Source organism: Mustela putorius, unplaced genomic scaffold (genome assembly GCF_011764305.1).
Source record: "Mustela putorius furo isolate JIRA1106 unplaced genomic scaffold, ASM1176430v1.1 tig00003845_pilon_pilon_pilon, whole genome shotgun sequence".
NCBI lineage: Eukaryota > Metazoa > Chordata > Mammalia > Carnivora > Mustelidae > Mustela > Mustela putorius.
This window is the reverse complement of record NW_025421998.1, coordinates 17626317-17697869: the sequence shown is the minus strand read 5'-3', so window position 1 is coordinate 17697869 and position 71553 is coordinate 17626317. Positions and strand designations below refer to the sequence as shown.

General features: G+C 44.1%; 1 protein-coding gene, 1 long non-coding RNA gene and 1 pseudogene across 10 annotated transcripts; 1 reads left to right on the top strand and 2 right to left on the bottom strand.

Moving 5' to 3' along the window:
• Window positions 1–9475: 9475 nt before the first annotated feature.
• On the bottom strand, window positions 9476–11380 carry LOC101682144 (annotated as a pseudogene).
• A 3558-nt stretch (window positions 11381–14938) lies between these two features.
• LOC123394864 lies at window positions 14939–17649 on the bottom strand. Its single transcript, XR_006609591.1, has 3 exons — window positions 17516–17649; window positions 16686–16789; window positions 14939–15784 (listed from the first exon to the last, which is right to left on the bottom strand). It is a non-coding gene; the product is annotated as an uncharacterized LOC123394864 (long non-coding RNA).
• A 24-nt stretch (window positions 17650–17673) lies between these two features.
• On the top strand, window positions 17674–50200 carry PIK3CG (phosphatidylinositol-4,5-bisphosphate 3-kinase catalytic subunit gamma). Of its 9 annotated transcripts, none has more exons than XM_045089668.1 (12): window positions 17674–17789; window positions 19688–21935; window positions 25011–25076; window positions 25183–25408; window positions 27039–27142; window positions 30122–30268; window positions 31767–31857; window positions 32666–32796; window positions 33780–33891; window positions 35116–35273; window positions 42107–42438; window positions 46988–47103. In XM_045089668.1, exons 2-11 carry the CDS (start codon window positions 19941–19943, stop codon window positions 42431–42433), a joined length of 3357 nt encoding a protein of 1118 aa, XP_044945603.1. In that variant the 5' UTR covers window positions 17674–17789; window positions 19688–19940; the 3' UTR covers window positions 42434–42438; window positions 46988–47103. The 9 variants fall into 9 exon arrangements, 8 of the variants coding, with proteins under 8 accessions (XP_044945603.1, XP_004739601.1, XP_044945601.1 ...); XM_004739544.3 differs by having other exon boundaries at window positions 17690–17789; window positions 19929–21935; XM_045089666.1 differs by having other exon boundaries at window positions 17700–17789; window positions 19596–21935.
• Window positions 50201–71553: the final 21353 nt, after the last annotated feature.

Here is a 71553-nt window from a genome sequence, read left to right as displayed (position 1 = left end):
TTTAATTCACCCTGGGGACTAGAAAAGTTCAATTAAGAAAGCAGTGACTCAGAGGGAAAATTGTATTAAAATTAAATAACTTTAGGGGCGCCTGGGTGGCTCAGTTGTTAAGCATCTGCCTTTGGCTCAGGTCATGATCCCAAGGTTCTGGGATCAAACCCCACATCTGGCTCCCTGCTCAGCAGGAAGCCTGTTTCTCCCTCTCCTGCCCTCTCTCCCCCACTTGTGTTCCCTCCCTCATTCTCTGTCAAATAAAAAAATAAAATCTTAAAAAAATTAAATTAAATTAAGTAACTTTGGGGCACAATGCTAGGTGCTCATTTACATATATTAACAAGGGAATTGTATGAAGCTAATTAAAGTTACTTCTGCAATAGAATTCACAACAGAGATTAAAAGTTCATTATTTCACACATTTTCTTTTTTTTTCTTTTCTTTTTTTTTTTTTAATCATGAAAAACCTTATTTAGATTTAGCCAGCTAGACTCAGTTTAGATGATCCCAATTTTGTTGGCAACATCCAAAGCATCATAGTCAGGGGCCAGCTGAACGTATGCCTTCTTCTATCCATCAGGCCTGATTAAGGTGTTGACCTTGGCTACATCAATGTCTTAGAGCTTCTTCACAGCCTGTTTGATCTGGTGCTTGTTGGCCTTGACATCCACAATGAACACAAGTGTGTTGTTGTCTTCTATTTTCTTCATGGCTGACTCAGTAGTCAGGGGGAACTTGATGATGGCATAGTGATCAAGCTTGTTTCTCCTGGGGGCGCTCTTTCGAGGGTATTTGGGCTGCCTTCAGAGACGCAGAGTCTTGGGTCGTCGGAACGTAGGTGATGTGCGGATCTTCTTTTTTTTTGTGACTGTGGACGCCTTTCAGCACCGCTTTCTTGGTTTTCAAAGCCTTTGCTTTGGCTTCGGCTTTGGGAGGGGCAGAGGCTTCCTCCTTAGCTTTCGGCGCCATCTTCATAAAAGGGCCACACATTTTCTTTAATAAGAATTTAATTCACTTAATGCTACATATGTTTATTTTGCTATGTATTTAAAGTTTATCTTTTGTCTGTACCCTTTAAGGCTTTTTAAAATAAATCTTTTCAAATCAAAAGTGAATATTAGACATTTACAATGTCACCAAATTTTCAGTCATTCCTATCAGATACTAAATTTATCTGGCAAAATAAAACACATATTTGTTTAAAAGGAACAGAAGGAAGGGTGAAGTCAGTAAACTTGAACCCCAAATATAGTAAGTGATGTAAGATGTTGGTCCTTCAAATGCGATCTTTTCCTAGTTTTCCCATTTCTGCCAAAAGTAACATTATTTTCCTGGCCCACAGGCTTAATGTCTTAGAGATTCCTTTACCTCTGCCCACTCTTTTCTTACTCATCTCCAGCTTGTCTGCAGTCATTACTCATTCTTCTTTATTTTTGGAGCTACTATCCAGTCTAGGCCATGGGTACTTCACAAGGGGAATGAAATAGCTTCTCCCTGGTCCTCTTGCTCCCAATCTCTCACTAGGTCAAGTACTTCTCACCAGGTACCTCTTTCGTATGAAAAAGGGCTCGAGGAATTTTTTTTAAATATCATTTTGAGGTAAACTTTTTAAAATCCTCTGAGATAAAAAAAACTTTGATGACTTTATATGAGCAGGTAGATACACATCAACATTATGTTCTTTGGATTCATTATATGTAATTGGAGATAAAATCTGTCTCCATTTTTGCCTCCATCTTTGTAACATTTGGCTCTTAAACTTCTGAACACTTCTATTGTTTAACTAAAAATTCAATCTTAAGTTGAAGATGGAAACAGGTGGACCACTTCATGTACTTCTAGGAATAGAGATGTGAAGATAATCAATTATCTTGAGAGGTAAGTAAAAAATATAGATTCAAAAAGGAGTTAGATACACTTGAGAGCAAGGGATCCATAAGGAGTTAAACACACATTCAGAGGCTTATTCATAGTCATCAGGATATTATCGTGTACAGCATAACAAAAGATGTCAGACAAGTTTGCTGACATGAACTACTGGCTGTTTCCTGGGCAGTGTGCTTCAAAGGCTCTCTATGGCCCGTCATATAAAATCCAAACTGAGAATCTGTGCTTCAGTTTCTTTAATTATGAAATGGCCATGCTGGTCTTGAAGAGTGGTCTTCAAAATTCTGAGTAACCCAAAACATAAACCAGATTAAAGTGGAACCATTAGAAGAAAGCATTCCCAGGAACCAGATCCTACCACTCCCACCATGCCCCTCCCCCCTGCCCAGCACTCCCCACAGATAAATCGCTGATCTGGAAGATCTCCAAGTTTCTTCCTTGCTGCTGGGATTCTCTTCTGAACTTAGATTTCAACGTCCTCCATTAAACGGTCTTGCCTTCCAAACTCAGTTTTCTCCATTCCCCCTGAGGGTTCAGGATACAAACCCAAATGCCCACGGACAAGGTAAGGCAATCCTGAAGTCCATCCCTCATCTAAAAAAGTTTACCATCCAGAGTTGCCAGATCTTCCCATTTGTCCGAAGAATCTAGAAATCCAGCTCTTTCTTTTAAAATCTAGAGATTTTTAAAATGTTGGTAGCTATGATGGTTACTTTATGTGTCAGCTTGCTAGGTTATGGTGCCCCATTATTTAGTCAAACACTAGTCTAGGTCTTGCTATTAAGATATTTTGTAAATGTGGTTAACATCCACAATCAGCTGACTGTAAGCAAGGGAGATTACCTCTGATAATGTGGGAGGGCCTCATTCAATCAGTTGATGGACTTAACAGCAAAACAAACAAACAAACAAACAAACAAAAAACTGAGGTTTCCTGGAGAAGAAAGAGTAAGGAATTCTGTCTCAAAAATGTAAATAGAGGGGTACCTGGGTGGCTCAGCGAGTTAAGGGGCTGCCTTTGGCTCATGTTATGATCCCAAGTTCCTGGGATAGAACCCTGTGTGGGGCTCCCAGCTCAGCAGGAAGCCTGCTTCTCCCTCTGCCACACTCCCCTGCTTCTGTTTTCTCTCTATCAGGTAATTTAAAGAAAAAAAAAATGTAAATTGAAATCCTATCTGAATTTCCAGTCAGCCAGCCTACCCCAGTGATTTCAGACTACACACACACACACATTTTCTTGGTTCTATTTCTCTGAAGAACCATGACAGATAAAGTAGCTAACCCAGACTTTTGTGAATCTCTGTAGGCCAGACAAAAGACATGCACGAACCCAGACTGTTCCTGCCACCAGGATGTGGCCTCAGTGCCCTGCCTTCCAGCCCATCTTCTTGGGAGCCCCTGTTTTATGTGCACCTCCTCTTGGTACCATCATGCCCTTTCCCCACACGGAAAGCCTTCCCCATTTTTTATTCCCAGGAAATTCAATGCTACCCAGATGCACCATGCTCAAGGCTCTCCTCGCTTTCAGGAAGCTTCCATAATGATTTGATGCCATGATGACCTCTAGGCCTTACTTTCAATTCCATCTACATTTAATGTTCACAGATAGAATGTGCTATGTGATGCCATCGTCGTGATTTTTTAAATCGCTCTCAAAACATTGTTCACCTTGTCTCTCAAGGACTAACAAACGTCTCACCTTTAGAGATTTTCTGTCATCATTCAACAACTTGTGCCAAAAACAAATTGTTCTAGAAATTAGAAAACAGGATGAGTTCCAGTCTCAGCTCTGACACAAGTTAAGGGCATTGCCTTGGAAAGGTCTCCAGGCAGCTCTGTGAAGCAGGATACAATTAATTAATGGCTAAAATTTACCCACTGCTCACCACTCTCCAGTACTATGAGCTTTACATGCTTTGATTCATTTAATCCTTAAAATGTTATGACATAGATACTATTGTATAGAAGAAACTAAGACACAGAAATACAAAGTAATTTGCCCAGGGCTAGCTTGCAAGCAACAGAATCAGCATTTGGACCCAAGCAGCCTGGTTCCTTAGCCCACATTCCTTTTTGTTTTTAAGATTTTATTTATTTATTTGACAGTGAGAGAGGGAACACAAGCAGGGGGAGTGGGAGAGGGAGAAGAAGGGTTCCCGCCAAGTGGAGGGCCTGATGCAGGGCTCGATCTCAAGACCTGGAGATCATGACCTGAGCCAAAGGCAGATGCTTAACAACTGAGCCACTTGGGTGCTCTGCTTAGTCCACATTCCTAACCAGTACACAAAGGAGACTCAAAATACATATTGCATAACTCCCAGCAGCTCTAAAATTCTATGATTTTACTTCTAAGATCACCTTCACTCAGTATGTTCTTTATTAGAAGAAACAATAAGGACTCACTAGATGTTTGTTAAAATGAGTCACCTACTTTTCAGTTAATTTCCATTTCCTTTCCATGATGGCAGGTCAGGTTATGTGAGTGTGGGGGATGAGGTTTGACTGAGCTCCTAAGTCACTAACAATAGGTTCTGATCACAGGACTGACATGGCCACTAAATTCCCTATCTACACTTTATCCTATCCTTAGACTTATAGTCCCATGAGATTAGATTATACTGAACATCATTTGTTTCCTGTAAAGCAGGATGAAAAGATATCTCCAGAATTGGTGTGTAAGGCAAGCCTTTACCCAAAGAAAATGAAAACACTAATACAAAATATTGTATGTACTTCTATGTTCATTGCAGAATTAGTTACAATAGGCAAGATACAGAAATAAGTCAAGTCTCTGTAGATAGATAAATGGGTAAAGAAGATGGTGCACTGGAATATTATGCAGCCATAAAAAAGGATGATTTCTTGCCATTTGCAACAACATGGATGGACCTAGAGGGTATAATACTAAGGGAAATAAGTCAGGCAAAGTCAAATACAATATTCTATCACCCACATGTGAAATTTTTAAAAAACAAACAAAGAAAAAGAAAGAAAAAAACAGACTCTTAAATATGGAGAACAGGTGGTTGCCAGAGGGGAGTTAGATAGGAGGATGGGTGATAAAGAAGATTAAGAGTACACCTACCCTGCTGAGCACTGAGTAATGTACAGAATTATTGAATCATACTGTAAAGGTGAAACTAATATAACACAGCATGTTAATAATAATAATACTTTAATTTTTAAAAATAAGTAAATAAAATTTTTAAAAATCTTCAATTAGGGGGTGTCTGGGTGGCTCAGTGGGTTAAAGCCTCTCTCTTCGGCTCAGGTCAGGATCCCCAGGTCCTGGGATCGAGGCCTGCGTCGGGCTCTCTGCTCAGCAGGGAGCCTTTTTCCCTTTCTCTCTCTCTCTCTGCCTGCCTCTCTGCCTACTTGTAATCTCTGTCTGTCAAATAAATAAATAAAATCTTCAAAAAAACCCCTTCAATCAGTGCCACACCTGAGTGGCTCAGTAGGTTGGGCATCTGCCTCTCAATTTCAGTTCAGGTCATAATCTTGGGGTCATAAAGTCAAGTCCTACATCGGGCTCTGTGCTCAGCATGGAATCTACTTAAGACTCTCTTTTTCTCTCTCGGCCCCCACCACTCATACTCTCTAAATGAGTAAATAAACAAACAAACAAATAAAATCTTCTTTAAAAATAAGTAAATAAGGGCACCCGGGTGGCTCAGTTGGTTAAGTATCTGCCTTCAGCTCAGGTCATAATATCAGGATCCTGGGATTGAGCCCCACATTCAGCTCCCTGCTCAGTGGGGAATCTGCTTCTCCCTCTGCCCCTCCCTCCTGCTCATGCTCTCTATCAAATAAATAAATTATATAAAATAAATAAATAAAATATTCAATCAATCAAAAAAAAAGTACATTACATGCTATGACTGATCATACAGTTGAGGTCAAAATAGGCAGTTCCAGCTGGTGGCACAACCACAGAAAAAGAGTTAACTATTTGCCAACAGGGGCAGAAACAATGACCTTAAAAGATGAGAGTTAGGCTGGTTATAGCAGATCCTGTCAATAATCCATCCGTATGCCCTTGGCCCAACACCCCCCCACCACCCAGGTCTTCAGGAAACGGTTCCCACAATACTGACAGCTTCCAGCCTCAAGCACTTGTGTCTCTCTGCTGAAGGGCACACTTGGGCCAAGCCTGAGAAGGGTCAGAAACGTGGAAGGATTTATGTGGCCAGGAGTAACCCCCGACCAATGAAGTGTAAGTAATCAACTTCCTGCTCCCGTCAGTAGGATGTTCCTGGGGCTGCTGCACATATTTTTTTGGAAGCATCCCAGAGGGATCGAGCCCTGTGCTCACCAGTGGTCATTGACCTTCCCCCACTTTCTGTGTCTCCATCTGATTCTATCACTATGCTTCCTGGGATCATTTCCCAAATCAAGTTCTGGCACCCAAATCCTTTGTCTCAGTTTGGAGGCTGTGGTTTTGGAGAAACATAAATGAAGACACCAAACCTTCCATTCCCAGTTTTTTCACTCCTACGTCTCAGTTTCTACAGCAGCAGTCTTCAGATCCACACGACATCCTACTTCCCAGTGGTCTGAGTCCGCCATGGGGGGAAGCCACCAAATTGTGCGTGACGACGCTTTCTAAGACTGTGTAAGTGCACATGTGTACACGGGCACACGGAGAAGCATCAAAATGACGTGGGTCAACATTTTCCAAAATACATCCCAGGGAATGGTTTTTAATAAATTTTACTTGAAAAATAATCTTAATGTCAAATTAAATTTTTTAATGTTAAATTTGGGGCTGGGTTACTTAAAGGACAAAGAGGTCCATAGTGTACATCCGTATGTACCAATCCGTATGATTCTGTTGTGCAAAGACAAAAAGGTGTCCGTTTGCTCTGACTTCTCTTTTTCTTGAGCCTCTATCCTCACCAACTGGGAAAAATTACACTTGCCAATTAAAAGTCCCTCCGTCTTGTCATTTTTTTTTTTTAAGATTTCATTTATTTATTTATTTGACAGAGAGAGATCAGAAGTAGGCAGAGAGGCAGGCAGAGAGAGAGTTGGGGGGAAGCAGGCTCCCTGCTGAGCAGGACCCTGAGACCATGACCTGAGCTGAAGGCAGAGGCTTCTACCCACTGAGCCACCCAGGCACCCCAGTCTTGTCGATTTTAAAACGTCTCTTTTGGGGGTGCCTGGGTGGTGCAGTCAGTTAAGTGGCCTACTCTTTCTCTTGGCTCAGGTCGTGATCTCAGGTTCATGCAACTGAACCCAAGTTGGGCTCCCCACTCAGTGCAGAGTTTGCTTGAGATTCTCTCTGTCTCTGCCCCTCCCTTCTGCACTTTGTCTCCTTTGGGGTACATATTTAGTTAACTCAAAGTTCAAACGTTCTATCAGAATTTCTCTCCCTCAAAGGATCTCACCATCTCACATCGTAAGTGGTTTAGGGGCCCAGAGGCCAAGAAAGGATGGAGAGGGCACGCTGCCCACTGGAGGTGGGCCGCACTGTCCACCAGAATCAACTGGAGAGATTATAAAAATGCAGATTCCCAGGTCCTCTGTCTGGATGTTTTGATTCAGGGACAATGGAGTGAAACCAAAAATCCTGTGTTTTTAACCAGTTTCCCAGAGGGCTCTGACATAGCCAGAGCAAAGCCTGGCATTTGGGAAATGCTAGCGTGGTCTGTCTTGTTGCCCACCAAGTTTTGAACTTCCTGCCGTACTGTAAAGTAGGAAAGACTCACAGCCTGTTGTCTCACGCTGAGGTGTATGGTGTAGCACTACCCTCGCCTTTATTCATCATGAGGCATATTGGGGCAGAGGATAATAAGGTTTCCACGTGAGTATTGGCACTAGTGATAATATACACTGATGCCGCAATTTAAATATGGTAATCATAGAATTTTTAAAGCAGAACTGAGGAAATAAAAGGAGGAGAAGAGCCTCTGGTATTAATTCCAGTCATTTCAATACCACAAGAAGGAGTAAGTTTTGGGGCGCCTGGGTGTTTCAGTCAGTTAAGCGTCCGGCTGTTGCTTTTGGCTCCAGTCATGATCTCAGGGACATGAGACAGAGCGTGGGCTCTGTGCTCAGTCAGGAGTCTGCTTGGCAATTTCTCTCCAACTCCGTCCCTCCCCTCTGCTTGCATGCATGCTTACACGCGCTCTCTCTCTTTTTCTCTCTCTAAAATAAATTTTAAAATCTTAAAAAAAATTAAAAAGGAATAAGTTCTAAGAAAAGCCACACAAAAATCCCTGAAGAAAAAGGGGAACAGTTTTATGAACAAAGACAAAAAAAAATTAATATATAATTTACTTAATAAACTCTACATCTACAACTCTGAAAGTAAGATCTCTTTTAAAAACTGCTGGGGGAAAAAAAACTGCTGGAAAAAGAAGTTAGAGGTTATTTTTCTATAATTGTGTACTTTAAAAGCATTAGATAAAATGCTCTTTCTGTGGTATTCTTTATAATAAAGAAGTTTATAGCATCACTTTTGAAGTATTTTCAAGATGGCTATTGTATCTTAATGAATACATAGGAAGGGTTTATACCACTTCAAGTTGATATCATTACAATCTTTCACCCAAAACAGCTTTGCATTTCAAATTCCCTAGAGTGAAATTTAACCTTCTAAAATCTGATCCAGAATATTACGTCAGCCTGTTTCTTCAAAGAGAACCTTTACCCAACATGGGAGTCAGAACATAGTAGGCTGGATTTTGGTTATAAACAACAGCAAGATTTCAGTAACTTGACCCACCAATAGCGCATTTCCTGCCCATATGCAAGCTCAACATGAGTAAACTGGGGAGTTCAGCTGGTCCCAGCCTTTCAGGGGCCGTGTTGACATCTCAACATGGGCTCAAGTTCTTCAAGTTTCCCACAGCAGAGGGGAGGAAACATGACAGCTTGTGACACAATTCTGCTCACCTTTCATAGGTCAAACCAAATCAATGATCATCTTAACTTCAAAGAGGGTTGGAGAATATTGTCTTAGCGCTCGCCTTCTAGAACTGGACAATTTGTCACCAACCCTACCGGGTATCACTTCTGCTTGACTTCTTACTCCTCTGTACATTGGCATCAGGTAACAATCCACGCTATCTATCCCTGTTTGGGACTCATTTTTTTTTTTTTAGGTGAGTGGGAAATAATTTTAATCAAAGAATTGTACATTTTCTTCCCACATATCTTGCTTTATATTAGGAGATGACACTGCAATCCATTTCACTAAAATATTACAAAATATTTATAAGAAAATATTAAAATAACTCAAACACAAAAGGCAAGCTGGGGTAAAATAAACTGTTTTTTCGGAAATCTCTACTCCAGTGCCCACTGCACACAAGAAAAAAATCAAAACAAGTAAGTAACAAAGATCCCCCTGATCACAAGTTTCCAAAGAATTGGAGAAGGGGAACAAACAGGATGAACACGGTGGTATGAAAGGGAATGTATATTAGCAGCACTGCTTCAATAACCCATCTATTCTGAATGAAATAATCCTCTCTTATATGCAAGAAATTCTAAACCTTAGGATATTCCTTGAACTGAAATTTAAAAATACCCTGACAGTGAAAGTCGCTCTTTCACTAAGTTTAGTAAGAGCCTCTTTCCCCACCAACCACTGATATGAACAGAAACCTGCTCTGGCATTAAAAGCTGCTACAGGAGCCCTTCCATCTCTTTCATGAAAGCTTCATAAACATCATCCTTAGTCTGCACTGAGACAGGAACAGATGGACCAGACTTGGGAGCTTCTTTGGCAAGAGGCACAGCAGAATCATCCTGTGACTTTCTTTGGGGAGCAGCAGTGGCCCCTTTATCCTTCCGACATACCCTCAATGCAGTGGGCACGAATTGAGGGATCTCTGCCTTGGGATTAGTCATCTGTGGCTTGGCACTGACAGTTGCTGGTGCTTTCTTCTCAATGGAGGCTGCACTTGTATCATCCACCTTGGGTCGCTGAATCAAGTTGGGTGGAGCACATAAAACCCCTGGGTTTGGCAACAGAGCTGGTGGGAAAAGCCTAGATGGGGCAGGTCCAAGTGGAGGCATCAAAGGTGGGTGCATCATGCCAGGACGAGGAGGAGGGATACCTGAAGGAGCAGGGAGATGCACCAAGGAGCCTTGGTGGGGGTCCCCGAGGAGGAGGGCCAGGAGGCAGACCTGGAGGTGAACCTGGGGGAGGGCCATGAGATCGGCCTGGTGGTGGGCCTAGAGGCAAAAGTTGGGGGGTAAAGGTCCTCAGAGTCCCGACATTTCAGGCAGTCTCAGGAATGGAGGAGCTCCTAGAGGTGGTCCAGGAGTAAGGCCCGTGGGAGGTTGAGGGTGGAGCCAGGGGTGGTCCAAGAGGAGGCAGTCCCAGCATGGGAGGTGCTTGAATCTGAGGAGGAGGGAACAGACTGGGGGGTGGGGGTTGCTGCTGTGAAGGAGCAGTAGATGTGCCATCAGAAGGAGATTCCTCTTTATGCTGTTTTTGTGATTGCTCTTCTGCTTCAGAATCATCAGAATCATCTTTGTCATCATCCTCTGAAAATTCTTCTACTTCTCGTCCCTACTCGGGGATTTCCTGACCTGCCCTTCAAAGCATCACAGCTTGAAGGGGAGTCAGTTCCTTCATGTTCTTCTTTTTCTTCCTGATTTTCCAGGCATATCTGCAAATCTCACACTCAGACCTGACTTTTTTCCTTCGTTGTTGTCTCTCTCATTATCATCACATCCACAAGGTCATCCCCTTCACGTTCTCCATCTGATCTGTCAGTGTCACTGTCATCAGTATTGTCATCATGCTTATCTTGATCCATGTCCTCAGGATACCCATCATCTTCACTGGAGCTGGAAACATCATCATCATGACCCCGATGAGCAAGTTCTGGGCTATATAACAAGTCTTCATCCTGCCTACGAGGGGGAAGATCTAGGGCAAAGCCCAATTTACAGCCATATATTTGCAAGGCTTTAGGAGGTGGTGGGACCAGGAGGTTTTCTGCCAGGGGGCAAACATGGCACAGCAAACATGGATGAAGTCTTTTTAAGGATGGAGGGTGGCTGGGCACCAGGCCTGTCCTGGATTAAGATGTCGGAAGGAGCATGTGGCATATCTGGCAAGGGAAAGCTCTCCACTTCCACACGCTGAGCATTCTTGACAGTGTCAAAATATCAGCTAAGTTGAGCCCTTTTCTGTTCATATTCTACTTCTAGCTTTTTCAGCTCTTTGTAAATACCCGGACTGTCTTTTTCAAAGAGTCGTAGGTTACGTTCAAAGGTTTCATGCAGCTTTTTACGCTTGTCTTTCAGCACCTCCTCATTTAACTGTGGTTGCTGAACCGGGTTAAACTCCATTTCCTCCAATTTCTCCATGTCCTGGATAATCTTCTTAAGATCCTTCATCTTCAGAACTGCAGCTCGTACCATCATGTACTGGTTTTTCGTTCTTCTTTAATTCTCTCTTCTGGGCTTCTTTTTGGGCTTGGTCTGTGGGGTTCAAACATTTTCCACTCTTGGTGGATGATGTCGATCTCCATCCCATCTTGACCATTTGTATGGTTCACTTGTTCATTAAAACAAAAACCAGAAAAACCCTCGTAGGGGCCTTCACCTCTGTGTACTGGTCAGCCAGCCAGCCACCGCCATCTTGAAAGCTTACGCCCCTCCTTTGGGACTCATATTACCAATCCCATAAACTTACATTATCAATCGAACAACAAAATATTTCATCCTTCTAGACCCATCGTATTAAAAGCAAAATCTCCTTTTATTCTTAAAACCAACATCCCTAGTATATCACATTTGGGTAGAGCTAAGGTAGGTAGGTTCATTTTTTAAAAAGAGGAGATGCTGGCCCCACTGTGGCAGAGATGACCAGCTGTGCACCAACCCCATCACTATCTCTGGGTGGTCACTGGTGAACTGCAACAGAGGCTCAGACCCTTACAGTAGGCGTAGTTATACGACTCCATTCTGGTCAACAAAATGTAGATGGAAAGGTCATTTCCCACTTTCACGCCCAGCCCATCAAAATTGACCGTGTCAGGGGCACCTGGGTGGCTCAGTGGGTTAAGCCGCTGCCTTCGGCTCAGGTCGTGATCTCAGGGTCCTGGGATGGAGCCCCCCATCGGGCTCTCTGCTCAGCGGGGAGCCTGCTTCCCCCTCTCTCTCTGCCTGCCTCTCTGCCTGCTTGTGCTCTCTGACTAAATAAATAAATAAAATCTTAAAAAAAAAAAAAATCGACCGTGTCACATGCCACTCGCACCTTCTGGCTGGATGCCAATGCGGGCAACCAGAAAGCCACATGTTGAAGATGGTAGACTTCCCTCAGCCTGGTCTCCAAGGGACCATGTGACCCGAGCCTTCCCTCAGTGCTCTATACTGCTGCTGATACATATGTTTTAGTAAAAATAGGTTTTCTTAAGATCATCAAAATAAACTTGGATTATGACTGATAAACTTTGAGATGGGGTGGTATAATAATTCACAAAATACTCTAAAAGTGTGACTTAAAAAGTGTTTTTGGTTGGCCTCGATTCTGACAAGATCAACTAATGTACTTGCTCAGCTGTTTAGGAATCTCCGTTCTCTAAGGCAGATTCTCTGGGTAACTGCGCCGCCTGATGAGACCATTTCCCAGCAGGAAGCAGGAAGAACTGCGCTATTCTCGAAGATCGGGAAAAGGCAACAGAGGGGATGGCCAGTGTCTGGTTCCGTGGAAGCCTCTACTCATCACTGACCCTTCCGCATAGACAGGAGATAAGATACAATCATGTCAGTGACGGTCTAACGCTGATGGGCCACATTCTAAGTGTCTCATGACAGAAATAATCCAGAACACGTGAACTCAGATAGATGATGTTACTTACATTGTATCACGCTCCTCAAAGCGCTGACAACGCTCCTATGTTGCTGCCAACAGAACGCTCCATTTCTTCCCCTCCCCCACAGGGCGGGGGGGCACCCAGAGAGGCTGCTCCCCAGTCCCCGGGCCGTTCGGTGGGTCACGTGACAGAGTTCTGACCAATGAAGTGACGGCACGAGAGCCACAGGCAGTTCTCAAACCCAGTGGAGGCCTCAAGGGCCAAGCGGAGAGCAGAACCTCTAGCTGGAGGGAGCCGGTTCTGGAGTGAATGCTTGGAACCCCCTGTCCCCAACCCACCAGCTCTAGAGGCCAGAAAGCAGTAAACCACTGAGATTTTGTTATGCGATTAGCTCAATTAGGATACCCTCATGACTGCATTAGGACTGTGGCCTTGGCCCCAGAGGACCAGGAGCAAGGTTAAAGCTAAAGGGAATGGTACGTAAAGTACATCTCAGGAAAGCCGTTACTTTTTATGAAAGAAAGTCCAGGGGTCCCGAGGGTCCGGCACTGCCCCCACCCGGAACATCCAGATTCACAAGGCAGGGGGTCTGCCAAGAAGGCGGCGGAAAACCCTCTTAATTAAGAAAGTATGGAAAGTTGCTTAAATTTCAGACATTTTTAAAGTAAAAATGACTTTAGGTAAATACTATGGTTGATCCATATTGACGTATAACGCACTCGCAGAAAAGTGACCATCGAGGGTGCAACTCGATGAATATTCAGCAAAGTGGTCACTCCACGCCGCCCCTACGTCGTCCAGAAACAGTGTTCTCAACAATCCAGAAGCCCCTCCCCCGCTCAAGACGGTAAATACTATTTTAAAAGAAAAGGAAGGAAGGGGAGGGGGCAGATATCCACTATAAAAGAAAATGAGAAACCCGGGGGGGGGGGGGGGGTGGCCACTCACACCCTCGTGGAGCCACGCCCATTGGGGCTTTTCCGGACCCGCGGAAAATTCTCATCGGATTAAACAGAACCACGGAATGGGTAATCGCAGAGCCAGAGGCCGGGCTTTGGAGGCGAAGAAGATTCCCCCTAGATACCCGAAGGAGCGAGGCTGTGGGGTCCGCCCGGCCCGCGCGCCCCGCGGGGAACCGAGCATGGGGCGGGGGCCCTGGGGAGGCGGGCAGGTGGCTCACGGCCCCAAGTCCAGTCCGCCACTCCAGGAGGGCGGCGCAGGGCGGTGGCCTCGTCGCGTCCCCAGCCCCGCAGGGCTTGGCTCGGGGTCCGCGCTCCCTTCCCACTTCCCATCCCCCCGCCCGCACTCCTGCGCTCTTTTTCTGGAACCTGGAGAAGCAGGGCATCCTCTGGGCTTCCTTCCAAGGGGATGTGCCTCCGCCAAACTCTTAAGCAGAGAACCCAGGGCTTTGAAAGGTTCAAAGTCCCACGTAAAGGCATGAGAAGCCGCTTCTGTTGCCATAGCTCCAGGTCTGGACCAGAGCTCTGAGAGCAGGCTCCATTTAAGCCCGTTGTACGTCTCTGCTATGCCCTAGAACAGGGAAATCAGGCACCATCTTTGGTTTGGAAGCTGCACTCGCTGTTGCAGTTCTGTCTCTGTCAGGATCTCGGTACCTGAGATAGAGACAGTCATGTGATGAGATAGTAGATAGGTGTGTAGGTAGATAAAACTTCTAGAGTGTCTGCAGGTAATTCTGCAGACATGGTCCCAGGGCTGGGTCTTAACATCCGTGTTGGGCGGGGGCGGGGGGGGGGGGGGCGGTGGATTTCGTGTTTACAAGGATGGGTGGTACAGGGAGTTTGGGGTTTTATATTTCAGTTCCTTATATTAAGGGAACAACAAAGAGAACTAATAAATTGGATCAGGCAGGGGGGCTATAAAGGGGATGTTTCTAAACATCCTTACAGTTCCTTATAATCTTACACTGAGTTTCTTCCCACCTGCCCCAGTCTACACAACAGTTTCCTCCCGTATTTCCTGTTCTGAAGTTTCCAGAGAAGGCAAATTGCAGGGCTTTGGGTTACATGGTTAGATGGGAGGGAGGGGATACCTGGGTTTTGGTTGATTTGGGAGACTAAAGGGGGATCACCCCCATATTCCTGTTGCTTCCTGTAAATGCAAGGAGATCCACTGATTTTTTTTCTTTTTTTTAAGATTTTATTTTTTTGTCAGAGAGAGCACAAGTAGGGGGAGTGGCAGGCAGAGAGAAGCAAACTCCCTGCTGAGCAGGGAGCCCAATGCAGAACTTGATCCCAGCACCCTGGGATCATGAGCTGAGCCAAATTCAGGCGCTTCACCAACTGAGCCACCCAGGCGTCCCTCCGCTGATTTTCAAAATGGAGATATCCTACACAAACTATCCATTTCACAAATATTTATCAAGGCCCTTGCTTTGTATGTACACTGTGTCAGGCCCTGGGGGATTCGGTGATGAGCAGACCAGTCACTGTCCACAAGAACTCACAGTCCAGTGGAGGAGACAGCCCAGTAAAACAGCTATGGTCCCCTGGAATAAACACTGTGACAGCTGCCGCTTCCCGGCTGTGGGACCCGGGGGCAAGTCACCCAACTTTGTGCATTATTTTCATGACCCGTGAATGGGGATAACAGGAGTGCCCTCCTTGGGATATGATGAGGATTAAATCAAGTAATGTATCCAAGTGCTTGGAACAATGTAAGTCACATAGAAAGTGCTATGGGAGAGTTTGTTCTTGTGGGTGATGATAGTATTATTCTTGGGGTGATTACTGATGGAAAGAAAAGCTTCCCTCACCCTGTGCTTTCCTAAGCCAGAAAGCCCACCAAAGTGATCTCTTCCCTCAAACTGTTGCATTTTTGTAGCAGACATCATATAATGTACTTAATCGTACCTATACGTACTATCACATTGTACATCTTAGCTTTGTTTCTGCACATCTTATCTCCAACTAAACCGTAAATAAACTCTCTGAAGGCTAGCACAATGAGCTTTCCTCATAGCAAATGATTCATTCTTAATCTGTTCACCAACCACTGACAGATCTTACTGGGTTATTTTCTGTTCTGTCCTACCTTGTCATTCTTATGATGGTTGGGAGTGATACAGAAGGTCTTGTAGATCTACTGATAAGAAAAACGTGGTCCTAGATGCATGGAGATCCACAGAATGGGGTGGGGGAGAAGAAAAGAGAAACATATCAATAAAGCAGGTTAATGATGAAGTCCAGGGGTCTTCTGAAGCTGAAAGAGGCCCTAACTCGTAAAGGATTCTTCTGCAAGGAGGAAGTATCCACAGAAAGGAAGGAGACATTGACCACAACTTCTGCCTTGAAACGCTTATGACATATAGTCAAATTTTAGCAGCTATATTAGGATTTGGGGAAGGGCAGAGTATTTTTAATCTCAAACCACCAATAAAGCCTGAACCATTTGCAAGTTTAGTCATAAACAGACAATATTTGTATAATTGGACTTAGCTGAGTAGTTCCTTCAGTGGAAAGGAGACCCAAGAGCCAGTGTCTAGCACTTCGGAATAACTAATGTAATGGGAAGTGGGGGGTGGGGGGGTAATCAGGTTGGGATGTGCCCCCCCCCCGCCCCGAGTGTGATTAAGCCAGGGCTAGGAGGGGGATCTGCTGAATAGTCTGGGAAGAGATCTGGCCAAGTTCATGGTCCCTCTGTGGTCAGCTCTCCTGCCCCAATTAGCCCCCCTTCAACAGTCGGTGGGGAAGCACATTCCCCTCATTCAGAATCCACCAGGAGGACAGCTCTGAGGCTTCTAAATCCACCATCCTCCTAAGGGAGGATTCCTAAGTAGGAATATACTTTGGGAAGCTGATGAGGCCCCTCTAAATTTTGGGGAGGCAGTCCTCGCATCAAATGGTTTGCAGGCTGCTGTCCATGATTACAGGTACTATTTGACTATTTGTAGAAACTATCTGCAGAAAGCTAAGACCCAAGGGGTCCATGTGAAAGGAGACTGATCAGATCAAGGATAATTTATCTTGATGTAAGAGTAATTCAGAGAACCTCTCAATTACATACCTCCAAGAAAGCTATGAGGCCAGCACCATCCTCCCTGTTGTTCCTGGGGCTCAGCTAGAGTCCAGGAGAACCCAGATTGGGGATGAACTCTAGTGTAGGAAACCCTGGAGCAGAGGAGAGGGGACACTGCTTCAGGATCTGAGTGGGTTTAGGGGTTCCAGAAAGAACTGAGGTCACCTGGAAAATATAGAACTCTCTAAAAATTATTTAGGATGGTTTTTCTATGGATTCTCCACTCCCATGGGACTCAGAAGCTATCTCTTTGTGACTGTCTATCTGATGGTGTGTCAGTGCTCAGCTCCCCAATCTTCCCATGACAACCATTTTTTCTGTAGACAATATCGGTCACAGTAAGTCTCCCCCAACAGCACACATGGATACAAGCACACACACATACACACGCTAGTGATATTTGGACCCTGAATGCTCTGAAAATATAGAGAAATGTCTTAGCAAGGTAAAGAAGCAAGCTCTCAGAGCTTATCTTTGAAAATGTTCATTCAGCTTGGTAACTCGGGCCCCTAGATCACTAGGTTTCTCCCTACCCTCCACCCCTCAGTTACAGCTGATGAGCAAGGGTTCATTTGAATTCCGGGGGGTGGGGGGAATAATTCAATGAGCTTTGCAGGGCTAATGGGCTTACCTGGGCTCTTAAAAAGCTTCCTACCAGACTGTTTCTCTAATATTGCAGCTGTTAGGCCTTTCCTTCTCAGGACTATCTAGAAAGAACTATTTCTGTCTCGCATATTTATGCCTTATGAATGTATATTTTAATTTGTTTCAGTCTCTGCCCTTCTAAAGCATTCATTCAAAGGGGAGAATATACATACCGTAAACATCGTTCACTCTCGTGCTTCCCTCTGTGCTATAACAGGAAATGCATTTCTGACACTTTTAAAATGAGCAATCACACGTATAATCAACTTGGTTAAAACTTCCTTCCTGGTAACTGCAACACTTCCTCTGCATCTGGATATGAAGGGAGACCCAGAAAAGCGGAAGAGCTTAGAGGCACACGGGGTCGATTCGAATTCGTTTTGTTTGCAAAAACTAAACAAATGATCCTTCAGCATCTCCGCCTCGCTCTCGGGGCGGCTTTATCAGGTATTACTTCCTTCTATTTTTTGCCCTTTGTCGGGTCTGACTCAGAATAGTGACACTTCCGCCTCAGCTCGAATATTTTTATCTGGAAGAGTTGTCGGTTCTCGAGATGATTCCACCGCTGAATGGCTCCGGTTCACTGTCTAGTCCAGCCTAGACGTGTGGATATTCACAAGGTTCTGGCCAAAGCGTCTGCAGGTGCATCTGTCCTGTTTTGTTTTGTTTTTGTTTGGGAGGAAGCGGGGAGAGCGCGGGGGCTTGTGCCCACCGGGCTTCTCGGTCTTACAAGTGCATGCTCACTGCTTGCTGCGCGTAAGGGTGTTTCTGACGCCTTCCCTTAATAGGAGAAAGCCTGTGGCCTCGGCCATGAAGGAGAGCAGTGAGTACTTAGCCAGCCTGTTTTCTTCTGCGTCCGGTATCTCGTGAGATGGTTCGGTATCACTGAGGCAGAAGCGATTGCTGTGCATGTGTCTGTTGCCTCAATGTGGACCGATTTTATTTCAACTCGTGTCAGTATAAATGTACCTTATGGTTCTCTTCTTCCACCGTTAATCTAGGACATAGGCACAGACCAAAGAGTGAATTAAAAGCTGGGAGAGAGAATCCTCTGGGACAGTTAATTTCATGTCTTTACTAAATATAACTTCATCATATTTAAAGAGAGGGAATACTGACTTTAAAAGTAAGTTCAGGTCAAGATTTGAATAGAAGTTTGAATCTAATGAAACTTGTCTTGCTTATCTTTTAATCAAACTCCTTTCGGTATATATCAAATGGTCTGCTCTTTCTTAAGGAAATAAGTACTTATGAATCTCACTAACATTAGTCATTTAAGAGAGTAAATGATATTTCCTGAAACATTAACTTTTGTTTCGATATTTGATTCTTATTTAGAATATATCTTACAATGTGGTGATACTAAATGTTAAAATCAAAACACCTCATTTGTATTTCAATTTTAATATTTTTACTATTTATTGGAAGTGTTTCCTATTGCATTCTGTCACATTTGTACTCAAATGTTTTGTGAAGAGGAGGTACTTATTAAAGATTTGAGGAAAGAGTGAAATAATGAAAATGAATTTGTGAATTCTCATCACAGAGATGAAAAAATGAAGGCCAAAAAAAAAAAAAGTTAAATAATTGACTGGGGTCCACCTAGCAGGTCACTAGAATCCAGAAATCCTTGCTTCCAGCCTGTGGTTTCTCCACTGTTGGAGGCAGAGCAGATGGAATGAATTGGTGCAAAGTGAAAAACATCTGAACGCTCCTACTACAAGAGTACTGCCTTGGGTGACTCCCCTAAGATCCTCCCTTAATGTAGCAATGACAGTGGCAACGTGTACCCATTTCGTAATTCAAAAACTTAAATACTTGCAAATGTTCTTACTCTGGAATATCACCCAATCTGATGGTTTTGAATATTATCAATGCAATTACTACCTTTTCTAACTAGAAAGGAAAAAAAAAAAAAAAAGACAGACAGGAAGTTGGCTAGGAAGTAAGATACCTGATCCAGACAGTTTGAAAAATCGAGAATGTGCAGCGTGGCTGGGTGAGGTGTCTGGGTCCCAAGGAGAAGTGTAAGACTGAACAAAGACGAAACAAGTCAAAGGCCCATTTTCAAAGTGGGAGGGGGAGTCAACATCTCACACTGCACCTTGTAAATTAGAACTCGGCCCTTTAACTGTGTGATTTTAGTCCTCTATCCATTTCAATATGCTTAAGAACAGCTATTACCCTGGAGCCGTTATAACACGTGAGGGACCATGCGAGATGAGTGCTTTACGTCTCTTTTTAAATTTTCAGATGTAAGTACAAGATAAATGAACCCCCATATGCCTATCGCCCATGCTGAACAAGGATATCACCTAATTTAATCACTTCTTTCACCCTCTGAGGGATTCCTAATCCCAGCTGACAGGTGATAAACAGGCGCAGAGATCCCTGAACTTGCTCGAGGCCCCCAGATGCCAGGGGCGGGGTCAGGATTCCCACGCCCGGATTCCAAACACCAGCCCTGCCCCCACGACCTTTCGTCCCTTCATGCGCGCGACATTACCATTCTTCTCCCTTCTTCTGCCACCTCGTGGGACAAAAGTGCCTTTCCCGTGACAAAGCCTCCTGTGTCCCCGCTCCCAGGTCGCGTAGGGCATGGAGCTGGAGAACTATGAACAACCCGTGGTTCTGAGAGAGGACAACCGCCGCCGACGCCGGAGGATGAAGCCGCGCAACTCCGCGGCCAGCCTGTCCTCCATGGAGCTCATCCCCATCGAGTTCGTGCTGCCCACCAGCCAGCGCAACAGCAAGACCCCCGAGACGGCGCTGCTGCACGTGGCCGGCCATGGGAACGTGGAGCAGATGAAGGCCCAGGTGTGGCTGCGCGCGCTGGAGACGAGCGTGGCGGCGGACTTCTACCACCGGCTCGGCCCGGACCACTTCCTCCTGCTCTACCAGAAGAAGGGTCAGTGGTACGAGATCTACGACAAGCACCAGGTGGTGCAGACGCTGGACTGCCTGCGCTACTGGCAGGTGCTGCACCGGAGCCCGGGCCAGATCCACGTGGTGCAGCGGCGCGCGCCCTCCGAGGAGACGCTGGCCTTCCAGCGGCAGCTCACCGCCCTCATTGGCTACGACGTCACTGATGTCAGCAACGTGCATGACAACGAGCTTGAGTTCACGCGCCGCCGCCTGGTCACCCCGCGCATGGTCGAGGTGGCGGGCCGCGACCCCAAGCTCTACGCCATGCACCCGTGGGTGACCTCCAAGCCCCTCCCGGAGTACCTGCTGAAGAAGATCACCAACAACTGCATCTTCATCGTCATTCACCGCAGCACTACCAGCCAGACCATCAAGGTCTCGGCCGACGACACCCCAGGCACCATCCTCCAGAGCTTCTTCGCCAAGATGGCCAAGAAGAAGTCTCTGATGGATATCCCCGAGAGCCAAAACGAACAGGACTTTGTGCTGCGCGTGTGCGGCCGCGATGAGTACCTGGTGGGTGAAACGCCCATCAGAAACTTCCAGTGGGTGAGACATTGCCTCAAGAATGGAGAAGAGATTCACCTGGTGCTGGACTCGCCTCCAGACCCAGCCCTGGACGAGGTGAGGAAAGAAGAGTGGCCCCTGGTGGACGACTGCACGGGAGTCACTGGCTACCACGAGCAGCTGACCATCCACGGGAAGGACCACGAGAGTGTGTTCACCGTGTCCCTGTGGGACTGCGACCGGAAGTTCAGGGTCAAAATCAGAGGCATTGATATCCCTGTCCTGCCCCGGAACGCTGACCTCACGGTTTTTGTGGAGGCCAACATCCAGCACGGGCAGCAGGTGCTTTGCCAAAGGAGAACCAGCCCCAAACCCTTCACGGAGGAGGTGCTCTGGAATGTGTGGCTCGAGTTCAGCATCAAAATCAAAGACTTGCCCAGAGGGGCTCTACTGAACCTCCAGATCTACTGCAGCAAAACTCCAGTCCTGTCGGGCAAGGTGGCCGCAGAGAGCCCCAGCTCCGAGTCCAAAGGCAAAGCGCAGCTTCTCTATTACGTGAACCTGCTGCTGATAGACCACCGGTTCCTGCTGCGCCACGGGGAGTACGTGCTCCACATGTGGCAGATCTCCGGGAAGGGAGAAGACCATGGGAGCTTCAATGCCGACAAGCTCACGTCGGCGACCAACCCAGACAAGGAGAACTCCATGTCCATCTCCATTCTTCTGGACAATTACTGCCACCCCATCGCCTTGCCTAAGCATCGGCCCACACCTGACCCTGAAGGGGACCGGGTTCGGGCGGAAATGCCCAACCAGCTTCGCAAGCAACTGGAGGCAATCATCGCCACGGATCCACTGAACCCTCTCACTGCAGAGGATAAAGAACTGCTCTGGCATTTTAGATATGAAAGTCTTAAGCATCCAAAGGCCTATCCTAAGCTGTTTAGCTCCGTAAAATGGGGACAACAAGAGATTGTAGCCAAAACATACCAACTGTTAGCCAGACGGGAGGTCTGGGACCAAAGTGCTTTGGATGTTGGGTTAACAATGCAGCTCCTGGACTGCAACTTTTCGGACGAAAACGTAAGAGCCATCGCAGTTCAGAAACTGGAGAGCTTGGAGGACGATGACGTCTTGCATTACCTGCTACAGCTGGTCCAGGTAGGGCTGCTGCTGTGCTCCCCAGAGCACTGTCCTTCGAGAGTGTATTTGCATGTACACAGTCTCCCCATGCAGTGGTCATCAAATGCCTTTTGTCCATGGTGTCACAGTCAGTCACAGTAGATCTGATGAAGCCACATCAAAAAGCGGCAAACTGTCCCATTTACTTGTGTACTCTCTTGGAGGGGCCGCCAATAAGCATTTTGAAGACCTGAGCAATTTTGCTTTTTAGGAAAACTGGCCCTACAGGAGTCCTTTGTTCTCATTTACTGTATGAGTGACAGATCTGACTTATTGAATGCTCCCTTTTGCCCAGACTGGGAGGCTCCAAGTGATTTGCATGCTTTTCCTGTATTCTCACATTGAACTCTCCCAACAACTATGATAGAGGTCAGATTAACATTTACATTGTATGTGTGAGGGCACAGAGGCACGAAGAGTCTAAGGAATGTACTCCAGGTCACATAGTTGGGAAAGAATCAAACCAGAAATCCAACTCCAGGCCCTGCTCTTTGCATGGCCTCCAATACCCTGCAACAATCCCATGGCAGGAGAGTGTGTCCTAGAGAGAAAAGATCAGCCTCTCTGATCGCACCCATCACCGTCCATAGAATAACATCTCCTATCTGGGTGGCACCTTGAAAGCCCCCCTCTTTAGACAGGTCTGGTCCAGGATTTCCACTCCAGTTCTCGCACCTTTCCCTGTAGTCCAGAGAAGCTAAGCGATTTGATTACGGTTTACCTAGGAAGTTGAAAAAAAGGAGGCATGGTTCCAGGCACCACAGCAGTTCCCAGATGGTATTGTGCTGCTTAACAAGGAAGAGGAAGTAAAGGAATTAGAAGAGAATTGTTTATTTAGAGTGCAGAGATGTCCCTACATTAATTCAGTAACATGTACTGAGTGTTTCCCGCATTTTGGATGGTAGATACAGACCCATGATCACAACCGGGTCTGTCTCTGCCTCCCCATAACTTGTGGTGCTGTGGAGAAGATTGACAGCGAATGCATACACATACAAACAGATATTTAATAACAAATTGTGCACATGCTTTGGGGGAAGCCTGCAGAATAGTATAAGAAAATCGGCAGGGGTCCTGGAGATACTTAATGTAGCTAGAGGAAACCAGGGACAGTTCTAAATACGTGATGTTTTGACCCAAGATCTTTAAGATTAGCCAGGCCAAGTGTCAGACACTAAACTGTCAAATCATTAACAACCATTAGAAGAAGACCCCTGAGTTTTCTGAGGAGCATTTTGGATATTCTCAACTTTAACTCTGAATCTTCACCTTATGATTAGGCAGATCCTTGAAATATGATATTCAACCTTTGCTTTCATCTATTAAATGTACCTAATCTTTCTCTCAGCCGACTAGTTCAGATCCTGACATAACACAAGTGAAAATTAATGAAATTTAATTCACTGATGAATTATCTTTTATTGTCATTTTCACAAGCAAATTGTGCAGAATTGAAAAATGAATGACATTCTTCTTGGAACTGTTTTAAATGAAAGAGGTCAGTAAGTAACACTACCATTGAATCTGTGGTCGTAAATGTGAAAAAGAGTCGTCATTTGTAAAACTATTTGAGACATTTTCCGATATGAGGGAATGACTCATTCCTGATGAAAATGGTCTCCTGGTTCAGACCAGCATCATGTTTACAGAAGTGAAACACGAATAAGGTCAAAAAGACTCACGTTCAAGCCAGAAACATACAACTGATTCTGAAGTCGGTACCATGGCTAAATAACCACATTCTCAGAATTCAGACCCTCATGGCAGCTACAGACAGATTACTGGCCCACACTTGAGAGGCGCCATTGACAGCATGGAGATAAGAGAGAGGTTATCGTGTCAGAATTGATCATTTCCAACCTGGAAAACCAGAGTAAGAACTGGATGTTGTACCTAGAAACCCACAGGCCTGCAAACATAAAGCGGAATGGGAATTTCTTTGGTTCCTTGGGAGAAAAAAGATAGATCATTTCTATTTGTAAAGGAAATACTAAGAGTATTGCTAATTTCATTGTAAGCCTCTCTTTATGCATACATGCGATATCCACCCTCTTTTTGCACCCATCTTATTTGCTAGTCTTGCAGCTGTTAAAAAGATGAGCTACTGTAAGTACAGAGAATGATATTGCAAATATGTATACACCCACCATTCTTAATTATTTTTTCCACTTTACTGGTGCTTTTCCTTCCGTCATAGAGCAGTCTGCCCCCTGAGTCCATATCTCTGTGATAGCCAAGGGATAGGAAAATGACTAAACCGGAAGGAGCATCTAAAATCAGAGACTTTTCTGCCTTCAGTTCAGGTCATGATCCCAGGGTCCTGGGATCGAGTCCCACATCAGGCTCTCTACTCAGCAGGGAGCCTGCTTCCTCCTCTCTCTGCCTGCCTCTCTGCCTACTTGTGATCTCTGTCTGTCAAATAAATAAATAAAAATAAAATAAAATAAAATCAGAGACTTTTCAGACAAAAAGCTCTGTCTACACTGCTCCATGGCAGAGGGGTAGTGATCACTCTGTGTGGACGGTCCAGGCCTGCTACTTACTTGCAGTAAGGCCCATGAGGCAGCTCAGGGAGATGCCAAACACAAATCTTGAGCAAAAGGGAACCGACAGGATTTTTAGGATTTCCACATCTAATCTTTTTCTCCTTATATGTACTGTTATCTCCACTGTCCATTTCCTTTCCAACAACCTCTTTTACGTATCACTTTTGCCGATTTGTTGTAGCCATCCCCATGTGTCCCCTCTGTCCTTCCAGTAAATCAGGGGAGCCCTTACCAGAAGCTAAAGCCTGACAGCTTCACCTTTGAGGTTATCAAAAGCACGTAACAATGAGTCGAGAGTTCTGGCTTCTGATCCCAGGCCCTAAGCAAGTGGTTCGCTCTGGCCCAAAGTGTCCTTGAAAAGAAAGGGCTGACTGCAATGGCTGGTAAGAGTCTTCTCACCCTAGCCCGGAAAGACCCAGGAAGACAGACGATTTTCCCTGCAACCCCTTTTTCCTGATTAACCCACACAGAGTGCAATCGGACAAGTGCCCATGTGTTCTTCCTTCAGGCTGTGAAATTTGAACCTTATCATGACAGCGCCCTGGCCCGATTTCTGCTGAAGCGAGGCTTAAGAGTAAGTCCTTCCACTTTGATCATAGTGGGGCATTTCCAAAGTGAGAGAGAATTGGCTGCGGGAGCCTGAGTCACAATAATTTCATCCTTCTCGTTCCCACCCTCAGAACAAAAGAATCGGTCATTTCTTGTTTTGGTTCTTGAGAAGTGAGATAGCCCAGTCCCGGCACTATCAGCAGAGGTTCGCCGTGATCCTGGAAGCCTACCTGAGGGGCTGCGGCACGGCCATGCTCCACGACTTCACCCAACAAGTTCACGTGATCGAGACGCTGCAGAAGGTCACCATTGATATTAAGTCACTCTCTGCTGAGAAGTATGATGTCAGTTCCCAAGGTACAGTGGCTGTGTTTTCATGGTTCCCTTTCCAAAGGCCTTCATCTCCAAGTGCCCTCATCCTTGTGATTCTTCTCCTTGAGGAAGGCAAGTCGCACCTTCTGAAAGGGAGCCAAAGACAGGTTTTTTTAATCCCCTTTCTCCTTGGAGTAAGCAAATTTAAAGCTCTCTTTTTACAAGATCATATTTTTTTGAACTATACACATATACATGCTAATGATGAATTTTTGAAAATAGACATTAAACTCCATGAAAAATTAAAAAAGCATTATGCCAATGTAAGATGTATTAAGAACAATTGTTTACACCCATCCAAAGATTAGTTACTTGCAAATACTTACCTATTTCCTCCCTTTCAATATGTGCATAATTTTCAAATTTTCAGTCATTTAAAGAAATTATTAAGAAACTAATTTAAAATGTGTGTGTGTATATATATATACACACACACAAATACATTTATTTATTTATTTATTTATGTCAGTGGATTTATACATCTCCTCTCTGAAGTCATTTCCAAAATGATCTTCTTATCCCTAAGAAATCCTGCCCCTGCCTCTAGGAAAATTAATCACTCTTTCTCTGTATATAGCTTTGGGTTGATACTGTATTAAATTAGAGTCATTAACATGTCTTTCTGGTCTGGTAAATTTCATGACCCTTGAAACAAGAGGCTATGTCTTACTCATTTGTGTATACCTAGACCCAGCACTGTGGCCCCAGGTGGACACACTCTAACATACTCAGCCAGTATTTTAAACTTAATATTCCAAATTTCCACTTTTTCCCTTTGATTCTTTTCCAATACACCAGTAGTACTCTCCCCTAAAACATAATAATGGTAATAATCATCTTTTTGCATTGCAAATAAGAAAGGGAAACACTTGTTCTGGCCTCCAGTATGGTATCCAGGAAGTCATTTTAACCTACATATTTTGACTTAGACTTTAGAATTCTGAAGAACTCTTGAATTTTGAGGGTATCACGTTGTCTCCACATAACCTAGCTTCCTCTTTTGAAAAGAATCTACAGAACCCTAACCGAATGGCATTTCAAACAGTCTTCAAATGTCTGTTCCCCAAACCACATGGCAGTTGAGAGTTTCACATTGGAACGAAAACTACAGTATTCATTCCTTAGCATTACCCTCAAGGTATCCTCCCTTACCTGACTGGCTTGGGATCCCACAGAGGCACTCCCACGCTTCTATCCTCTGCTGTATCACGCGTCACGGTCACATTGCTCACAATAAGCCTGATTTAGGGGTGCCTGGGTGGCTCAGTGGGTTAAGCCTCTGCCTTCGGCTCAGGTCATGATCCTGGCATCCTGGGATCAAGCCCCCCAGGGAGCCTGCTTCCCCTCCTCTCTCTCTGCTTGCCTCTCTGCCTACTTGTGATCTCTGTCTGCCAAATAAATAAATACAATCTTTTAAATAATAATAATCCTGATTTAACCCGCCACCTCTTATGGTTAGTTCCTCAAAGACAGAAACCCAATGCCCTGGGTTCCAGCTCCACACCAGACCAAATGGATAGAATGTTATGAAGAGATGTGGCCTCAGGAAATGTTCTAGATAAAACCGGTGACTCCCTGAACTTACGTAACTTTTGTGTGCTTTTGGCAATTACAGTTATTTCACAACTTAAGCAAAAGCTTGAAAACCTGCAGAATGCGAATCTCCCCAAAAGCTTTAGAGTGCCGTATGATCCTGGACTGAAGGCGGGAGCCTTAGTGGTAGGTATCACCTTGATGTCCCCAAGTGTCTTTGTGTCTTGAAGCTGTCTGTGCACGCTTTACAGGGCCCAGTGGGTCAGAGCTAACATGTATGTAGAGACAGAGAAGCTGGAAAGTCCCCAACAGGGTTCTCGTCAAGGTGTTCTCTACGTACTAGCTGCTCGAAACCTCCACACCAGGCGTTTCCCAACCACTTGGTTTTAAATCAGCTCTCTTAAGGAATCATTCACGTACAATAAAACTCACTCATCCAAAGTGTACGTTGCAATGAGTTTTGACAAATCATATAACCACCCCCACGATCAGGATAGAGAACATTTCCAAAGAGATGTCGTAGGAAGGGTCCTTTCATGTGCCTTTTGCAATTAGACCTTCCCTCCTGCCATCCCCCATCCTAGACAGCAAATCTGCCCCTGCCACATCGTTTTACTTTTCCTAGAACTTCATGAGGTGCAATCATACACTGTGTGGTGTTTGTTTCTGGATACTTTTCCTTCGCATAGTGCTTTTGAGATCCATCCACGTCACTGTGTGTGTCAACATTCTCTTCCTGTTTTTATGACTGAGTGGTATTCCCCTGTCCAGATATACTGTGACTTGTTTTCCATTCACCTCTTGAGGATGTATTTAACAGCAAGGCAGTGGAGTCATGGTACATGTGTGTTTCATTTTATAAGACACTGCCACACTGGTTTTCCAAAGTGGCTGTACCATTTTATTTTCCCACCAGCATTGTGAGATCCAATTGTCTCTCATCCTTGCCAACACTTACTATCACCAATTTTTAATTTTAGCCATTCCAATGGTGAACTGGTATCACCCTGTTGCTTTTATTTGCATTTCTCTAATGATGTGGAGTATCTTCTTGTGTGCTTATATTTTTCCCCAAGTTTTTTTTGTTTGTTTGTCTTTTATTAACATATAATGTATTATTAGCCCCAGGGGTACAGGTCTGTGAATCACCAGGTTTACACACTTCACAGCACTCACCATAGCACATACCCTCCCCAATGTCCATATGCTTATTTATTTTTTTGAGAAGTTTCTGTTCCCACCTTTTTTTTTTTTTAAATGTGGGTTGCCTTCTTATTTTTGAGTTATTTATATATTCTGGCTACAAATCCTTTTTTCTTTATCAGGTATATATTTTATGAATAATAGTCCATGGCTTGCCTTTTCATTTTCTTAGCAGTGTATTTCAAAGAGAAGAGGGTTTAGTTTCAATTAAGCCTAACTTGTCACTTTTTTATAGTTTTTGTGTGTATGTGTCCTATGAAACATCTGTTTTATCCAGTAATTCTCAACCAGGGGTGACACCCCCCAACAAAAACACATACATGTGGTAATGTCTGGAGCTATTTTTTATGGTCACAACTGGAACAATGCTGCTGGCATCTAGTGGGCAGAGATCAGGGATGCTGTTTACTATCCTACAGTGCACAGAACAGCCTCCCAACAATGAATGATCTAGCCCAAAATGGCAGCAAGGCCAAGCTGAGAAATACTGCCTAATTCAACATGACAAATCCTTTTTTCCTAGAAGTTTCATGGTTTTCACTCTTATATGTAAGTCTTTGACCCATTTTGAGTTAATTTTTGTGTAGAGTTGGAAGTAAAGATCAGGTGTGGGTTTTTTTAGAATCAAATATCTGACTTTTCTGGCCCCATCCATGGAAAACACTAACCTATTCCTGTTGAAATACCTTGGCACTTTTGTCAGATATCAACTGATCATATTTCAGAGGGCCTATGTCTAGATTTTCCAATCCACTTCGTTGATCTAAATATCTATCCTTGGGGAGCCTGGGTGGCTCAATGTGTTGAGCTTCCGACTCTTGATTTGGGCTTAGGTCATGATCTCAGGGTCAGGAGATTAAGACCTCCATCACGCTCTGCACTCATTGAGGAGTTTGGCATTCTGTCTCTCCCTCTCCCTCTGTCCCTCCTCCCACTTGCTCTAAGATAAATAAATAAATAAATAGATATCCTTCTATCAATACCACATGCTCTGGGTTACATTCAGATGATAAACCACTCCATATCTGCCTAAGAATCTTACAACAGTGTATTTCCATTACCTTCCTCCCATCCTTTGCACTATTCTGTCATGCCTTTAACTCCCACATATGTTATAAACCCAATAATAATAATAGCTCTTGTTATTATTGCTTTAAATAGTTAAGAATAGATTGAGCAGATTTAAGAGATTAAACATTTTTTATATTTACCCACACACTTAACCACATTTGGGACTCTTTATTTCTTTGTATCAGCTCCTGTGTCCCTCTGGTATTGTTTTCTTTCAGCCTTAAATACTTCTTATAAGGCAGGTCTTCTGGCTAGAAATTCTTTCAGCTTATGTTTGTCTAGGAAACCTTTTTATCCCACCTTCATTTTTTCGGAAGATGTTTCCCCTAAATATCAAATTCTAGGGTGATTTTTTTCCCTCCCTTTCAGCAGCATTTTCTTCTGGCTTGCATATTTTCTGACAGTAATTCTCCTATCATTCTTATCTTTGACTTCTGTACATGTCTTTTTTCCCTAAGATGCTTTTAAGATTTTCTGTTTTAGCACCGTGAGTTTCCAGCAATTTGATGATGATGGGCCTTGGTATGGTTTTCTTTACATTTCATCTACTAGTATTTGTTGGGCTTGGATAAATGGCACATGGGAGTACCAGGGCCCTTGGAGGTGGGTATACAGATGGCATCTGCCACTGTTTCTTGGGTACCTCCACAAACTCTGAGGGTTCCTTGGAACACAGTTTGAGAACTCTTGCTTTCAGGTACTATGACTTGCTCTTAGAGAGCATTTCCAGATTTGGTTGGAATCCTTTCTGTGTTTTCACCCAAATCGTTAAGCATCATTTTCCAGCTAGGATGCCGTACTGGTTGTTTGTAGTGGCGCCTTGCAAGAGGATTTGTATCTCCACAACATGTATTCATTATGTGTTGGAAACACATGACCCTTTTCTTACAGATTGAAAAATGTAAAGTGATGGCCTCCAAGAAGAAGCCGCTGTGGCTTGAGTTTAAATGTGCCGACCCCACAGCCCTATCCAGCGAAACGATTGGAATTATCTTTAAACATGGTGATGACCTGCGTCAAGACATGCTGATTTTACAGGTACGCCACCGCTAAGGAAATTTTTGCACAGTTACCTGAAAAAAGAATCCCGTGTTAGAGCTAAAAAATGCCCCCACGACTTCCATTCCCACTCTCCTATTCCATCCACACACGGTGAGCCAGCATTCCGTAACAGTTTCCACAGCGGGGAGCATGGCTGCAGACTGTTCGATGCACGATCAGGGAACAGCCCTGTTCCATCCATCCGTGAGAAGATGCACAGCCAGCCTCCGCATGGGGCCAGATGGGTCTCCCTCCCCATGCCCTTCTTGTGCACACCATACTCCTAACGCGATAACATAAAATACAGACCTCTTCGGCCCCCCTGGCATCCCCTTTATGTATATTTATAGACACAGATGTGCACCCACAGGTGCTCTCCTTAGAGACCCATAGACTCTGATACACATCCACATCTGCAAACCCAAGTGAAGGATTTGACAGGAAAGAGAGAAGAAGAACAGGCAGGTGATGTCAGAACTCATGCAGTTAAACAGCAGGAGTGAATGGATTACTAGAGCAGGAGGCAGATGGTAATCGATGTTGGCCATCTTCCATATTGTCTAACGTTTCTGGATCAACTTTAGGTTTGCAAACCGGGAAAGTAATATTCTCCATATTCTAGCTCACCATTGTAGAAGTAACATAAGTTCTAATCTTTAGTGGGTTTTTTTAAAAATAGGCAGACCTCATTGAGCTAAATGTGGCCTGCTTAAAAACTGGTCGTGTTTCGTTCTCTCCGTTTCTGCTCGGACTTATTTCTGATATGGAAGCGATAATACCTTTTGCTCTCTTTTTGAGAATCCTAGGTGTATTGTCTCAGAAGTATTCAAAAGAAAGAAAGGAAAAGAAATCCTTCAAACCTCTTGGAGGTTTGTTGCATTTCCCATAAATTTGCAGACTCCTTTGAATTATTCGAAGACAAGAACTCGCATCACTGTGCCATTCCTCTCAATTTGCGGGGAGGTTTGCACTTGCCTTTTCTGTTTTGTTTTGATGCTGAGGCATGCTGCTTACAAGAGCTCAGGAAGCCTTAGTCTCTCCACCTGCAAAATGGAAATGAGAATCATACCCCCGTGAGAGGGTAAATGCAAATGAAAGACCTAGAACAGCACTCAGTCAATTTGCCGGCATTTTCAGCGCTGCTCCTGTTGTCTTGGGTTAGCCCAAGCGTGCCTTATGGATAAAAACTCGTAAGAACAGCAGAGCAGACCATAACCCCAGAATAGCTAAAACGTCATTACCATGTCTCCCCACTCAAAATCCATTCACCCTCTTCCCCAGAGGACATCTCAGGGACTGAACTTAAGAGGCCCCCAAGGAAGGGGAATCTCAAAGCACCCCTTATAAATAAAGTATGGCTGTTATTTATAGAGTGTACGTTAACATACATATTTCATGTTACCAGATAAGATTGTGGGGCTTTTTAAGGGAGAAGAAAAAGACATTAAGCAAATATAGATTTCTAATGGAGACTTTTTTTGTGTTCACTGTCCAGATTCTACGAATCATGGAATCCATTTGGGAGACTGAATCTTTGGATCTGTGCCTCCTGCCATATGGTTGCATTTCAACTGGGGACAAAATAGGTATGTGGTCACCTCGGGAGATGAATGTACTGCTCAGCTCGCTTCACGGGATCCTAAGCCCTTTGGTGTAGGCATTTAATACCTGAAAAATTACACACATAATACATATATAAAGGAAGGCAGTGTTCCAAGGCTGGTGCATGTGACTCGAGTTAATGTGGATCTGTTGGAAATACACAAGTGTGGGATTCCAGTCCTGTGACTATACATGGCAATGATTTTAGTAAGAACTTATTCCCTCCTCTCTACTTCTCCATGTCTAAACTGTAACTCGTTTCACTGCACATTAAACGTCTCTCTCACAAATAACATTTAAAAATAGATGGAAAGATCTGTCACTTACTTTAGTATCTTAGAATTCACATTATTGAAGTGATTATGTAGTCATCTCTTCGGTGCTTTTATAGACATTTAACATTTTTTTTTTGAGCCACACATATTTTTATTCAAGCTTCTGATCTGAGAACTGTATAAAACCACTTCCATTTGACCCTGGGATTAAAAAAAGGAAAAGGCACCATTTGCCAAACTCCTATGCTCAGCACATAAGTGCTTTTTACTTATGACTTTTCAAAACCAGCTTTCCTCTTTTTTCATTCAGGGACACCAAAAGCAGGTCCCACACAACTTCCTCCCTCCTCCTCCTTTACTTCCTGTCCTTCCTAAGAAAACCAAAAGCACAAACCTGGAAAATAGCCCCCTGGTTGAAAAGCCTGCTGCCCCCAACCCCCATCAACAAAGACAGAACCATTCACCCCGGGGTCAGGCACCAGGTCCCAGTTTACATCAGATTCTGTGCCTCCTGTAGGAATGATCGAGATCGTGAAAGATGCCACAACAATTGCCAAAATTCAGCAAAGCACAGTGGGCAACACAGGTGCATTCAAAGATGAGGTCCTGAATCACTGGCTCAAAGAAAAATGCCCCATTGAAGAAAAGGTGAGCTCCTGCTTTTTGCAGCGCCAAAGGCTCCTTGCAAGCTGGTCATTTATGTAGCAATAATGGGTTCACATTTTCAAAGCATCTACCAGTGTCACACCTGATGTTGGGCAAAATCCTGTCCTCATGAGGCCAAGAGGGTTTTAAGCACCTTCCCGTGGGACACAGCAGATTGGTGTCAAACGCTCCATTCAGAATGCTGAGAGCATTTGTTTCTCCTTTGATTATCAGGCACACTTTGCATCAAATTTGGTTCTATGAAATGATGTGTTGGCACTTTTTAGGACAGTCCATTGTTGTTGTTCAGCAGAAACATGTAGTCACTGTGTTATCAACCCCTTCCTCCCTGAGAAACGCCACCTATCCTATCAGCGAACTTGTAATTTACACACCCGCCCCCGCCCTCCCATCTAAACGGTGAATTATGGATGCGGCAAATGTCAGTTCCAGCATCTTTCTGAAGGACATATGCTGCGTCCTTCACAAGCTGCGTGCTGGGGCTGCTTGGCTGTCGCTTCAAGTTCTGCTGCGCCAGATTAGCCCTTCTCATTTGCATGGTTAGCAGCCTTTTGGGGAGGAAATATAACTAGCAGCACTTATTAGGCGGCTATACACGTGGATTTGTGAACCCGTGCCTACTGGGAGTGGTCACAAGCAAAACATATGTTCACGGATGAAGGAGGAACCATTATGGGTTCTGTGGAGTTGCTGGCAAGCGGTGCGGAAATGAACCCTTCGATCAACTGTTGCTCCCTGACTCTTCTTTCCTCTCCCCGCTCTCGTGAGTCACCGAATCTTCACCTAAATTGTAAGGAGAGCAGTGACCAAGTTGGCAGTTCGTAGAACGTTAATGAAATCAGGGGCAACCCATTTGCTCTCTGAAAACAGTTCCCAGAACTGTCCTTTTCGGAAGTCACCTGTCGCTGGGGTGCGCTGTTCTTTGTGGTTAGAACACAGCTAATGCCCGGATGCCTTTGCATTAGTTTCAGGCAGCCGTGGAGAGATTTGTTTATTCCTGCGCTGGCTACTGTGTGGCTACCTTTGTTCTTGGAATAGGCGACAGGCACAACGACAATATTATGATCACGGAGACAGGTGAGTTTATTTATTATCATTTTTCTATCACGGTAGAATATATATAACAGAATTTAGCATTTTGACCAGTTTTAAGTGTACAGTTAAATGGCATTAAATACATTTACACTGCTGCACAACCATCACCACCCATCGCCAGAACTTTCTCGCCTTCCCCAATGGAAACACTGTCCCCACTGAACTAGTACTAACTCCCCTCCTCCCCTCCCCTCGGCACAGAGCAATATTTAAGCAGAGGTCCGTGTGAGAGCACACATCCAGAAGTCATTACCATGCAGGGACATAGACACCGTGATCACTCCCAGACAGAACCCAGGAGTGAATAACAGAAGATGCCAGAAATGTGACTTCAGAAGGAAAAGCCAGAGAGTAGCTAGAAAGCTTGGGTGGGGACATATCCCAGAAGCTGGTGACAGCGGGTGTGATCAGTAGTGCCAGACACAGCAGGGAAGTGACGACAAGAACTCCCAGATGTCCTTCCATCGGAAGCGCTCTGCCTTCCTAACCTACCCCTCGTCACCAGTTCGCTGACTGCCCTGACAGTGGTCAGTACTGGCTACCGTGCCAGGAAAGGGTTCTCTAAGAAATCTGGACCAGTTTAAGAATGGAGCCTGGAAAAGGCACCAGATGGGGGTAAACTGCTTCCTCTCTGTGGGAAGCAAAAGACATCACGTACTTACGGGCTACGTAAATGAGAGGAGATGGTGGTCATCGTGGTGGTAATAGTGACAGGGGTAGAAATGGACCCAAAGGAGATTCAAAATGGTTTATTTCTGTGGGGCTACTCCAAAGTAAAAGGTGAATGCCCTTCCCCCAAGCAGCACCGACCCGCCTTCTCTCCCGAGTCCCATAAAGGGCATAAGAGGGTCCCGGTTATAACGATGGCAGATTAGCCAGAGAGTGTAAACTTCCATTTCTAAGAATAATTCTGAGACGAGTCAAGGATTTTTTTTTTTTTTTAATGGCATTTGGCTGTCATTTAAAGAACACCAGAGGATATCAAAAACACACTTGGTTCAAAGAGTGCTTTGTGGTTACTACTACGCACACCTGCTAAGCCGAAAAAATATCACAAGCCTCTAAAACAGGGTAAAAATAGCTCTCTCACCCAAGATAGCTCATTTTCAAGCAACTTGAAAAAATACTCCAGGAAATAAACAAACCAGAGTGTTGTTACAAGCCATTGTGCCAGTGTAATGATGTCCGACATTTTCTTCTCCGAAGGAAACCTATTTCATATTGACTTTGGACACATTCTTGGGAATTACAAAAGTTTCCTGGGCATTAATAAAGAAAGAGTGCCGTTTGTGCTAACTCCAGACTTCCTGTTTGTGATGGGAACTTCTGGAAAGAAGACAAGCCTACACTTCCAGAAATTTCAGGTAATTGGCCTCCTCCTGCGTGGCCTCCGGGAACACCAACCGGAGAGTGCCTGCCCGGCCCAGCAGCCCTGCCCCCTCAGCTCCACTAAGGCTTTTCTGCCCACCCTCTCCGGCAGAGGCACCCGGTCCTCCCTGTTTCCTGCGTTCCATCCCCACGTACACGATCCCATTCCTCCGTCACCTCCCACCCCAAACCAAACGGCAGGTGAAAGCATTCCGTAATCCAGGGACAGGCGGATCCGGAACACCGGGATGGCCCCTGTACTGAAGGGGGGCTTGACCGGGGAGCCCCTCCGAATATTTCTTTCTCTATTCAAGCCAGGGCCTAGAAAATCCAAATCTTGCGTGTCCCTTTCAGGACTCTCCAACAATCGGGAGCTCCTCTTGATGTCTGCGACAGGTGTGTCTTTTTCAGAGTACTGACAGAGGGCATGGTGGCCGCACCTCTGGACTCTTGTCTCATGTGTGTGAAGGACAGTCCCTTCTCTCATTCGAAATCCTGTCAGTGTGTGTGCAGGGGGTGCGCCCAGCTCTGACACGGCCTACTCACTGGTCAGCGGGCTCTGACACGGGTCAGCCCGTCTCCCCGGGGCGTCCACGTCCTCCTTGCTTTTATATTCCTTCCTGGTCTCCATCCACATTTGACTAGCAAATATTTCAAGCACCCGAGGAGGAACATTTTGGCACTTGCAAACTTAGTAACTGTGAAGGAATAGAAGTGAAAATGACTACGCGACGGGCTGCATGAAATACATGCACGGTACCCCCCACGAACACGAAACAGACCAGGGAGGTCGAGTGTGACTTGACCGGCAGCTGTGCTTGGGTCCCCTCTAGAGACCCCACCCCCGTCCCTCACCCCCAGCCTTAGGGCCTCTTCAGCACAGCCTGGTTTGCAATTAGCATTTCAGGAACAAACCTTTTTTCCGGGCGTCTCTTCTTGAGTACCCTGGGATCCTTGGGAGGTGGCCCAGGCCCCACAATTCAGCGCAACAGGAACTGGGAGATACGCATTGTTTTGAAAGCTGTCTGTTCTTGTTTGTTCTCCTGGCTGATTTCGATCTGATTACAGGACTTAATTCTCCCATGGTTCCAGGAGTGTTGTCAGAGAGACTGAGATCTCTGCGGCCAGATGTCTTAGGATTTGGGGGGTGTGCGTGTGTGTGTGTGTCTGTGTTTCTGTGTGAACTCAACTGGGTTTCAGACTATTTCAAGGGATTTGACACATCTCAGTCCTGTTTTTCTTTAACGTTAAAAACCATGTTTTTTGACAACTTCCTGGAAGAGAAAAATGGTTCCCAAAAAAAACCCCAAACCTGGAAGATCTTTACCATTTAAAGAAGAGGGGGACCCCAGAGGAGGGGGCGCCCCAAGGGGCCTCAAGCACAGCTGCAGTCATGCCACTGAGAGTCAGGCACACAGGAGTCCGTCCTCTCTGACAAGCTTTCCTGCTGTCTCTGTGTTTGTTCTCTTTCTCTTGGTGAGCGGTTTTCCCCAGAATGACTGCCCGTCTCTGATGTTCCTATGGACCCCACAGTGTCCGTGCCACCCCTAAAATCCCAGCAGGACTTCCCCCTTTCCTCTTATTCATTGTTATGCTTCAGAATAGTCTTTAATGAAGATTTGGGACATGGAAGGCCAAGGAAAGGTCACTCCTCGTCCCAGGCAGCTTCTACCCAAAGCAACAAAACTCTGCAGGGAGCCTTGGCACTAGTCTCTCGGTCCAGGACCACTGCGCCACCTGTTGTGACTAAAGCTGTCTTCCCAAACCGCTAAAACCTCCTTCACCAAAGTGACCTCTAGGCGGTGTGCACTGCTAAAAACACACCTTTGTAAATTTTACGGAACTGACGTATCTGTGTTCTAGAGTACTGGCCTACGGTTTAAACCACAGTACTGTGGCTGAAGGATGGCTTAGGAGCAGAAAAATGAGCTTGAATCCTAGTCCTCTACTTAGTATCTCTGCGTGTGATACAGAGAACTCATCTGTTCAGAACCTGGGGTTCCTGTTCCGTAACAGCAGGAGCAGGAAGGGATTATCTAAGCAGAATGGGTAGAATGCTCTTCCCAGTGCCAAGACCACAGCCGAAATCCAACACCCGGCAGCCCCCAGTGGGACGTATATATTGCAAGGGGTCTGCTAACTTGGAAAGCTTTTAAGCTGAGAAGCCCTCTTAGACATGAGATCACAAGCACAACAGCAACGTACAAAACACAGAAGAGTAGCCTTTTTCTGGGGAAAGAGCGGGGGCGGTGGGGGGTCCGAGCTCTGCCTGCTTGCCCCCCACCCTGCCTCTTTATCTGCTCATCCCCCGCACCTCACTCACAACAGGGAAAAAGCAGGCCACAGACACGTGTGTATACCATTATCTCATATCCAGGCTTCCTGACGTTTCAGCCTGAGCAAGATGAGCAGCAGGTTTTCATCATTTGACTCAGGCCTTGTGACAATTTATTTTTTTTAACATACTGCGAAACCCTCCAGAAGTTTTTCTATTTCTTAGTTTTATGTTCCCCTTTTGACACAAAGTCCTTCAGGCTCTGGGAGGACGTCTCTAAGCTCTCGAAATAGTGCTACAGGATCTCGTATAATAAAGCCACCATTTTTAGGTAGGCTAGAAAATGTTGTATATATTTACATTTTGAATCAAAGGTGTCCTCATTTCCAGCAAACCGCTAATTTAGAATGGTGAGGTTAATTAACGCACACAGCACGTTTGAGTAACCTGTTGGGGAGGGTGGAGAGAAGCTGACCCACTTTTCATTAAGGGTGAGGCAAGCCTTCTCCATAAGACCTGAAAACATGCCTAGCTCCTGGCTGAAGGCTCGAAGGCCGGAAACTGAAAGAGGAAGGCGCTGCTTTATTGCCCCTCTCCCTTTTTTCCAAAATACTTGTTGAGCCCAGGACCATCTTGATAAATTATTTCTAGAATCGGGTCGACTTCAGGAGCAAGCTGTGATCACACAAAAGGCACAAAACCAAGGCATGCTGACTGTTTTAACCCGAGGAGCCCCGATGGCCTTCGGAGCAGCATCCTGGACATCACATGTTAAACAGAAACATTTCAAAGATGACGGTTTTGATAAATAAATTCTCTTTGGGAAAATCTCTCCCTTACTGAAGGGTGAAAAGGAAAACCACGTTTTACTCAGACAATTGATTTGAGAACCACTGTGCTTTAAATTTCACTAAATGGTTTTAGAACCTCTGTGACCTACAGATACATTTATATCATTAGCAAATGAAATTTGGCTCCCTCTTTTCTTAATCTAAGAACGTGGGGGCTTTCTCCTAATTTTAAAGGTGGTAAATGTGGGTTTTTTTTTTTTAAGGCCAGTGAAATATTAAAAATATCAGAAGATACTGAAAACCCACCTTCCAAAAAGAACGCTGTCCGCCTTTGAGCGTTTTGCCTTTATTCTACTCTTTGGCCTCGGAGAAGATTGTAAATTCATCAGAATTTGGTTAAAACCTGAACTGAAGCAACAGATACACTGCTACTCCCTATAAACTGTTCAGCGGCTTCTCACCTCACTTTGAATCAAATCTGATTATCGAAGCCTGCCCAGGAGGCTCCATTCCGGGAGCCCACTACACACCCCCCACACTCACTTCCGAACAGAGCAGTCGCCCACTGGTGGGGCCCCCGGCCGTGTGCTTTGCCCTGCACTGTGCCTTCATGGCACCTGGGACCACATACGGCCGTCTGGGCAAGGCTATGGCAGCCGGGCCCCGTCTGACCTGAATCCCTCTTGTGGGGCCTGAGATGTAGGGAGTGCGCAGGAGGTATTTGCAGAGTGGAGAGGAGAGGGCGGAGGGTCAGTTCCTGCCTGCTCTTGGCACACAGTAGGCACTGAGCAAATGCATGTTAGATAAAGCAAAAGAAAGCTGGGGAGCCAAATAACACCTTCTCGGGCACATCTATGCAAAGCAGGCAGCTCGAGGAGCACACTTAAAAGGCATTTGCCCCTAGATGTCACTCTTAAGAAGCGTTTTATAGGAGAGAGTTCTGGAACTTATTCATGGTGTTACTTTAATCTTGGGGGCCGGCTTTACCACCCCTGGCAGTGAGGTCCCTGCACCCGATCTCCGTGCGGAGTCCTGACTGGGGTTAAGAACGATCTCAGCTGTCGTCTTGCTCTCCTCTTGGCCCCAGGTTCTTTTAACTGCCTCTGCCTCAGTTTCCCCAGCACAGCCCTGCTTGTTAACCTGCCTTTAGGAGCGGGGCCCTGCCCCCACCTACCAGTTGCCTTGCTGGAAACTCAAGCACTGTCCTAACCCCCGCCACAGGGACCCTAGCGCTTGACACTTCTGAGGACTGTGGCCTCCTCGCCGGTATTCCCCATTCCTGCTCTCTGACCGCCCTTCCCCACGTGGTAACCCTGGGTTTGTCTACACTGAGAACCCCCCTGTACTTAACGGGCTGCCAGCCTGCACCTTCTCAGCCTCCTGCTCCGCCCTGTTGTGGTCACCAGGCCCTATTTTTCCCTAGTTCTTACCAGGCCCTGATGGATAAGATCCATTGCACTTTGCGGGCAGATACAGGAAGGGAAGGAACATCCAGGCAGAAAGAATAGCATTAGCCGGGGCATGAAGTCAGTATTTAGTATCCGTATTTAGGAACAAAAAGTACAGGCGCCCAGTATGAAAGCCACACAGGTATAGACAGAAATGTGGGGTGAAATTTGGGTCAAGGAAAGAAATTTGCATCTGGTTTGGTCTCCAATAGGGAGACCACAAGCTTATCTGTCAATATCTCAGATGTGCCCAGAACACACTGAGTTGAGAAAGGATTCCCTCCTGGGACCTGCACCCTGGACCATAACAAGGTCAGGCTCAGCCTGCTCTCTCCCCACCTGAGGATGCTCAGTCTATACTATCCACCGGAAGACAGCCTCAGAGAAGGGTCCAGCATCAGTCATCCGTAGGCATTGGGATTCACGGGCGTGGATTTTGGATCCCCGTAACTTTTAAACATCTATCAAGAATAGCCTTCCGACTGGCATCTCCTCTCCCTGTTTAGTTTCTTCTAGAGAATTGTTTCGTCTACCCGAAGAGTATTATTGAGGCTGTTACTCCCCATGTTACAAAAACGTGTACTCTTTTTATAGAGATCCTCTTGCAAAATCTCTGTTAGGTCATAGTCTCCAGAAAGACTGTGTTTCTCCTACACAAAGAGTTTCTTAAAATCATTTGACCATTGGGTGAAGTAAGGGGTTTGATTTTCCTTTTGGCTACAGAAACATTTGAAGATGGCCCACGGCAAGTACATAGCATTTGTGATGTATGGCCTTGACCTGGTCGTTATCCCAACCCCCTGTGATCATGTCCTTTGTCCTTCCTTTCCTTTTTCTACTCACTTCAAATTAATGTTATTTTGACTTCTGTGTACTCAGTCCCTTCTGAAACAGGCTAGAACACGCACACATACAGTCCATTTAGAATATCTGACTAATAATGCAAGGCAGTGTAACCGGTAGGTTTCTAATGAGCTTCTAAGTATTTGAGAACATGGCAACAGAGCCCTTCGCCTGGTAGACGGAGCTGGTCTGAGATTCATTTTTAAGAGGTCCTTAGAGACAAGATTCCTAATTCAAGCTCAACAAATGCACACCCAAGTGTCAGACACACTCTTCCTTCAGATTATCCAGAAAGTGCTTCCTCCTGCGTTATTGAGGTCTGCTAGCCGGTGTCTCTCCGTTTTGCCAGAATAACTTCTAAAAGCATAGCCTGGCCAACTCATTGATTATTTTGTTGTTGTTGTTACAAAACAAAATAAAATCCTCTCTGACAGGAATGTTTTTTCTCTCCACTGTCTCCTTCCTCTAGCGGACGGAGGCACCCTTACTATTTAGAAAAAGTCAGCGGGTACGGACATTGCTTTTCATTGATGAATCTTTGTGAGGTTTTCTCCTCTCTCTCTTCTCTGCCCTGGAGTTCCTGTTTTGTAGGCCTGAGGTCGCTTCCTCATTTTTGTAAGTATGTGTGTGCAGTACTAGTTCACTTCCACTTTGTTTTAGACGAAAATGGAGGAGTTTGTTTTAAGAAAAAGGAGGCCTATTCCCTATGACCTTGGACAGCCTAAAGCAGCCAGAGCTCATTGGTGGTTAAAAAATTAGTAGACGGGCACATGGGTGGCTGAGTCGGTTAAGGCGGTAGGCTCAGGTCACGATCCCCGGGTCCTGGGATGGAGCCCAGCATCAGGTTCTCTGCTCAGCAGGGAGCCTGCTTCTCCCACTCCCTCTGCCCCTCCCCCAGCTCATACTTGAGCTCGCTCAGGCATGTTCTCTCTCCCTCTATGTCAAATAAAGTCTTAAAAAAAAAAGAAAAGAAATTAGTAGACTGTATACAGAAAGCTTTCAGTTTAATGAACGAGTTTGGGCCCAGTTAACAAAATGACTCTAAGTCTTAACCCTGAAATGATAATGAAGTCCTTTGTTTCCAAGGCTTCCGGGAGTGGTAGCTTTGTAAAAACAAGCCTTTCCTTTGGTACTGGATGCTATAATTAAGGCACTTGAATCAACGATGAAATTAGGAGCTGAGGTGCTGTGTAGGCTCAGTCTATCTGTTAACGGCTCCTGGGTGGTGTGCCGGCTCACAGTAACAATACTACTGCGTTCCCCACACTCGTGCTCATTAAGAAGTGCATCACGCCAAGTTCCCGAAATCAGAGTCTTTCTTTACCCCTTCTTCTCCACTCGGCATCATACAGCCTTCACCAGCAAGCTGAGAAGGAGAATGAGGATGTCTGAGGTCGTGCCAAGCAGCCTGGGCGGAAGGGAAAATTCTGCTGCTCCAACCAGTCACTTCTGTGTTCTGTGTTTCCCCCCAGCTCCGCAGGCCACATCCTCAGCCCCTCAAACCACAGGCCTCCGGCCCAGGGCAGCCCATAGCCAGGGCGCTCTCACACACGCCCCAGTGGCTGAGTACAAGAGCAGAACTGAAACTTCTGGGGCTTGAGGGGGGCGGGGCCAGTGCCCAGCTGAGCCCCTCCCCCACCAAGAGAACCCCCTGCAGGAGCTGCCAGGCCACTGTCTGCTTCCGACTGGCTCCCCACCTCCGCGTCAAGAAATGGGCGTTCGAGAATGCAACTTGGCGTTCTATTAATAATAATCACCAACCACCCACACCACCCTTAAATCTCACCACAACCCTATGAAACAGGTCAGTGTATTATTCTTGTGCTACAGATGAGGAAACTGAGCTCCGGGCAGGTTAAGTGATTTCTCCGATGACAAAGAGCTTGTCTGTAATAAAGCCAACTTTGAATCCAGGCTGCGAAGTGCGACCGCACGTCTAACCCCTACTCTGCACGCTCGCTAAGCCAAAGACCATTAAATCTCTAACGAAGGTTCAGTGTCTGCTCGGCCAGTCAGAGTGTAGACACGGTGTCTGCCCCATACGGGGCAATTGGGGGTTAAGATTTCTCCCTCACAGACATGACCCTTCGCACACAGTGACAATCAGAACTGAGTAAACTCAAGCCAGCAGAGATGCCTCATGTAGAGGAGATGGCCCGAGAGGGAGAGACGCAGACAAAGGACAGTTCTTTTCCTTTAATACATTTCTGTGTGCCACAGTGAGGAGTGAACCTCACTGGGCTGCCGCTTTAAAACATACACAGCACCTACGGACTGGTGTTCAAATACCTTGGCCCCACGCTCATTTTCCTTCTCAAAGATTTTCTATTAAGGAGTTTGACTGCACAGTGAGCTCAGACAGCAAGGGGTGTGCCTGGAGCCCCCAGTGTACAGAAGGCTGGGAAATAATTAAAAATCAGAATATACTCCAATTCAAAACCAAAAGGCATCCCCATCGACGCCCTTGTGAAAATCGTGTGAGCTGACAAATTAATGAGCCAGTTGCCTGGGGTGAAGTCTGCCCTTCACCTGTGTAATTACCAAGAAACGAAAGCGACATTGGTGTGTCCTCTGGATGAGCAGAAGGTAGTGATTTCCGGCCATGAGCGGAGTCACGAAGGACGCAAGAGTGCTAATGCACTGGGGCCAAGGCAGGAACAGCCCAGGCCCTTGGGTCTAGGAGCTTCCAGCTCCAGGGCAAGCAGGCAGGCAGGAGACACAGAGTGATGACCCCTCCAGACAGGGACAGGAGGTGAGGAGCGTTTACTGAAGGAGCGCTGTGTACCGCCCCCTGGACCGGGCATTTTATATATATTTTCTCGCTTAATGCCAGAATCATCCATGGGCTTTTCTGCTTAGACGGGGTGATGTGTCCATGGTCCAGCCTTGCTGTACAGATGTGACCGCCATTACCGTGGCTCTCAGTCGGCCACATGCGAGGGACACAGACAAGACCATCCAAGAGCAAAAAAGGAAACTCACTACCTTAACATTTTGGCCTGTTAACCTTACAGTCTTTTTTCTCTATAAATATTTTCTGTCCATTTACCAATACGGGCTTACGCTGCATGTGTTGTCCAATGACGCTGTTACATGGCCATTCCACATTCCTGTCCAGTCTCACTCCAGCACTTACAGAGCCCACAGCTGGAGGGACTCCCATCCACCCTTTTTATCAACCCGCACTTGTAAGATGTCTAGGTCCCCTTTAAGCTCCCGTGTTTTAAAATAATGTTCTGCTGAATATTCTTATAGACCGAGCACTTGAAAAGTGATTGCAATTTTTTTTTAAAGGTAAAAATCTAGCATGGAAATTGCCGGATAAAAGGATAGACACATTTTTAAAGTCCAGTTTATTGAGACATAATTCACCTACAGCAGAACTGGGCCTTTTCACGCGTACACTTTTTTTGATTTTGGATGAATGGCATCGGTCACTTGATCGGTCACCGCTGCAGTGATGTTCTGTAACACTTATTAGTAATTTAAAGCTTTTGATGCATGTTACCAAATTGTTCACTAGTAAATTTACACCTATTCCCACCTTCTGTCATCCCGTGAAAGGTGAACATTGGATTTTATTCTTTTAAGAAAAAAATTTAAGATTTCCCAATTTGGTAGGTGAATGCTTCCATCTTGTTTCATTACATTTATTTGATTACTAATGAGATGGTGTATTTTTTCGTGTTTATTTTCTGGTTGTCTTGTAGTGTGAATTCGCATTTATATCATTGGCTTATATGTCTGCCAACTACTTAATTCTTTCTTACCTATTTGTAAGAGCTATTGGGGGCCGGTAATCAAAGAAGTGATTTGTCGTGTTGCAAATGTGTCTTCTCTTGCTGTTTGTTTTTTCTGGTGTTGGTTATAGCTTCCCCACCTCCAGTAACATTTCCATAATCTCTCTACCTTTGCTTTAGAAGACTGCACCTTGGAAAGTGATCTTCATAAAGGCCTTTCCCACTCCATGATTATTTACATGTTTGCCAATTTCCTAGGAAAGAAATTGACCTAAAAGGTAGTGTAAGCAAAAAGATGAAATGTAGCATATTTAATCTTTAATGCATCGGGAATTTATTTTCGCCTATCACACAGGATAGGCTTTGTCACCCAAATGTCGAGCTGATTGTACCAACCCCTTTTATCCAATAATTCTCCTCACTAATTGGAGAAGTCAACTTTGATAGATATTACATGGACATTTAGTCAGATCCGTGTGCTGAACTTTTCCATTCTCGTCTACACAATGTCTTCTCTTTTTCTGAGGAAAAGAATAGGCGCTATTTCCCACAGTTTTAAATACCATAGTTTTAGAATATGTTTTAGTATCTGGCATGCCAAGGACTGGTTTTCATTAACGTCCTCGTTCAAAATGTTCTCTCTGGGCCTAATGGTTCCAGATAAACTTAAAACCATATCTAGGTTTTAATATCCAATAGGAATTTTTGTTGAAATTTCATCGTAGATGAACTTGAGAAGAATTTGTGTCTTTATAATAAGCAGTTTTCTGAGGATCATGCTACATCACTCCACGTGTTCACGTTTTCTATTTCTCAGTAAATTTTCGCATCTTTAGAAACAAGGGGCTCTGTGGGTTTTGTGTATGCATTTATCCCAGGAGTCATGGGGTGGGGGGTGGTTTTGCTGCCATTATTCACAGCATTTATCTTTTCACTCTACTTTCTAACTGGTGGCTCCAATTTATAGCATCCTATGTATTAAATTTATCAAAAGCTATTTTTTTCTTTTTTTCAAGATTTTATTTATTTATTTGACAGAGATCACAAGCAGGCAGAGAGGCAGGCAGAGAGAGAGAGGGGAAGCAGGCTCCCTGCCTAGCAGAGCGCCTGATGCAGGGCTCGATCCCAGGACCCTGAGATCATGACCTGAGCCAAAGGCAGAGGCTTAACCCACTGAGCCACCCAGCTACCCCTCAAAAGCTATTTTTTAAAGATTTTATTTATTTCTTTGACAGGCAGAGATCACAAGTAGGCAGAGAGGCAGGCAGAGAGGCAGGCAGAGAGGCAGGCAGAGAGGCAGGGGGAAGCAAGCTCCCCGATGAGCAGAGAGCCCAATGTGGGGCTCGATCCCAGAACCCTGAGATCATGACCTGAGCTGAAGGCTCAGGCTTAACCCACTGAGCCAATCAAGTGCCCCCTCAAAAGCTATTTTGATAAAAACTAGTTGCTACAGTATTTTTGTTTTTTCCCCTCAGTGTTCGCAGGAGACAGTGAAGTTATTTGTAAATACTCACAAGTTTACCTTCCACATTACATTTTAGTTACATATTGACATGTGAATTTTAAGAAATCAGAAGCAGAGGTCACCCGGCTGGCTCAGTCAGTCGAGCATGCAGTTCTGGATCTTGGGGTTGTGCATTTGAGCCCCACGCTGGGTGTTAGAGATTACTTAAAAATGAAATCTTTTAAAAAAATAAGAAGTGGGTTTTAATACAGTACCTTACAATGATCCTTGCAATTTGGGAATAAATAGTCTTTGGAGATGTATATTATTCTTTTAGCATTTTACTCTATTTTATTTGAAATATTTCTATCTGTAATCATTAAATCCTGTTTTCTTTAACACGGTATCTTTGCCAAGTTACGATATTAGGACTGGGTGGTTCTCATACTGCAAAATTGAGAACCTCGCAATTTCTTCTCTACTTTGGGATCCTTTAATTGGCATAAGCCCTTAGCCTTGCTTCCTAAGTGGACCCAACTCACCTATCTCATCTGCTCAAAGGCTTTTGGAGGAGGTCCAGACAAAGCATTGGTTTAAAGCCCTCTCTCTCACTCAGTATCCAGCATTTGTACTAAAATCCCCACATTTATTCAACATTCTGAGCGTCAGCAAAACGCTAATACATCTGTTTTCTTAGACTAGAACAAATTGTAAAATAAAGATGAGAACAAAAATCTCCCAACACCGCATTGCCTTCATTTCTCTGGATTCCGTGAGCCATTGCCAAACACTTAGGCTTACATCAAGTTTACTGCTTCCAGTATGGTGTTCAAAAACGGACTCATCCCTGTGCAGAGCCTACAGACATTTCTACCCTCAATGTCCTGGGACAGAAATGGACGTAAAAGGTAGAGTAAGAAAAAAGATGAAACGTAGCCTATCAGTTAATTTTCCTGGAGCCCAGCCGGACCCTGGGTGATGACACCAGCGTGCTTCAGAGGGTATAAACACAGTCCTACGTTCTCATCAAGGCTTCCATCTGAGGCGCAGGACCTGCCCTCTTCGTGACGGCTTCCATCCGAGAGGATAGGATAAGGCCGTATAAATGGGCCCACTCAGTTACCGCGACAAGGCTAACAGCGCTGTCTTTTCCTTTTTCCTTTATGCAGGACGTGTGTGTCAAGGCTTACCTCGCCCTTCGTCACCACACAAACCTGCTGATCATCCTGTTCTCCATGATGCTGATGACGGGAATGCCCCAGTTAACCAGCAAAGAAGATATCGAATATATTCGGGATGCCCTAACCGTGGGGAAGAACGAGGAGGAAGCTAAGAAGTATTTCCTGGATCAGATTGAAGTTTGCAGAGACAAAGGGTGGACGGTGCAGTTTAACTGGTTCCTGCATCTTGTTTTGGGCATCAAACAAGGAGAGAAGCACTCCGCCTAATTCTCCAGGCTAGAACGCAGAACCAGTGTGGGTCCTAGAGCTTTAGGTCAGCACGTCCGTCATCAAACTCGGATCTGAAAGGTAACAGGACATCGTGAAGGTTGGCATTTCAGAAAGACAGACCTGTTCCTAGCTGGACTCTTCGCTGCAGGAAAATACTGGCATGTCACATTGTCTAAGTCGCGTTGGGTTTTAGGCTTATGCCCAGGTTTGTTTTTTCTCTCATTCGCCTCAGTGATGTCGGAGAACAGTCTAAGTTTAAACAAACTAATTACTTCCTCGTGGTGCCTGCTGATTTGATTATCTGGTCACTAAGTGCTTCTCGAGAATAAGTGGTGACATGTCTTTTCATCTGGGTTTACCCTCAATTTTGGTTATTCTTGCATGCCTCAAGCCCTTGAGAGAAAATGATGTTATCTCTGTACCTTTCTCTCATTCCCCAAAGGACACTTCCAAACACCCCCTCCTTGTCTGTAGAGGTTAGTGATTTGCTGAAAGCAAAGGCGAGCTGGCCTTTTTAGTGTCTCTTGTAATTAGGGTCTTTTTCAGCATACAGTTGAGACGCACGGACACACTGGAAAACCTGAACCATTGGACCCTGGCCCTCGCCTGTGGGTCTGGCTGCAGGGTTACGAAGAGAGTAACAGAGATAAGACCCTTCGTCTCAACTCCACCCAAGAGTCAATGGTCAAGTACAGTTACACCAGCCTTCACTAGTGGAAACAGGAGGAGACTAAAGGGACCCCCCCAATATTTTTTTGACCTTTTAATCTTCCTCCCTGCCTCCCTTCTTCCTTAATGGCTAACCCTCCCACAACTTGTTATCCAAGTTGTGATATCCTCAGAACAGATCTACCTTAGAATGCGAACAGTAGTTGAAAAACAATTTCTCCTCTAGGGTTACTGAAATTTTAGGTACTTCTTTGTAGAAATGTTTGGAGTTTTTGGTTTTTTGTTTTTTGTTTTTTTAAGTATATTAATAAAGAGGACATTCTAGGAAATAGGGGTTCGTTTCCAAATGCCTTAATTTTAAATTTTAGCCTAAGCAGGTTTTTTTTTCTTCTTTTTCAATGGAAGAAGGTCTTTGAGCTCTAAACAATACATCCAGCTAGGAAACACTTTGAAACTCTGACGTATTCTTTAGATTTCCTAGAAGCTGAAATGTCTTCTCTAAAAACCATTTTCATCTCCTAAATATTCTATACTGGAAGCGTTTAACCTAGAGAAAGATCGTTAAATTATTTATAAAATATTTTAAAACTACCTATAGTTGGTACTTTACCTAGAAATAACTCTGGTCACAGTGCCTACATTTTTACATGATCACTTCTAAATAGATACTTAATTTAAAATTTTTCTGAATAGATGTCTGTTTGACTTCAGTGGAGCCCAAACTTTTCTTTTTGTATATGCAAAAGCCCTTTGAAGGTATAGGTAACACTGCTCCCTTGCCTGCTGAGCCTTTGCCTGGCTCACAAGGGGTCTAGAACGATCTCTTCCTTGACAAGCTATCCTTTTAAAATCACACTCTATCCTCCTATAGAGAGGACCATGCCCTGTAATGAAATGTTTAATCCTGTCTTAATGGAAGATGGATGTTTTATGACATTTTTCCAACAACTATTCCCCACCATTCTTTTGAAGAAAAATAGGAAGAATGATGCTTTCTAATTCAGAAGAGGCTGTATTCATTATTCTTATAAAGAACAGACAAACTTGGCCTCGCCACAGATTCTGCTTTTTATTTAAATTGCTGAAATAATCGTCTTTGACAGAAGAATCACAGAGGAATGTGTTTATATTTAGCTTACTGGCACATGGGCACACCTATTTTCACTTCAAACGAACAGGTTCTTACGCTGGTACACATCACCTTGGGCTTGACTCCTCCATATTTCGCTGAACTTGAACTCTTCAGACTTGCCGATAAAAATCACCTTTACGTGTTTCCTTCCTTCGTTCCTCCCAGGGCATCACATGATCCACAACTTTTAGATCTTTGAAAACGTTCTAGAACGAGGGCCCGCTCCTCCTGGGAGGAGATTTGGGGGAATGACCCACCACTCAGTCTTCCCTGACAGATGAAAACAGAGATTTCAATTCAGAGGATTCTGGCCAAAGCAGCTTTTGTGTGTGTCCAGGACTGGCTACGTAATTTGCAGAGCCCAGTGCAAAATGAAAACGTGGGGGCCTGCCACTCCAAAATTGTTAAGAAGCTCAAGACAGCAAGAGAGCATGGAACCAAGCCCTGGGCTAGACCGTTCACAAGCCCATGAAGCTGAAACTGTATATATCTGAATAATGGCTTTGGTGCTCACTTTTCCATGTGGACTATGTGCGAGTTCCAATAAAGTGCCCAGATCAAAATGTTATTTCTGTTCTAATTAAAATACCTCATCTCTATGGCTGTACATTAGGACTTCAAACACTGACCCATTGTTTTGGACTGGAACCATAGCCACTAAAAGTAGCACAAAGTAGGTGTTCGAGCCCTAGCCCTCTAGGACTGTATTTGACTAGCTTTGGTGAAAGTGTAAGGGAGTGCAGACATTATAGATAAAGTATGGAAACCCCGAGAGAAAACTCTTGACTTCTAAAAAAATATTAAGTATATATTTTACAGGAGATGAATTATTTTTTTAAAGAAAGATTACATATAGGAAATCTGCAGGAAAATTTGGAGGCTGTGAGTCCTTTGTAAATGGAACATATTTTTGGAAATGAGCCAAAAATGATCAAGGAAGTAAATTTCTGGAGCAAATTCTGGCATTTGGTAAACCTAGGCTCTGTTTGCCATAGCCATGAAATAAATTGCCAATTGTGTTTTATGATACAAAAAAAAAAAAAAAATGGGGTGATTTTTAAGGGTTCTGCCATCTTATTTCTGTTTAACTCAACCTAAAAATTCCGGTCAATAAATGTGGTTCTAGTCTGTGTTCTTGTCTGCGTACTTGTCTGCACATTTGCAAAGACTCATTTTTAGGACAGATGCTGGGCAAACCTAGAGCATGCTACTTGGCAAACAAACTCATTCAGAAAGTTGAGACATTTCCTCTTCCGGGATGGTCTAGGTCTCCCCAATTATATTTGCATCTTAATTGTTGAATGTAAATTCAAATGAAAGAATAGACATCTTGTGTTCTCTGTACACATCTTTTCAATTTCTGAAAGGCCAGAGATTCCTGAGAGTCAAATTCTTTAAGAAACCCATGGTGGGGCACCTGGGTGGCTCAGTAGGTTAAGCCGCTGCTCAGGTCATGATCTCAGGTTCCTGTGATCGAGTCCCACATCGGGCTCTCTGCTCAGCAGGGAGTCTGCTTCCCTCTCTCTCTCTCTCTGCCTGCCTCTCCATCTACTTGTGATTTCTCTCTGTCAAATAAATAAATAAAATATTTTTAAAAAAAAGAAACCCATGGTGTTCCCACAACATACTAGTCTCTATGCTAAGGACTGGGAATTTGAATATAGAACAAAATCAACCCAGCCTCAGTCCTTCCAGGGTCTATAGTTTGCTGGCAATAGCAGACACTTCAAAATGGGGAGGGTCCTCTTGTGGGTTGAAATGTGTCCCCCCAAAAGATATGAAGTCAGAATCCCTGGTATCTGTGAATGCAATTTTATTTGGAAATAGGTTCTACAGATGTAGTAAAGTTAAAATAAGGTCATAACAGTGGGCCCTGACCCAACAGGACTGGTACACTTAAGAGAGACTGTAACAGAGGTAGAGATCATAGTGATTTAAGCCAAAGAACACCTGAGGCTACCGGAAGCTGGAAGAGATGAGGACAGAAACAAAGCGCCCTCCCCTAGAAGCTTCCAAGGGAACACAGCCCTGCCAACCCCTTGACTTCACCTTTCTAGCCTCTAGAACTGTGAGAGAATTAACTTCTACTGTTTGGAGTCACTCAATTGGTGATATTTTGTTATGACATTCCTAGGAAACTAACAGTGTCATCAGTTTTGTGGGGGTTTCTTTTTTCAGGGCCGGGGGGTAGAGACAGTTTATGTAAGTAAACTTGATATTTGATATTCTCTGCTATTACCAAAAAGGTTCAACTTCAGGCAAAATACGTGACAAAGTGCGAATATACTTAATATATAAAAAGCGCTAATAATTCAATAAGTAAAAAATAAGCACCTTATCAGAAAAAATATTGAATTCACCCAAAAAAATGCACATGGCCAATTAGCATATGACTGTAGACCCCAAATTACTGTGGATTAAACAAATGCAAATTAAGATAAATTGAGCTTCTTTTCACCATCAGATGAACAAAGAGTGGCCAAACCTAGAGTTGATGATACTTGGGGAGAAAGAAAGCTCTATCACACTGTTGAAAGCAGAACAAATTGATAAATTTATGCACGACATTTTGTCAAATTTTATCAAAATTAAGAAGATATCTATTCTCCGGCCCCTCAAGTCCACATCCAAGAAGTTATCCTTTAGCAATTATTGGACAAACGTGCAAAGACTTAGAGGCAGAACTAGCTACCAGCTTTCTCTCTAATACAACCCCAAATTGCAAACAGCCTGAATTGGTTAAGTCATATTCATAGAATGGACTACAGTGAAGACCCTGAAAAGATACGATAGATGAAAATGTATTGATGTCCATGTAGATCTACGACCTACTGAGGAGTGAAACAAGGTAGTTATAAGCCAGTATTACAGTACAGTTCTAATCAAGTAAAAATGGAAGTTTGTAGCAACATAAAAAGGCTGGGAGAATATATTCACACCAAACTTTCAATTGTGAATTTTTTTTTTGACCTTGTGTTTTTTTTCTTTTTCTCTTGAGCGTGACTTGATAGTATCTGAATTTTTAATTTTTTTTAAGATTTTATTTATCTATTTCACAGACGCAGATCACAAGTAGGCAGAAAGGCAGGCAGAGAGAGAGAGAAGGAAGCAGGCTCCCTGCTGAGCAGAGAGCCTGATGTGGGACTCGATCCCCGGACTCTGGGACCTGAGCCAAAGGCAGAGGCTTTAACCCACTGAGCCACCCAGGCACCCCTGAATTTTATAAAAAATGGGGGAGAAAAAGTCTTTTAATTTTGGAAAAACAATACAATCTGCATAATAATCCTGCCTTTTCACTTATACCAAGCCTCACTAAAAGTTCAGAAAATGTTCTCAAAAGAAAAAAAAAAAAAAATCATGTGAAATCAATAATTATCGAGTGGTGACATTCGAGCTGTTGCCAGAACCTTCTGGCATATAAATGACTATGTCAAGGTTTCCTGCCTCACTGTGATCTTTTGCCCCTATGCCCACACCGAACTCTCTAGCTCACAGGTGAGGTCTCCTTGGAGGTGCAAACCACCTCATTGTCCCTTCTCAGGAGTGTCCAATTTTTTTTCTATACATGCACTCATTAGTACAAGTCAAATCTCCCTGCCTGCTCCTTTGTAGGACTTTTTCCTTCTGGGATCCAGCTTCTGGGTCTGGGTTCAGAATGCACAGGTCACCTGATTGGGAGGATATAACAGGGACAGGGGCACGGCCAGGAATACAGAATCCATCGGCAGCCCCCCAGCGACACTTCTCGGACCTCACAGCAGAAGGACAGTCCTCTAAGAAGTTTTATACTCAGAGATTCAACCTCAGAATTCTTTTGATTACACTTAAGTGTTGAAATGGGTCCCTACTCTCTTCAGAGATGCACACCCCCATCCCCCGATTACCCCTGCCATTTCTAGCCACGTCCAAGGTTGTGGCAGAACAACATCTCCCATTACCAGAGGTGTGTGGTGGCCAGAGCCACAATGGTCCCCAGCATCCCCACCCCCATCCCTATGTCTTTTTTTTTTTTTTTTTGGCATCATCACCAAACACCTGTTCTATAAACTAACCCGGGCCTCCACTGGGAAAATCCCATGACATTAACCACTGCCAAATCCCTGACCTCCCCCTGGCTCTGCTCTCCTCAGTCCATGGTTCTGGAAACCAGAAGAGAGAACTCCTCAGTTTTGCAGCAACTCATTGCTTTATAATCGCTCATCGTGGCAAAGCACATTCTGCAGGAGTTGGACTCTTTTCATTTACAGAGATTGAAAGGAGTCTGAGACTTGAGATACCCTGATGGAATTGCAGGTAAGTGTGCGTGTGGCTGTAGAAGCAGAGTGGACCGGAAGCCGGTGGTGTAGGGTAACCCACATCAGAGTCTAGGCCAGATGCCATAGGAGCAGTTTAGACGAGGCGAGGCAGTAAACACAGCATTGGATCATTCCAGATTCAGTACAGACTTCCACTTGAAAGACTTGTCTAATCTCGCTAAGCTTTGGCGCTCTCCTCCGTGAACTGGGAAAACAGACAGGAGTGCCTCATTCACAGAACTGTGGTGCGGATTAAATGAAATCATCAAAGTGCAGCTGGAATGTCTGAAGTCATTGTTCAATAAATGAAAGCCATCATTTCCATGCTCCTGCTTAAGGCTGAAGAAGCTCCAGAAATCAAAACAAAAAGTTCGAAGGCAACACACTTGAAATGTGACTTCTCGGAGTCTTTTAACTGGTGGAAATCTGAACAACTTTCTCAATATGTCGTCTTCCCAGAAGGACTTCAAAGGAGAAATAATTTCCACTCTAGGTCAATGTCAGATACCAAGGATATCTTTTAAATAACATCCTACGCTGACGAGTTCGTCTAATCAGTGCTCTGGGCCTACAGAAAGATAGAGGACACAAAATCAATTCAGAAGACTCCTAACTCCTTTTGTTGTTGTTTGAAGCAAAATTTATTTATTTATTTTTAAAGATTTTACTTATTTATTTGAGACACAGAGAGAGAGTGCACAAGCAGGGGGAGTGGGCAGTCAGAGAGAAAGGGAGAAGGAGGCTCCCTGGCAGCCCCATGAGGGTCTCAATCCCAGGACCCAGGGACCAAAACCCAAAGGCTACTAATTCCTACTTAACATTTTCTCCCCATCAACTTTACAGAAAGTTAATTTGTATAAAATTCAGCCATGTAAATATATAATGTGGTGAGTTTGACAAATGTACACATACAGTATCTACTACCACAGTCAAGAGGTAGTCCAGTCCCATTCCAGAAAGTTCTGTCAGGCCTCCATGCAGTAAGTTTTGGTCCGTGCCTCCACTGAAATGCTTTGGGTCACTGCAGTTTTGCTTTTCCTAGCACTGCACAGAAATGGAACCGTGCCATAATTGGTCTTTTGTGCCAGGCTACTCTCACACAGCATGATGCTTTGGAGATTCATCTAGGATGCCTAAATTTAAGAAGGCTCACTCGCTGGACAGATTCACGCTAGTTCACCCCAGAGCCAAACGCCAACTTTCACGTTCGTCCACCATCTCTGACAATGCATGCCGGTGGTTCCTGTTCTACCTTAGATTACAGATAGAGACCTTTCTTTCCTCTTCCCTTGTTGGTAATACAAGACAGTAGGTGCCTTCATTTCAAGGGCTTCTTTTCCTCTGATTCTCAAATTAGTGCAGTGATAGATGGTAATATTCTCCACTACTGCTGAGGGGCAAGCAAGGAGCAGCGCCAGCAGACAGAGGAGCGTGGGAACACGGAGGTCATCAGAGAGTCTAGAAAAGGGACCTTCTAGAGCAATATTTCTGCAATGTTCATGTGCACGCAGCTCACCAGGCATGCCGATTCTGATTCCATAGGTCTGGGACAAGGCTGGAGGGTCTGCATATCCAGCAAGCTCCCTGGAATAGCTAATGCTGCCTGGCCCCAAACTACACTTCTCATAGCAAGGTTCTAGAGGACACAAAGGCAGATTCTGTGGGCTGGTGGGGAAAGTCAAAGCTATAGGAGGCTGAAACGTGTACCAACCTATGCTCAAGAAATACAGCTCAGAGACATGATTTTTCATCAATACATATATATACATCATCAATCATCTCTGTTTTTTTCTAACGGCATCTCAATTTTCTCATCCGTAAAATGGGCGTTAAACTATTTACTTATTAAACTAAGTAAACCTCCAGTACAGTCCCCAGTGATCTTTGACTCCTGGCATCATCCCCTTGTGTGATCTCCTCCCCTTGAGTACAAACTGGGCCTTGCAACCTGCCTCTAACAAATAAAACAGAGCAAAGATGATGCGATGTCACTTTCAAGACGAGGCTGCAAAAGCCTGTGAGTTTTATCTTACCAGCATTCTCTAGCTTATTCTTTCCCACCTGTTCAGCTCAATGAAGCCACCTGCCCTGTCAATGAAGTCACTCTCCGGAGAGGTCTATGTGGTAACGAACCCAGGGAGGCCTCCGGCCCACAGTATGAATGCTGTGAATTCTGCCAGCAACCACCTAAATGAGCTGGGAGAGGGGTCTTTGCAAGTCAAGCCTCTGAGAAATCCAGAGCCAGAGGACCCAGCTAACCTGTGCCTGCATTCCTGATCCACGGACACCGGTGAGATAATAAATGTTATGGCTTCAAGCCATAAAGTTTGAGTAATTTATCATGTGGCACTAGATAACTAATACATTTCAGAGTTGTCTCAAAGATTAAAAAGGACAAAGGGATTAATGTAAGTGAAAGAACTTAGCACAGTGCCTGGCACAGAGTGTCTGCTTGGCAATGTTTGTTGAATCTAAAAACAGCAGCGTCATAAACATCACCAGGATCTGTAAACAGCAGCGGTAGCCACTAATCTAAGAATACTTCATGTGTATAAACTCTGCTACTTTCAGCCTTGCCAGGGAACCTGCAGACCCGGAAGTTGGACGCATCCCTGTAAATGCCACGCGTGTTTTACATATATATGCAGGTATCTCACTTCTATATGGTAAGCTTGTTGTTTCATGGATCTTAGGGGCATGCTCACGTACCCCAGCAGGGAGGAAGAGGAGAGAAGGGGGTCACAGGAACATCAGAGGTCATCAGCGACTCTAGAGACCTTCTAGAACAGAATTTCACTCTAGAAGAGGAGGAGGAGAGAAGGTGAGCGCCCACCGAACCATGACCTGTCAGGGGGCATTCCCACTTTTTTTTCTCATCCTCTCCCTCCTAGCTTCTAGTTGATTCAAAGATGCAAGTTCAGCAGCGTCCCTACAGCCAATGGAAACTGTTAAGAACCACGTGCGGGTCAGCCCAGGTCCAGAACCTCCACTCCAACAGCCATCAGAGCCCTTCACCAGAACTGGAAGCTCAAAACTCTCTGATGAAAATCACTGTGAAACGTGTGAGAGCATTTCAGAGCGAGACCAAGTCCACCCTGTTTCACAGACCTCTATTCAGTGACCGCCCTGAGCGCCTGGCATTCAGCCCTCCGTGATCCCGGGAAAGAAAAATAAGTAGAGCGCCATCTGGTGGATGGGAACAGGCACAGTCACGCTTGACCATCCAGGAAACCGGGAGGCGGAGCATCATCTACTGCGCTTGCTCCTTGGCAGGCTTGGGAGTAGGGGTGGGGAGGTCAGGCTGACCTCTTGAGAGCGAAGACGGGTTGTGGCAGTGTTGTAATAGAAGTGTAAACAGTCAAGAAAATACAAAGATGCCCAAAGTTAATTCTGACTCAGGGCTCAGGAAAGGCTTCTTAATGAAGGTAACATGTGCGTGTGGTTTTGAGGAATAAATAGGATCTTACCACGTGGGTAACAGCATTCCAGATGGGGTGAGAGTAGGTGCGGCCCAGACAAAGGCAGTGAGGTGGGAAAATGGGAGGTACGTCCAGAAATGCCGACGAGAGCGTCACCATAGGAGTATCGGCTGTATGGCAGCAGACTGGGAAGCAAAGGCTAAAATGGGGATGATCATAAAAAGCCCGGGGAAAAGAGACTGGATTTATCCTGCATGTAACAGGAAAGCATGAGTACCTTTTAAGGACAGTAGAAATTTGGCCACACGTTAGCCAGTATGCTTTGGGCTGCCAGTGACTGAAACCCAATTCAAACGGGCTTAAACAAAAGAGTGTATTGGTTCACTCAACTGGAAAGTGAAGAGGTGCCTCTGGCTTCAGCTAGTGCCAAAGAATAAGTGATACCACCTCTCAGTACTATTTCCCCCTTCTTGACTTCTTTCTCACGGGACTCTGTCCACACTGTGGCAAAGATGGCGGTCAACAGCTTGAGACCTACATCCCATGGCGTAGGGTCTCCTGTAGGAAGAGAGCGCTTCTTCCCCAATTGTTCCATCAACGGTCTGGGAGCTGAATCTTTCTGGATAATCAGCATCACCCATTACCAACGTAAATGCTAGGCCAGGGGAATGTAGTGCCCCTCTTTGGAGACTGAGTGGGTGGGGGAGGGTTGGCCCTATCCAAACTCTATTCACTGAAGGGGGCTGGATCCTCAGGAAAATTCAAGGGCTATTTTCAAAAGGAAGAGAAATAAGTGTAAAGCTGACCAAAAACAAACAAAAAAAAACAAAAAAACAAAAAACAAAAAACCACAGCAACTTGAAAACCAATACCCTGTCCATTGCAAAATAAAAGAGGAATTCTAGAGACAGTCTTTTGGAGAAGATGCAATACCACCCCTCCCCCACCAAGGCCAGAAAGCCTCTGCAACAGACCAGGCAAGACAGTGGTGTGAACCAGGACACATCAGCACAGGCATGACAGGAATAAAACAGTGGCTCATAACCTCACACAGAGTACTGATGGGCCCAGAGGGAAACGTTTTAAGTGAATCTGGAAATCATGTGTGTAATCAATATGATTTAAGGGGTTCTGCGGTACGAAGACAAAACTTAGATTTTATTGTGTTTCTACCCATGTGAAATGAGTTCAGGTTATCGTGGCTTATTTGTTGTCAGAACAAACAGAGGCTAAGATAACTTAGTTTGAAGTTAGATAAACACCATATATACAAGTCTACTTTGAAAAAAAAAATTTACTCGTTTGCATTACCTGTGGACTCATATTTTTCTTCAATTTGCTTTAAAAATTAAAATAATTATCTAATTGCATTACAAGCACCATAAAAATTCCTAGCTATATATGTCGTATAAGTACTTTATTAGATACATGCACATTTTTTAAAAAGTGCAGAAGACAAGATCTCAGGTGAAGGAGTTCAGAATGTGCACCCCAAAATATGCCACTTTGGCTTACTGATTATTTTTAACTAAAAGCACTTAAGAACCAGCAGATGCAAGAACGCCCCGAGCTCCCCTTTTCTATAAAAGCTTCCATGAGAGAGGTGCCTGTCCTCCCTCCATCAGGAAGAAAAGTACATTCTTATCCCCGGAGACTTGGGATTACCACCAAAATGGATCTGGACAAATACACAAAAATAACTCTTCTCTTTCCCTAGCTTCCCTCACCACTATATCTCTTAGTAACCTCTGCACAATGTACTGTCCCTAACCCAGACCCCTTCATCTTGCCTTTTCTTCCCAAGTGTATCATTTCCTTATCTAAAAGATCTGAAAGCTTTCTGTTCTGGTCACTTCTTTGGGTCCTCATTCTCCCCTTAACTGTGAAAATTTAATAAAACTTGAATGCTTTTCACCGTTAGTCTATCTTACGTCATTGTAATTCCAAGGCCCAGCTGGAGACACTCAGAGGGCAGAGAATGTTTTTCCTTCCCTACACAGGAATCTAAACATAATTTTCATGAAGAAAGTGCTAGAGGCAGCGTGGGGTTGGGCAAGGAACATGGGGCTAGGGGGTGGGGGTGGGGGTCCTGATTCCACCCCAGGGCAAACCAATCAGCCCCCCTGGGGGTCAGGATTCTCATCTGGGCAAAGAAAAGTTAGAGCTGGACTCTGCGGGATAAGGTTCCTTCTCCACCTAATCTGCTGTGTTTTTTTGAACCAGAAAGTTCCCCTACACCCATAAGGCTCCCTCCCGGGGACAATTCTGAATCTCCTGAACTCTAGACCTTTTCTGGTCAGCCTGCTGGGTGGCAGTTCTATAAAAAGTCTCACTGACACTTCCACCAGAGCCCATCACATGAGCATGAAGCAACATTTCTGTGCGGATCACCCAGCCACACCCCATGTAAGCGCATGACTAAAGCCACACACCCACCCCTCAGATGGCCAGTGGAGGAGGTCGGCGTCCTTGCAGTACCACAAAAAGGACACCTACCACAGCACCCAGGCAGTCAGAAATGACAAGACCCAAAACTCGGACCAGGGAGAGACATGTGGTAAAAGTTGATTCTAGCAAAGCGGATTATTTTATGAGAGGCCTTCTAATTGGAAGGAACAGAAAACCACTCTAACTTGAGAACAAAGTGGGATTTATTTTAAGGATATAAATCTGTCTCATAAAACCTTGGATCAAGAAGTACATCCAAGCTTCCCCAAAAAAAAAAAAAAAAAGGAACTAAAAAGCATCAAAAAGACTTTACCATCTCTCTCGCTCCCTCCCTCGTCCTTACCTTTTCTCCTCTGTGTGCTTGTGCCTTCCTCTCTCCCTGCGGAGCCCCTCTCCTCCCCTTGGTTGAGCAGGTCGTGAAGCACGGCCACATCTCAGCCCTCCTCTGGTTGGAACATCTAATTTAAACCTCCAGCATCTTTATGTTCCAATTAAACTACACTGAAGGTTATGATTGGCTCAGCTTGTCCACCAATCAGTTACGATCAGGGAGGCGGGGCCATGTGGTGGAAACATGGTTGCCAGGACCTACCCCCCACTACCCTGGAAACCTGGGCAAGGTAGTACACCAAATTCCTGAAGATCTTCGGCCACGAAAGAGGATATGTAGGTGTAGAAACACTTCGGCCAAGTTTTCTGTAATTTTTTTCCTTACTTAAATATTTCTTTGCATATTAGACAATATACAGAAAGACATCCTATTGTCTACATAGTCTAATGTACAGAGGATCTAACTGCGAAGACACAGCTGCTGAATCCGAACATGACTATCATTTCTTAGTACCCATCATACTAACAGAGAAGAAAAGCAATTCAAGCAACTGGAGTTAATCTTCCCTATCTTTCACCCCAGAGATGAACCCAGGTCACTTAATTCTCCCCAGCTGAGTATGCAGCTGACATTTTAGTGAAGGAAGCATAAAAATGATTTCTGGCTATGTAGGTGTGTTTCATGCAAACACTCTTCAGCAGCTCCTGACTTCAAACGAGAACTCCAAGCACTAGCAGGCACGTTTAGTGCTTAATACGTTTAAGAAAAAAGAACAGGAGTTATATGGTTTCCCTGGAAACCTCTTTCTGAAGAAACTCACACAAGCACCTTCTCCACAAGCAGGATTCTTCCCCACCGGGGCAGTTCACTAAAGGGTCAAGGCCAAGGCTCTGCTGGCTGGAGCTGCAGGAGCAATGGCTGACCTTGTTTTACTTAGAGTTACTTAGTATCAAGTCTCTCTTCACTACCTGCTTTTAGGAGAAAAGCCCCAGTGGCTTTTGGCATCTTTAAAAACATTTCCAAGTCCTGGCTGATCCAAGGGAAGTGGAGGAAGTCCTATCATGTTTATCAGAATGGGTGATGGGGATTTGTCAGGGAGTCAGAGGAGATAGCTCATCAATTACTGTAAGGGATTTGAATCTGAATTCCCAATGCAGGCATGTTCAGATTCTAATAGAAATGACCTGGGGAAGAGCAGTGGAGATCGGTATCAGGTTCAAGGCCTTTTTCAATAGATTTGGTCTTTTAGAGTTTGGGGGAGAGGTTACCCCAAAAAAAGAACTATCAGATTTGTAAAATGTTCTGGAAATTATTGATACCTTGATTCCCAAAGTGCCATGGGAGCCAGGTTGAGAATGATTCCTACCTAGCTTAAAGGAATATTATGAGCCACCAGCTTATATAAGTAACCCCTTCTTCCACTGCACATTTCACAATCCTCCTGTTTCCTCCCCCTCCCATCTCCATAACAACCAGGGTTGTTATCAGAAAGAAATCAGCCTGCTTCTTTGACTTTTGTCTCTAATTTAGGATGCTTAACTTGGGAGGTCTACTTTATTTCTTTCTTGGGAACTCTCCACATTTTAAGGCATCAGGTCAATATCTTGGTTTCAACATCCTCCCCCACACCCAGCATCAATTGAGAAGATGCAAATCCAGCAAATCACACTGGGAAAGGGGATATCATTGTAAGATATGGAAGAGACTGCGTGATTCCTTTTAATAGATTAGGACAGGCAAGACAATTTTAATATTGACTAGCCTTGTATAGGCAAGGAAAAGCAATGTTAGCCAGAACAACACTCACTCCAGATTCCCGTACTAAGCAAAGCCTCCAAATTTCCTGGATCTCTCTTAAAATATTATATTTATCTTAATGAAATATGTAAGGCACATTTTGGATTCTTGTAATATTTTGTCTTCACCAAACATGTCAATTGACTTGAGAATATTTTGAAGTGATACAAATCTGGATGGATATAGAAACTGCAGAAGAGAATAAAAGATTTTGAGACCTCTAACTAGACTTAATCAAATGAATAATATTGTGATAATTAGAATTGCTAGAATCCAAAATACTCAAATTAAAAGAAAATCCTCTCATGGACTTTCCCCAGACAGCCGCAGAATGTACCATGGACACTTGCAAATCTAATATGCAAGAGTTCAGGTACTGAAAGGTAACTCCAAAGGTCATTTTTTGTAGGAAGCCAACTTTGAACCCAAGCTTTGAGGCTCATGTGAGGAGTTGAGGCACTTAGCTAACGAGTGAGTCTTTCTGACCCATCTTATTCATATCTCCACAATTCTTCAGGGTGTATATAAAAGTATTCACAAATGCAATGTCAATGCCAGTTGTTTATTGCTTTGCCTGTTTAGTAGTTATTGATGCTATGCTTTTGTAGTTGGAAAATCCCTTTATTCCCTACTGCACAAAAAATTAGCGTGTGTTAGTCATTGGAAATTCTGTAGCAGGCAAATACATGTAAAATCTCTGTTCTCATGGACTTACACTGTGCAGGACAGACAGACAATAAACAAATGAGATAATTACAGATTTTCAATGGTGTGATTAAGGCAATAAACTTGGTAATGTATTACCAAGTAAAGGCAGAAGGACTACCTTCTACATAGATGGGTAGGAAGAACCTTCTGAGGAGTTGACATCTGAGTCAAAATTAGAAGGAAGAGAGAATTGGGATGCCAGTACTTAGTTATTAGCTGTTGCTGGAGAAAATTAAGTCCAAATAGAAATAAACAATGCTATTTACCTGTTCCAGGAGATACTTAAGAATCAAAAGGCCTCGATGGGATGGATATGATAATTTAAATGCCTTTGAATTATGCATCTGCTTTTCTATGAGTTATTTCAGTCCTCAGGATGAAACAGAGCCACTGCTTGGCTATAATGTGTTATTCATTAGCATAATCTATTTAGAATGAACCGTATTTCTTGTGGATATTTTCTGTTACCAGCGTTAAGTGTTACCTTAGAATACAAGTGAATCAATCGTACAAAATTCAATCACATTTCTATACACTTGCAAGAAACAATCTGAAAATGAAATAACGGAAAAAAACTCACTTACAATAACACATGAAAGAATAAAATGCCAAGGAATAAATTTAATAATGAAGTGCAAAACTTACACTCTGAAAACTACAAAACATTGTTGAAAAATGTTAAAGGAGATCTAAATAAACATAACAGATGCCTGGTGGCTCAGTCGGTTAAGTGTTTGCCTTCAGCTCAGGTTATAATTCCAGGGTCCTGGGATCAAGCCCCACCTCAGGCTCCCTGCTCATTGAGGAGCCTGCTTCACCCTTTGCCTGCCATTCCCCCTGCTTTTGCTCACACACACTCTCTCTCTCTTCTCTCTCTCTGACAAATAAATAAATAAATAAAATCTTTAATAAATAAACAAACATTGAAGCATGATATTGCTTAGATTAGAAGATGTTATTGTTAGATGGCAATACTCCCTAAACGGATCACAGAATCAACACAGTCTTCCCCAAAATCCCAGCTGGCTTTGTTGTAGAAATTGACAAACTGATCCTAGTATGGACATGCAAGGAACCCAGAATAAATAAAACAATTTCTAAAAGGAAGAACAAGGTTGGAGGACTCACATTTCCCAATTTCTAAACTGACTACATATCAATCAATGGACTAGAACTGAGAACCCAGTGTGGAAATGGACATAGGATCTAAACAGACATTTCCCCAAAGAAAATATTACTCAATAAGCTCATGAAAAGATGCTCAATATCATTAGCCTAAATCAAACCCACAATGAAATACCACTTCCTACCCACTAGGATGGTAATAATCAAAAAGAGATTAAAGAGGCTGGAAAGAAGGTAGAGAAATTGGAACCCTCATACACAGCTGGTGGGAATGGAAAATGGCAAAGCTGCTTTGGAAAACAGTCTGGTGCTTCTTCAAAAGTTACCATATGACCCAGCAATTCAACGCTTAGGTGAGAGAAATGAAAACCTACATCCACATAAAAACTAGTATAAAGTGTTCTTGGCAGCATTATTTGTAATGGGCAAAGTTAGAAATCCCCCAAGACTCACCATTGATGAATGAATTACAATGTACAATGGAATGTTATTCAGCAACAAAAATAAAGAATGAAGTATTAATACATATTGATACTATGCTACCCCACAATGAATACTGCCAACAGTACCCTAAATCTATGTGAAAGAAGCCAGTCACAATACAATTATTTCATTTACATTAAATGTCCAAATCTGGCAAATCTATAGAGACAGAAAGTAGATTAGTGGTTAGCAAGGATGGAGGAGGAGTGGTTGGGGTGCAAAACAGGGAGTGACTATTCATGGTCGTGGAATTTCTTTTTGAGGTGATGAAAATGTACTAAAATTGATTGTGATGACAGTTATACAACTCTGTGACTATATTACAATTATACACTTTGAATGGGTGAATTGTATGGTATATGAATTATATCTCAATAAAACTTTTATGGTAAAAAGAGTAAAAAAAAAAAAAAAGCCGGAGACAATACCAGAAAGCATTGATGGTCCAGAAGATCAGAAGAGTCAACAGGAATTATTTATTTATTTATTTATTTATTTATTTGTTTGAGAGAGGGCATGGGCACAAGCAGGGAGAGGCAGAGGGCAGTCAAGCAGACTGCCCACCCAGCAGGGGCCCATCCCACGACCCTGAGATCATGACCTGAGCCGAAATCAAGAGTCAGATATTTTGCCAAGCGAGCCACCCAGAAGTCCCAACCAGAATTTCATAGGTCAACTTATCTACCTTATTTTTACATACAACCTCTGTGTAATAACACTAGATGAAAATCTGTTGTTTTTAGGCCCTCAAGTAAAGGAGCAACCATCAGGCACTTCAACAAACCATTCCAGTTGTGACAACAACTCCAGGAATCAACAAACAAGAGTCTTTTCTAAGACCAACCGCATGTCAGATTTTAGGCTAAGATTAATCTCCCTTGAGGAGAAAAGATTAATACAGTAATTACTGTGTTTCCTATTTTTCTGGGTGTGTCTAGTCTAGAAACAAGAGCCTGGTACTAATCTATTGTGCCTCTGCTCTACTGGTCTCATCAGGTTTGGTTCCTTCCTGCAAAAACTGAGTGCAAATCTCCCATCTTAATTTAGGGTAAGAGAGACACTGCACAAATGCATTACTTTCCCTGCTTTCATGTCCATCAATTTCATGGGCTACTATGTGATAACTGAGCGTATACACAAAAGGAAAATTATGACCCAATAACAATAGCATTGTTTTAAAAATAAATGATAAGATGCTGGTTACTATTTTATAGTTTTCCCAAACCAAAAAGTCCTTTTTCTTCTCCTAAGCGTGCTTTTAAGGGCCTCGGTTTAAGGTTCTTACCTTCTCTTTGCTTGATGCTTTAAGTATGTTAGCATCAGGAGGTTTTTAAATATACCACAACCTTATGAAAATCTGAAACCAGGGGCTGGAGAGTGTGTGGAAAAGAGCTACAAAGACAGCGACAAAGGGTTCTCCAAGTGAAGGTAAAAAGTAATGAGGTTTTTAATGTGGGGTTCTGCCAGTTTTTCTCTCTTCTACCCAACGTAGTTAGACAGTAACCTGCCCTTAGTTTATACTCTCTATAGATGGTCTCCGAAGCTGTCGTAGAGAGTTCTGGTTGAGCTATCCTCATCTCAAAAGTTCCATAATGGAATAATTGTATATTATTTTAATATATATTACTTTAATGCAGTAAGAGCTTTTCACACTGTGAGAACCTTTCGCCCCAGTTACACTGTGTTTACTATGTGCTCCTTTCAGAGTCCTCTGCTGAGAATATCCTAATTTTTCCAAGAGGGGAAATTTTTGTATTTAAATGAAAGTCCATTTCAGCACAGGGATTACTAAATACTGTACAAAGCACCATGGGGGTTCATAATGGAACGTAGACACAACTGTCAAGGATCTTAGAGTTTAATGAGTTGAGAAAAGGCACAAATAACTCAGATACAGAGGGGAGCAGGTCAAATGTCACACACCAGCATCGGTGTTTAGTTCCCGATTTCTGAAAGCTTTCCTCCTGTGTTTAGTTCAAAGAGCTCCTGAGAATTTGAGTAAAATGCAAGTAATAAACAATTATGTAAATATGAGGTCTTCTATTCACAGTTATATGTCTTTTTCCTCCAGTTTGATTTCCTGGTAAGAACAACACTCAAGGCTTCCAATGCTCTAGCATTTAGGTATCTCTTCATTGGGAGATTTACATCCTATAAAAGAAAGGACAATGATAAGGCTGAAAAGCAGAGGAAGCTTTCAAAAGTAAGCTGGAGAGACTCTGATGGAAAACTACTTAATTCTCTCGGATCTGAAAAAAGCCAGGTGTTTTTAGATTCCCTCAACAGGTGAACGTTCCTACAGACAGCTCTTACAGAAATACAAGTAACACTCTCAGCTTAAAATTCACCAGTGTTATGCATAAATATTGGAGACATTCACGGACAAATGCAAAATGCCCAGCTCCCTTTCCACACCGCAGGACTAATGGAGTGTTCTCTTAAAACAAACAAGGAGGTTTCTCCCTGGCGGAGTTACAGAAAAACGTTTCCTTTTAGGAGATGGGTAAGTGGGGGATGGGAGGCAAGATGTTTCTACAGACTCTTCGTCCTCTGGGTGTGAATGCCACCTATGTGCCCCACAGGTCCTGTCTGTTGTATTTTCTCACCTTCCTCTAATGCTTCAGCTACTTACCCCTAAGTAGCAAACCCATTATTCAGCCTGAAAGTTTAGTCTTTGATAGGCCAACCCGATAAAGCTTGCTGGTAAAGCCAAGCAAATCTAGTGAACCTCTTAAATATTTTTTAGTTGCCCTGGTCTGGCAAAAAAAAAAAAAAAAAAAAATCCCTGAACCCATATGAATTCATCTGTGTCCCTGATGGCAGATTGATTCTATCCTCAAGAAGTTTTGTTGAGGGGCGCCTGGGTGGCTCAGTGGGTGAAGACTCTGCCTTCAACTCAGGTCATGATCCCAGGGTCCTGGGATGGAGCCCCACATCGGGCTCTGCTGAGCAGGGAGCCTGCTTCCCCCCTCTCTCTGCCTGCCTCTCTGCCTACTACTTGTGATCTCCTTCTCTCTGTCAAATAAATAAGTAAAATTTAAAAAAAAAAAAAAAAAGGAAGAAGTTTTGTTGACATTTGTTTGCTCCTACTCCAAACCCCAAAGTAGACATGGGTTTCTTGTCCAGGAGCAAATATCAGAAGAACCTGCGAAAGCACACACACAGATATCACTGAGAGGATGTACCAAATAGAACAGCCTTGGTGCCTGTCCCACCCACAGTGCCACCGAGGGAACTCTCTGCTTTGTTCTAAAGGACGGTGACTTCACGGGGCTAGAGCTGAATCTGAGCCAATCCGTAGCTTGGTTAGTGACCTAAGGTGAGTCCTGGTATAGAAAATTAATGAGTCTTTCTCTTGGAAATTTAAACTAAGAAATATTGAGAGGATAAGAGAATAAGCACCCCACTCTCTCAGTTTCTCTTGTCTGTAATGGGAACTGTAATAAAAGCATTTACAACATAGGGTGCCTGGGTGGCTCAGTGGGTTAAAGCCTCTGCTTTTGGCTCAGGTCATGATCCCAGGGTCCTGGGATGGAGCCGCACATCAGGCTCTACTCAGCAGGGAGCTTGCTTCCTCCTCTCTCTCTGCCTGCCTCTCTGCCTACTTGTGATCTCTGTCTGTCAAATAAATTATATATAAATAAATAAATAAATAAATTTTAAAAAGCATTTACAACATAATGGAAACTAATCAGTTCTATGAAAGCACTTAGAACAAGATCTGGAATAATAATAAACAAGCCATAAATGCATCGCCGCCATCATCATCTTCATTTTGAGTAGTTGTCTTTTGTTCAAAAACCTTCTATGAGACTGCACACATAGTAATACACATGTAATAAGCTACAAAATGAAAGTAATGAGTACTTTTTGTTCTTATATTACATACTTCTGTGCTATTAAAGTATTTTTAGAATGTATATATAATTTTTATGATTTTAAAAACTCATAGAAATTAATTTCAGATCATGACCTGAGCTGAAGGCAAATGCTCAACTCCCTAAGCCACCCAGGTGCCCTGAAATTAATTCCTTTAAAAAAAAAAAAATCCTGGGGCGCTTGGGTGGCTCAGTGGGTTAAAGCCTCTGCCTTCGGCTCAGGTCATGATCTCAGGGTCCTAGGATCGAGCCCTGCATCGGGCTCTCTGCTCAGCAGGGAGCCTGCTTCCCCTTCTCTCTCTGCCTGCCTCTCTGCCTACTTGCGATCTCTGTCCGTCAAATAAATAAATAAAATCTTTAAAAAAAAAAAAAATCTGAGCTCCTGGATGGCTCAGTTGGTTAAGCAACTGCCTCTGGGTCAGATCATGATCCAGGATGGATTCCTGCATCTGGCTCCCTGCTCAGCAGGGAATCTGCTTTTCCCTTTGACCCTCCCACCTCTCATGCTCTCTCTCTCTCTCAAATAAATAAATAAAATCTTAAAAAAAAAAAATATCCAGCCAAATCCCTGTGGCCAAAAATAAAGCTCAAACTCCTTAGCACACCAAAGGCTGCCATGATTTATTTCTTTTTCTGGTTAAGATTGTATTTATTTATTAGAGAGAGAGAATGGGTGCATGTGAGCATGAATGGGGGACAGCAGGGAGGCCTGGAGGGAGAGGGAGAAGCAGTTTCACCGCTAAGCAGGTTGCCCAATGCAAGGCTCGATCCCAGCACCCCGGGATCATGACCTGAGCTGAAGGCAAACGCTTACCCAATGAGCCCGACCATGGTTTATTTCTAAATCATCTCCTCTTTTCTTTTCAGCCTCATCTCCTATAGTCAGAATTGCCTTGTCTTCCCTTTTTTGCCCCCCTCGGCCCCTCATTGGTAATTCATCTGTCTGCCCTTAGATCTACTCCCTGCCCTCCTCCCTTTGCTCTGAAAGCCATGTGAGCCGCCACGTGACCATGTCATAGTCTGAGCAATAGGACCTATTTATTAGATGAATGAATAAACAAATGACAATGACCTTTGCTTCGGTCATGGAAGGCAGAGGGAAGAATGAAAACCATTGGTTGAATGATACCAATTCTGTCTCTTTCCACACTCATCTAACTTTCTCTCCCTCTAGCTTGGAAAGCTTTGGCTTCACGGTCCTTTCTCAGATTCTTGGACCCACTAAGATCTTTCCAAACGGAAGCTCCTTCTCATCTTTAGATCTCGGCTACAATGTTTCCCATTTTTCTCTCCTCTTGTTTCCTTCATCATGTTCATTAAAATTTGTAGTCATCTATTTGATTCCCTCTTTAGACTATGAGGTCCATTAGGGTCTGGGCCATGTATCCCTAAAATCTTTGTCTGCATATATCAGGTACTCACTGAAAAACAAAGTTTACAAATTGTTGCTGAATGAGTCACAGATAAACTTGGCTTCATAGTTTTGATCGTGGTCTTCTGGGTTGCCCAATAGTTATGGGGGTCAAGCCAGAAAATAGAAAACTCCCTGACAGTGATACTAGGAGATTCCTACTTCTCACAGTTGTATTCAGACTGGAAAGTTTCCCCTCCCACTACTCTCTTTGCACAGATGAGACCCTGTTCATCAAATACCACTGCTTAGGGAGAGTTCTATGCTGTGGCTAGGATGGGGTGGTTCTGTCAACCAATGGCTGAAATGAGTTACAGAAGATGATCCTAGAGAAGACCCTCTTTCACACAATCTGATTGCTGAAGGCAATTTCAAATTAATTTTGTTAATTTCAAATAATGAGGCTTTTAATTGTATGTGGGAGACACGGCATTAGTAGCAATTCAACTCCCATTCTTTTAAGGAGCTAAAGATTTAGCTTCTCCTCAGCCTTTTGGCTAAGATGGGGTATAAAGAATTAGCTTCTGAGGCCATACATTCCATTATCAGGTTTTTCCAAGAAATGAGAAAAACACTGAATTTTTTGAAGCTTAAGCCTCTATTCTGAATCTGTTTTTCATTCCCACTTAAGTTGCCTTGTTAAAAAAAAAAAAATCAGAAGTTGACTAATTTCACCAATTACCAGTACAGTCTTCTCCAGAGCTAATAGCACCATCCTTCTTCCCCAGGTTACATGGGCCATTTGACAATATTTTTGAATATCCAAGGCACACACTCAATACTTAACGAATCTTTAAGGAAGTACTGCTGTTTGCCATTTTTTTTAAAGATTTTATTCATTTATTTATTTGACAGAGAGAAATCACAAGTAGATGGAGAGGCAGGCAGAGAGAGAGGGAAGCAGGCTCCCCGCTGAGCAGAGAGCCCGATGCGGGACTCGATCCCAGGACCCTGGGATCATGACCTAAGCCGAAGGCAGCGGCTCAACCCACTGAGCAACCCAGGCGCCCCTGCCGTTTTGTTTTTATAAAGAAAACTGACACACAATGACATTTTCACGATTTGGTAAATCACTTTTGTAAACTCTTTCCTGGGTAATTAGAATTGCCAGTAAAATCCCAAGTTCTTTGTTTTATTTTTTAAATGAGTTCACTTTTGCATTCAGGTGCCTTGTAATACCTCCTTTCTCTTCCTTTTGGTAATACAAGGCGTCACCTTCTCGCTCTAGTTCCAAGATGGTGCTTCTTAAAAGCAGTGCAAGCCAAAGTTGGAGTCCTGTGTGTCTTGCCCCAACACGCAGGTGCATTTGCAGAAACCAACCCCCAGGGGTCAGAATTCACAAACGAGAAGTGGCCTCAGGCTTCCTTATTAGCTCAAGAGCCTTCAGCTCTAGCCCTCTGTGGAGACTAACCTCTTATATGTCACGAGAGAAGTGGGGTTTTCCCCAGAGGATATTTGACTTCTCTTCACTTGGTGATAAAAGATCCAGATGACAAAGAATAAGACATGTCAAACCATTGTGGGTAGCTAACGAACCTTTTGTATATTGCACAAAAATGTCCCTGACTTGACCATTTGGTAACTATTTTAGTCTTTCCTAATCATTAAGCAACGAAGAACATTCTTTGCTGATGTGCCAACTTGGACTAGATAGACCCTACGTTCACACTGACAGAATTCTTACTCCTCGTTAAGGGACCACTAAGTGTATCTTCTTAGAGAAAAAACATGCTCTTAATACATTTTTTAAAATTATAATTGAGAGGACCCGAGGTGGCTCAGTGAGTTAAGCCTCCAACTCTTGGTTTTGGCTCAGGTCATGATCTCAGGGTTATGAGATGGGGAGCCCCATGTCAGGCTCTGTGCTCAGCACAGAGTCCGCTTGAGAATCTCTCTCCCTCTTCCCTCCCGCCCCCACTTCCACTCTCTCTCTCTCTAATAAAATAAATAAATAAAATCTTTAAAATAAATAAAATTATAACTGATAAAAACTTCAGAAAATCATCCTCACAGAAGTACATTTCTATGTGATGTCAGCCAACAGAGCATGGCAAATGCAAACAGGTGAGAAGTGCTTAAGGTTTGAAACATTCATGGTATCAATACTTCCAGGTAACACTTACTACCTCTCGGTGGGTATTCCTGCTAGAGAGAGAGCTTCTTCTCTAGCTTAGAGTGGGAAATGACTCCTTTGGGAAGAAACACAAATCCCAGAGTTTCCCACATCCCAGGTGACTTTTGCCCATGGAAGGCCAAAGAGTGGGAGGGGCACCATGGGGGGGACGGTAGTGACCACCGGGCCTGAGGAACCAGTGTGAACCCAGGCTCCCTTCCGCTTCTAAGAATCCACCAACCTCACTGGACAGCATCAGCATGCCAGACCCCTCTGGTCACCTCTCCCCTTTCTGTTCCTCTCCTCAGATCCAATTTCCCACCATTCTCCTCGTTCATAGCTCTTACTGCTAACCTGTCATGCCCTAGTTGATGGTAAAATAAAATAAAATAAAACCACGCCTTCATTGTTCTAAGCCTAGTTAGAGAGGTTCCCTGCCTTCTCTATCATCTGTATGGTCTGCTATCCTGCACAG

What these genes read in the sequence shown, in the direction of transcription:
- PIK3CG (XM_045089668.1), top strand. Translation starts at nt 19,941, where the DNA reads ATGGAGCTGGAGAACTATGAACAACCCGTGGTTCTGAGAGAGGACAAC. An exon ending in ACCTGCTACAGCTGGTCCAG is followed by an intron (nt 21,936 to 25,010) that starts GTAGGGCTGCTG and finishes TTCTTCCTTCAG; the next exon opens with GCTGTGAAATTTGAACCTTA. An exon ending in GTATGATGTCAGTTCCCAAG is followed by an intron (nt 25,409 to 27,038) that starts GTACAGTGGCTG and finishes TGGCAATTACAG; the next exon opens with TTATTTCACAACTTAAGCAA.